General features: G+C 41.9%; 1 protein-coding gene across 1 annotated transcript; it reads right to left on the reverse strand.

Moving 5' to 3' along the window:
- Positions 1-9,239: 9,239 nt before the first annotated feature.
- Positions 9,240-58,496, reverse strand: PXYLP1 (2-phosphoxylose phosphatase 1). Its single transcript, XM_041414386.1, has 6 exons — positions 58,409-58,496; positions 43,626-43,757; positions 21,738-21,899; positions 20,729-20,855; positions 12,859-12,998; positions 9,240-11,554 (listed from the first exon to the last, which is right to left on the reverse strand). The coding sequence occupies exons 2-6, from the start codon at positions 43,702-43,704 to the stop codon at positions 10,623-10,625; spliced, it is 1,440 nt and encodes a 479-aa protein (XP_041270320.1). The 5' UTR covers positions 43,705-43,757; positions 58,409-58,496; the 3' UTR covers positions 9,240-10,622.
- Between the last annotated feature and the right edge of the window lie 13,593 nt (positions 58,497-72,089).

The raw sequence follows: 72,089 nt of genomic DNA on the forward strand, positions 1-72,089 counted from the left end.
TTATCCAGAGGAATCTTGAACAGACTTTGAAATATGCAACAAAGCACAGTATAAATTATATAAATTACATTATCATTTCCCTCTCAGATGAACTCTAGCACCTCTTTGACACTGAGCAGCATCACTGCACAGCAGGCTGCAGCTGGAAGCAGAGCAGATTTTATATAGAAACTGCAGGTGGAGTTCAGAGTCAATATAATTACAGAGTCTGGAATTTCATCAGAATCCTAAGGATGACATTCTTTAAGCTGCTTCTTGTAAAAGTCTGTAAAACTTAAATTATTAAAAAGGTTTTCCTCCAGCCATTCTTATTTTGGATTGACATTTATTCACTCGACTCTCAATTTCAGTGATCAGCAAAATCACAAAGGAATTGTGCTCTGGTAGAGCTTCCCAACAGGTATTGTGTGTTGGAATGAGATCAGGATGTTCAATGAGGGTGCAGGGGAGCCTTTCCAAAGTTTGGTTCACATCTGTGAAGGGGCCATGCTCATTACTAATAACACCCACCAGGGAGATGCCTGTATCATTTCTTAATGCAAATTGCATGCTAACATTTCTAGCAGATTCATCTGAAATTGCTTCTTCTCTTGACATTAAGAAAGCAGAGTGCCATGGCAAAAAAATAATTTGGAACTTACCTTCCTGCTCTCCTTACAGAAACATCTGTCTTCAGGCCAGCTCTGTGGGAGTATAAGCAGAACCTGGAAGTGGTGCTTAACCTGCACAACATTTACGGACAAGTGTCTCTTGATGGAAAACAACAAAGAAAAAAGTAGGCTCAGGATTTTAGAAGCCTGGTGTCTGTGCATTTTTATCTTACCTCTGATCAACTTCAGTGTCTTCAGAACAGTCTTTAACTTCCCCTAGAGAATCTCTCTCCTCTGCTGGTCATATATTTTCACAAAATCTGTGGAGCTTGGTGACTTCTACTTTCTTGACAAATGTTGTTGAAATCCACCCAGGTTCAAAATTTACCAAGGGGAGACCTCTCCCCAAACCAGTGCCAGGTGTGATTACAAAAACCCTTCTCCCTGTGTTGTGCTCCCACAAGACCAGATTCAGTTGAGTACCACATTAAAGAACCAAAGCTTTTGTGCTCTTTTCTCCCACACATCCAACAAAGCAGTGATTTACAGAGCTGGCCCACCAGGGTAACAGCAGATATTGGCATTCTGTCAGCCTGAGAAAACTCTTCAACAGAGAAAAGGTCTGCTGAGAGTGTTTGGAAAGGACACTTCACTCTCTCCCACTGGCAAAGTCATTTTCAGAAGGAGTCAACAACCAAAATCTTTGCTTATCTCTGTCCAGATGAACAATACAAATCCCAGAAGTTTTGATAGAAACTGGATTGATAAATGCTGTAACACACTTTAAATTTTAGATCAATATTTAACAGGATTGTAATCTCCTCTCACAGGAAAGTGTTCTCATTAAAAATACTCCATTCTATACAGGGAACCTTGCTGGAAAATCACATAAAAAATTTGAAAATTCACATTTAGGAGGGCCTGAGGAAAGAGAACAGTGCACACAGAGCAAAGTGTTCTATTCAATCCCAATTCTGACTTGACAGATTTGACATCTGAGTGTAAATAAGAAACAGTGAAAAAAGCTTTATGAGAAACCCCTATAAAATATTGTATTTATGTTCAGGAACACAAACAAATGCACATGAACTCATAGGCACCCTTTGGATTCTGGAAGAGCCAAACTTTGCAACAGGATTAAATAAGAAGTTAAAAATCATAAGTTTGTAAGATTTCTAAACAGAGTGGATCAGAGATGCAATAAGCCCTTCTCAATTCTGTGTCTGGAAAAGAACCCCCCCCACACATCTCAATATTTTGGAGTTGCCTGAGTGGTCACTGATTAAGAGAAAAATATATCAGCTTCTTTAGAGAGAAAATTGTAAGGGGAGGGAATGGGAACGAAGGAAGTAATGAAAGGTAACAGATTAAGATGATACAGATTTTTCCCTGAGGAGGTTCTTGGCAGGAAGCCAGTAATGAAATCTACATTTGCACACTGCAGTGGGAACTGAGAGAAGCCTCAGCCCTGCCAAACTATGTGGCTTCGTTTGGATGGAGGAAAACGCTTCAGATAGCTTGCTGTACATGGCAGGAAGACTTGGGAGAAATGCACAGCTTCCAAATACCCAAATTCATGAGCTGTTTGCCAGGAGGCTGCCACTATACATGCCAGAAGTAGTGGACATTGGGGAAGTATCCCCATACAACCAAAGAAAAATAAAGGATGAGAGAGACTTGGAAGTCACCTCTTCATCTCCTCATTACAAAACAAAATAAATGCTCAGGGAGGTGTTTATGTCTCCTGTTCCTAAAGACCCTGAAGGTCTGTGACTTCAAACCTCTCCCACAAGTTCATCCCACCATTCTGCCAGGCTTACCCCCACAATTTCTTTCTTAAATGCCCAACTTGAGTATTTTTAACTGTAATTACTTCTAGCCCTAACCACGAGGAAGAAGATAATCAAATCCTTTTTTTTTTCTTTCATAGTAACCATATTTGCATTTTGATTAAACCCTTTTCCCCTTCCTGATTTCTCTCTGGAGTCTCCCTCCAGGAGGTTCAACCATAGTTTTGAGCTTTCTCACTGTTCTGGATGTTCAAAGGAGGACATGGCACTTGAGGCAGGTCCTTCACCAGCTCTGAGGGAGAGGGAGGATTGGCTCCATGCATTCTCTGGCCACAACACTTCTTTAGTGCAGCATCCTTTCCTCCCTTGGATCTCCCTCCTGCAGCAGCAGCATCACTTGGCTCTGGTTCTCTCTCACACAACTCTCAGGAACACAGCCCCATCCAGGCTCTGAGAAAGACCCCCCTTCCTCCCTTGTCAATGTTGTTGCTAAATAGTTGTATTTTGTCTTAATTAGTACACCCTGCAGGGCACTTATTCTTTGAGTTATCCTGAGAGTTATTTCTAATAAATATAGGTGAAAGAAACCTTCAAAGGTTGCATCAGGTATTTCAATACCATTTCCTACTGGTGAAATAATATGTTTCAATGTGCTCAAGAGCTCCAAGAGGCCAAAGAATTGTGACTGCTTCTGTGATAAATTGAAAGCTTAAGAGAATGGGGATGAAACATGTTTCATACTCAATCCATATGCATTATTTAAAAGCACACAGGATTGAGAAAACATGACCTGAATTCTGTACCGATTAAGTGATGTCATTAAAAAAGAAATTAAAGCAAATACTGCATTTCCTATTCCATAGCAATAAGTAAATTGCTCATAGTGTGTTTAGAGTTAGAAGTGTGCACAATGAACCATTTACTAATCTATCATTTTTTCCATCCAAAATTAACCACACAGGATTACAGAACAGTCTGGGCTGAAGGATCATCAATTCAACTTCATATTCTCAGTGCCATATTCAGAAATATTCAAAGGGATTTCATAACAAATTTCAGTATTGAGCTTGCATGCAGACTGTTCCCTGCACCTGCTGTTACCAGTGGCTAATATGTGACATTCTGTAACTTTCTCATTTCGTTCACATACTTTTTAATATTTATGTTCTCTGATCAGACAGGTTCCAAGCCCAACATATAGCTACCAAAATATCTTCACAACAGCCAGAGGTGCATGAAATCTATTCCTTATTTAGAGGGAAATAAACATTTGTGCAATAAGTATGACTGTCAAATATGTCAGTGCTGATTTACTCCCTCTACAGATACATGAGAGCATAAATACTGGAAATTTAAAATTTAAAATCATTTGAAGCTGGGGTACACCATCAGCACAGGGCATGAACTCAACCTGCATCCAGAATTTCTGGATGAAGCAGAAGACTGCTTAGGGTGGCATTCCAGTTATTTGAAGGAAATACTTTCTGGGGATTTGCTGGAGGGAGAGGAGATCCTGTCTCCAGGGAAAGGCCTGGCTCGCACATTTCATCAGGCTGTGCCGCTGCTCAGAGCTGCTCACGCACAGACACACACAGGGCTGCGGGGAGAGGAGCGTGTGCCTCAGCCCCGCTCACACGGCCACACCCCACCCTTCCTCAGCTGCCACAACCTGCACACGAGCCACTTCGGAATGTGCCCTTTAGAGCCATTTCCATACCTCCAAATTAGCGCCCGGGTGACCGTACTTTTCCCGCTGGTCAGGTTTTTGGGAAGCCGTGCGGATCCCTGCGGCGCCGTCCGTCCCGGGCCCGCCTCCAGGAGACGCTCCCCAGGAGAGGCAGGGCGGGCCCGGGGTCTCTCAGGTGCAGCTTCACTCCGTCCTGATTTCACAGCACGGCTTTGGGTGCCGCATCGCAGCAGTCCGCACCCGAACCGAGCCGCAGGAGCGGGCAGGACATGGTCCCGGTCCCCTACTGCTCCCACCTCCGGCATCCCGGGGCTGCGCGGCTCACCGGGGCGTCCTCGGCATCCTCCTCCTCCTCAGCTCCGCGCGGCCCGGCCGGCGCCTGAGCCCCGTGTGCCCCTCACAGCCCCCCACAGCCCCCTCAGAGCCCCGTGTGCCCCTCACAGCCCCCCACAGCTCTGTGTGCCCCTCACAGCCCTGTGTCCCTCACAGCCCCGTGTGTCCCTCACAGCCCCGTGTGCCCCTCCCGGCCCTTCACAGCTCCCTCACAGCCCTGTGTGCCCCACAGCTCTGTGTGCCACACACAGCCCCCTCACAGCCCCGTGTGCCCCACAGCCCCGTGTGCCCCCCACAGCCCCCTTACAGCCCCGGGTATGAGAGAACCTTGCACGTGGAATTGCAGGATTGAGAATCTGGATCACTCTTAGAAAATTTGACTTTTTGCGTCTGATGAAGGAGCTGGAATACAGTAAAGGGATCTATTTCCCTGACAAAAAACGAGGTGTAACATTTGCATTGTCATCTGATGTTGAGAAAGTAACACTGCGACCCCTAATTAAAATTGAAACCATCAACGACAGCCAAGGTCAGCAAACCGCTATTAAAACCGCGTGTGCACCGAGTTAGGGGCAAGGCCACAGGCAGCGTTTTTCAGTGTTTGCTCCACAAACATCAGAGGATGGCAGCAGTGAAAAGGGCACCAGCTCCAGAACAGGAGCAAACCCGCGGGATCTAACCTACAGCAGGGAAGGAGCAGGGCTGGAGCCACAGGCGCAGCAGCACCCCGGGGCTCCAGCAGCTCCAGCCAAGGGCCCAAGGAGCACCCCAGGAGCTATCGAGGACACAGAAAGGCTGTTTTCGATTTGCAGGAAGTTTTCCTCCTGGCAAAGCAGGCAAAGTGAAGGTCTGCACCCCAGCGAAGTGCTTTACAAAAATTACGGATGGCAAGTCGTCAGTCCTTTGTGAAAAGGGCAGATTCAGCAGATTCAGTCACACCCAGTAGTTTCACAGGGACACACAGGTCCTGCTGTGACCATCACCTTCCATTCTCTGCCAATCAGAACAAGCACCGCCAGAAGCAGCCCAGATTCACAACAAGCTCTCACAGCTAATGAGCCCCTGTCTAGCTGTGCTTAAGCTGGCTGCCTCCTCCTTATAAACACCACTTCAGAGCAGCACAGCCTGCTTCCAGTCCCCTCTTAAAAGCAAAAGTATTTTTATCGCTTTTCAACAAGATGCAGTGCTCTTTCTTACCAAAACCCCAATTACCAGATCGCAGACTCAAATATTCAGGTATAACACTCCCTAAACCTATTTAACTCTGGGTTCACAGCTAAAGGGTTAGGAACACAACTGAGAGCACACTAATTGCTGACAAATGTCATCTTACACCAGTCCTATTACAAAGTCATGGACATAATTTAATCCCCCTTGGAAGAGGTTTAAGCAAAAAGACACCTCTCTGGTGCTTGAGATAGGACTCAAGCCATTATTGTTGTCCACTTGACAGCTAAAAATGACAGTAGCTATTAATCATCCTTCAAGATATGCCTGAGTTATGCATGTAGGAGCAAAGCGGAAAAGCACTGCAGCCTGTTACTTGTAAGTGTGTGGTTGTTGAAGTTTTGTTGTTTTGTTGTTTTTTTTTTTTTAAAGGCACTGAATTGGTCAAAAGACTGTTATATCTGGCATTGCTGAAGAAGAACATCCAGTATGCAATCAGTTCAGAAAGGAAAATTAAATTAGTACTTATAAGTGTTTGGTTGTTGAAGTTTTGTTGGTTTTTTTTTTTTTTTTTAAGGCACTGAATTGGTCAAAAGACTGTTATATCTGGCATTGCTGAAGAAGAACATCCAGTATGCAATCAGTTCAGAAAGGAAAATTAAATTAGCAACCAGTGGATCAATACTGATTCATCAGGAACCAGACTTAATTCCATCTCTGTTACTCGCCATTTTTGGGGGCAAACAGACTTTTAAAAAGATGAAACAGTATTACAATCATGTCTCTCATCACCTAAATCTGCAGAATCCCTTCTTAGGTCACTCTGCTTCTGATGACAAAATTGTTTGGGCCTATCCAGTACCTGCAGCTGTGCCTACACAGGTCCAAGCAGGAGTAAGATAGCACTCAGTGTGTCCAGTAGCTGGCCCTGGACCTTTTAACCTTCCAGTTACTTCAGCCACTGCTGCATACACCCCAGCACTCACACATGCACTCTGGACCTCGGGAGAAGCCGAGCAGGACTAAAAATCTACCAGCTTTCTCCACAATGAGAAGGTTTATTATCTAACATTATTCACTGGGTTTTTTCCGTGCACTCTGGTTAAGTAACAGGGGTTTTTTTTCACTTTCCTCCAAGAAATTCCTTTCAAACCTGTGGGGAGGGGCTGCCCAAATCTACCTTTCTTTAGAGGACACGTTCATTTTAGGACGTTTCCTCCTAATTTGTCTCAAACTGAGACAGACTGCCAAACAGATTATTTTTTTTACCCTGCCATAAAGACTCTTTAGAATGCAAACTGGACTACTTTACATTTCAAATGCTATCACTTTTCTTTCACCCTACAGTTTTCCTTTCAATAGAAGAAAAAATAATTATTATTTTGGTCAGGGGATCCTAAAGGAATAGCTTAAGTATAATTCTAAATCACTTTTGAAAATGGCTCTCCAGGACATTTGGAAACAACAAGTTTAATGGTATTTGATTTCAATTTGAAGGAAATTTATGAAGTTCAGACTCTGTTCCATCTCAACTGCTTGAATAAGGTCATAGTACTCACATGCAGCATAGCTACTTTCATGTGAAAAAGGGGGAAGGAACAAAACTGCAAGGCAAGCACAGACCAAACCAGAAAACTAACAGGAAAAAATAATACTCTGTTTTATGCTTCCATATAGAATAGGCTTTACTAATTTCAAAAATAACTCTGCTGAAAAGTGTAGGGCTGATTTTAGTACACAGGCTAGCAAAGCTGTAAATACCTGCAGAATACACCTGTGCTCAACAACATGAACAGCTCACTTCAAAATTACCATCACAGCTGTCGTTACTCCTTCTTCATCCCACAAGGGTTTGAGCATCTCACATAGACACCTATTCACTTAAACGCGGGTTTCTCGGACTGCAGGATGAATCCATCTACAGTTCACCTGGTTTTAACTCTTCTTCTCCAGAGCCTGTTTCCCGGCGCAATTCCCGCAATCCGAGCTGCAGCGCAGGGAGCCGCCACGCGAGGGCGCCGCAGCCCCGCCGCGCTCCCGCTCGCATCTCCCGGGGATCCTGCTCCCGCATCCCTGCGGCTCCGGGAACTCGCCTTCAGAGCCCTTCCCTCCCCTTTTCATCCACAGACAATATACGGCAGCTCAGGCCAAGCCATTTGGCACTCACAGTGTGCAAGGAGCGTCTGGAACTAAAGCTGTTACGGCTTCCTAGAAATGGAACAGAGGGGAGAGTGGGCGGGGAGAGACGGGACAGCAGCACTGCGCTGGAAAATGAGCTGGAGCGGGTGAGGAAGCACTGCACGGATTTCATTCACAGTACAAGTGCTCAACATGTTTAAACATCAGTTTCTGAATAGCGTGTTTAGCACACAACAAAACAGCCCACTCCTACATCGGTTTCAAGCCAAGAGCAAGATCTCAAGCAGCATTCCTTAAAGCAACAGCTTTTAGTCCTGCTCTACCGCTTGATCAAACTGTGCAACTGCTCAAGCCAGTGTTCCCCAGTTCGTACAGCTAATTCATCACTGCACCCCTAGAGAAAGGCTATTTTTCAATTCCAGAATCAATAAATTCCCACCAATTCCTCTTTTCATTTGTTACCTTAATCCAAACATGAATCCACTAGAAATTACAAATTGAATCATAAATTAGGCCAAACTTCAAAATGTCACAATTAATCGACTTCAGTAATGCAGTTTGCTTATCACTTTATGGCCACAGCCAGGTCCAAGGTTTGTGAGAGTGATCTCAGACCTGCAGCTCTTTCCTGTAACTCTTCTGGTAGCACTGGAGATGGATCAAGTCTTTCATTGCTGCAGATCCTCTGCATGTACGGCTTACAGGAGATTAATGTATCTTAATGAACCATGCATATGCAGAAGAATAATTAGCTCTCTTTAAAAAATTATTTTTACATTTAAGATTTGGTTCTGTCCACCCAGTGACCCTCAAACATACAGGTGAGCACATACTGACAACCTGAAGCTGCAACTGAAATTTAGTTTGATTTCCTTAAATTCCCCAATCCAGGTTTCTTGCCATTGCGCTGACCACAGTGGAGGCTTTTTTGGCTGAAACAGCTGTCAGTGCTCCTTTTCACACTAAGACAGGAGAGACTGAGCTGCTGGAGAGTCCCCAGTGACAGCCAAGGTGATCAAGAGCCTGGAGCACCTGACATGAGCTGGGTCTGCTTAACCCAGAGAAGGCTCGAGGAAATCTCATCAATACCTGAAGGGAACTACAAGAGGCATCTTCACAGTGTTTCCCAGTGACAGAAGAAGAGGCAGTGGGGGCACAGACACAGGAGGATCCACCTCAACATAAAGAAAAGTTATGGGGTCTCTGCCTTTGCTACTTATACTGGGAAAAGGTCCCCTTCATATAACTTCTAAAGTCAGCTCAACTTTCAGATTCTCTCTTCCTGTTTGCCCTCCAGCACACAAGAAGATCCAGTCTCTTAGACAGAAATGCTACCACTCCAATGTGGTAGAAAAGCCCCAAATATTCCATCAGGATTTCTAGTTCAGTGTTCATGAAATGTTTACTTGCTCCTGTCCAAACTGGGGCCCAGGACAGATTAAGTGCAGAAGTCAGAAATGCAGTTTAAAAATATCCACCTTGTTCCTGCAAACAGCTAAGGAAGTCACAACGAACATAAAAAAAAACCACAAAGAGACCCCAGAAATTTATTTAAAGAAACATGTTCAAATGCAGCATTGAAAACTGAGAGAGTAGAATGCCAAGAGTCAGAGAACTTATGCTGAGTTATGTTTTCTTTGACAAACTAGCACCATTGAATCACAACTCACAGACTAATTTATTTCTACAGGTTGCAAAATCTCAATCATTATAAAATTTCTAGGAATTCTATTAAAAATTGGTTCTCAGTTTACTACTCCTACAGAGATGAAAGCAGTCTGAAGTTTTCCTATCTACTCACTGTTCAAATTACCCATAAGAGACAGTTTATTCTTAAGCCTAAACATCCTGATCAAGGGAAAAAAATGTCTAAAAAGTGACCTCCACAAGTCTTTACAAACTAAACAAGTAAGAAAGATCTACTGTGTTATAAATATACACAGTACAATATGTACAAGTCTGGTCTTACAAAATAAGAGCCTCCTAGTCCATAAAAATACTAACTGAACTACAAAGTTTTCTCAGTATTTAGTCAAGCTGTCTCAAGCAGTCACCACTGCAAATTCCTAAAATACTGATTTGTACCATAGCACAACAGCTTGTACGTTCACAATGGGAAAAAGCCCAACATTCACCATAAAATTGATAAGCCTAATTTCCCACTCAGGTTTAGTGGTACTGTTAGTGTTTGCTAACTATTTTAACATCACAAGGCCTTCATATGTTTCTAGACTGTGTTTGAACTATTCAAAGTGCTGAAAGTGCGATCAGAGAGTAGAGTTTTGTATCCCTTTTCCAGTACCCCCTTCTCTGGCACCGGCAACAACAGCCAAGGGTTTCTAGGTCTGTGAGGTGCAGAAGGCACACGCTCATTTGTACATGCTCAGGGAAGTATTCACACACACACATGCACTTTGCTTTATGGACCTGCCCCATAACATTAGAAGGCTTCCTCTGAGTAAACAAATTCAAAAATTCCTTTAAAATGCCTTAATGCAGACACCTGGAATTCATAATGAGCCTGACATGAACTGCTTAAAATGACTGTGAGATGGTGTTATGAAAAAATAGAGTTTTGGCTTTAAACTTAGGCTATCCAAGTATTGCTCTGGAATAGAGAAACACAAAGTCTATGCTCTCTCACTCTTATCAAGCAAGGGCCAGGTTACATTCACCACATGGTTTATCACAACAGTTAACAGCATTTGTGAGCATTCACACACACATAACCCTTGGCATTTGTTCTACTGAAGGCCATCTGCAACCTGAATGAAAATAAAACTATCTGAAGAATGTTTCAAGCATTACCCTTCTGTAGTTACACATGAAAATATAAGGAATAAGAAAACTGAACTGTGCCTCTGCCAGAAACCAGATCACTGACATAAGTTAACACTGCCTCCTTTCCTCCCTTCTCTACAGTGCTCTCCTATGACATGCATCATAGTAGCTTGTACTGTTAAAAATTAAGAACATATCCCTCTTGACAAAGTTGACAAGTTTTTCTAGCGGGCACATTGGCTTGCTGGAACGTTTATAATGATCCTTGCAAAAGGAGGTCTGGAATGTGACATCAGCACCGTTGTACAGGATGCGGATAAAGTGTTCTTTGGGCCTCTTCCCATCCTGCCACAGCTCAAAAACTAATCTGGCAGCAAATCTGGGAAATCTGGCCTCTGTAATGCCCAAGGCACTAAGAACAGGTGACAAGGTGACATCATGTGCAGAGTAGAGGACAAACACTTCCTCCTTCTTGCCTTCTGCAATACGCTGCAGCCTATTGACAGTCTGGTTGAGGAGAGGATGAGTAGCCAACAGTGCATACAAGAAGTAAAGTTTCTTTTCCTGTCTTTCTCTCTCATCCTCCAACTGGTGTCTCTTGATTACTTTGAAGTGTTCCATACCAATGCAGCCAGCTTTGGTACACGGAAATGAGACATTATGACAGAAATAGCACAGGAGAGAATCTATCGGGTTAGAAGCTCTCAGCTGCCTGGTGGGAATGCCCACAATCTTTGCCATATCCACGTATATTTTCTCCAAATTGCTGTTTTTCACCCGTAAGCTGTACTGCCTGCGCTGCTCCTCCTCTAGGTAGTGGTTTCTCATGGGACAGTCACAGCTTCCTGAGCAGAAAATGGTGCTCCACTGGTGCCTCATGTTAATTTTCTTCCAGTCAAAATCTGGCAGAAAGGTGTAGAGCAGGGCCAGTGCGCTCTGCAGGGTTCGGCTCTTCCCCGTGGTCTCCAGGTAGAGCTGCTTGGCTGTCCAGTCACTAGGGAGCAGTTTGTGTTTGTTGATGTAAATTTCTCTGAGCAGTTGTCCATTTCGCAAGTGTTGTACAACCCCTGAATTTTGACACAAATTACAACACGTGATTAGAATCTGTGCAGTTATGCAAAAAAAAAAATTACAGCTAGTAGCCTTACTGATAAACTCACAAAACTGAACTTCACTTATGATGACTGTAAAGAAAACTGTCTGAAACACAAGAGACTTGCTATTCTTCAGTATCTCTCAGATTCTAGGAACTAGGGTGAAATACAGAAAAGAAGTTGGTTCCATAAAGTTTTTTATAACCTCGGTGGTTTAATATTAATTCTTTGGACTAAGACACAGACTGAATGGGTCTAACATGAATATAAAAGTGTTTTTGAATACTGCACCTCAGTCAGGTTTTCAGGCAGGCAGACAAGGCTGTGCCCCTGAAAATTTATGGCAGCCAATAAAACCACCAGCAGTCAGGACAGAAATATACAAAATGTAAATTAGTGTGTAAACTCACAAAACAATCATGAGGTGTAGCAATTGCATCCAACTTCCTTCTCCATCCTCCTTCAGGGAGCATTTAAATTGCTTGATAATTTATGCCAAAGTTCTGCCTTTATCTAGCTGAAGAGTGTATCCTTCTCATGTGCCAAAACCTCTACCCCAGAATCCACACCTCTTGCACAGCAGCAGAGCAATAGGCCTGAACCCTTTATGCACTAGAACACCTCTGTATACCTGCTGCAAGCCACAGGCGTCCCCAGATGCCAGCTCAGTGACACAATCCGTGCGTCTGTGCAATTGCAGTGGTGTCCTGCCTTGCTTTCTCCTGATACCACTTTGCAAGACTTGACAGCGGCCAAGGATTCCTTCCAAAGGGATCCCAGGACACACAAGGATTTGACAGGCACCAGATGTATAAAGCATTTCCATAGCACAAACACCTGGTTTGGCTGCTACATCAGCATCTCTCGTAGGGGACACAGGGTCCCTTTGAATCACAACCCTGTCAGTAACAGAGCACCAGATCTTCCTCAGGAGGGACTGAGCAGTGCTGTTTGTCACAAGGGTAACAGAGGAGCTCTGAGGTGTGAAACAACATGAAAGAAAAGTGCTCTGACTTGCTAAAACTAATTTAAAAGAGATGCCGTGATTGACCAGTGTGTAACAGGATTGTCAAGCTATAGGACAAAGCATGGTTTCTACAACTCTTGCCACTTGTACAGTTGAGTTACATATCCCAGCATAGCTTAGGATATGACCAACATGATAAGCTTCCATAAAAAAGCATTTATGTCAATATAAAGAGAAGCAGAGGATGCTTTCTTAAGCAGACTGTGTTTAACAGAGCAGAGGATGAGACAGAGCTGCTAAGGGAACTCACCTGTCTGTGTAAGCTCTCCCATTTCACACAGGGAATGACTGGGGAAGTGAGGCAGGCTGCTCAGAGAACCATCCATTTGGGCTGCAGACCCTTTGGACATATGCTTAATGAAGGCTTCAAGCTGAGGATGAGAAGGTTTCCTAGAGAGATAAAAAACCAAAATGTGAAAACTTCCACAAGCATATGGGAAAGCAGCTCGAGAGAGTCAAGTATTCCAAGTATGTCAGGCTCAGAAACTTCATGATGTGAAGTTATTTCCCACTGGGACAACATCTGCTCTTACTCAGGACTTTTGCAAGTAGGGAAAAGAAATCTAACTACTTACTGTCCACCAAAGAACTATAGGGAAACAGATGTCTTGTCACGTTAAAATTATGATACCTTTCACTGAGTATTTTAGAGCAATTTTTGGGGGTTGCTTTAAATTCAGTCACTAATACTGTTATGAATTAAAATGAAAAAGAAAATATAGTAAAAAATCCTTTACAAACCCTGCAAACTCTCTCATTCTGAAGTACCAATGCTCTTTAACAGCACAGCCAAAGCCAGTTACAACCTCAAGGGGTTCAAATACAGTACTTTAAGGAGATGACCTTGAAGGGATTCTCAAATATTGTAATGTGCAACGCTGACCGCAATCACAGCTTTTATTTCTACTTCCTTCAGCCTCAAATCAAATAGCACATGTAGTCTGTTATGTGGGACTGGAAAGCAGTACCCAGTGGCCTCATTAAAACTGGAATCATTGTTTGGGGTACTGCACTTTTATCCAGGCCAACACTCCTGGACACATACACAAGTAAGATACTCTGCCATGGAAGTAATAAATGCAGCTGGAAGAGACATTCACTAAAATATCCAAGTTAACTCACTGAAACAGAGTTCAAGTCAGTGAAAGAATGCTTAAATCTCCCACACTGCAATGAAAATTTCAAATACACCACAGATTCAGCTCGCTGTGGTATTGCTGCACAGAAAGCTACACAAAAAAATCCCAAAAAATCCCAAAAATTTAACCCGAAGGTAACCTGAACCTTTAAAAAATAAATCTGTGATCACATTCCTACAGCAGAAATGCATTACACAGATGGGGACTTCCCTGTTAAATATCAGCAGTTATCAAAGGTTACACAGTCACCTCTCTAATTTTGTGCAGAGCTACATCAGAAACTATTTGGCAACCCAACTCTGCTCCAGATGGCTCTTAATAGGATGTTCAGCTTGAATACAGTTATTTTCATGTTGCTTAAAAAATATATATATAAAAAAAATGTTGTCAGGGATCTCTTTCAGAACTCTGGGATTTGTGTTTACTGCTCATATTTACACTTGCTAGAAGGATAAACTATTTTTGATATAAAAATCTCAGATCTCAAAAAGAAACCTGACCTGCAAGACACACCAGAGGGAGCAGTAACACCACTAAAGCAGGAATGAGTCTGGAATAGAAGTTTGCTGGGACAAAGACATCCATGCTTACTTAGAAGAGCCAACTGAGAAACTCTCACACGACAGGACCTCTTGCAGAGCTCTGCTCACACCCTGCATATACAGGCTCATAAAAATCAATGTCTATCAACAGAAAGGTAATGCATTATCATTTTACAAAACTTTAATTTTCCAGTATTTAATTTCTTTTCAGGAAAAAAAAAAATCCTGGCAGGAAAATGTTACAATTATGCCACAAGTGCTGGTAAGAAAAAAATGCAAAATGAGACAAAAAAAAGCATAATGATATTAAAAATCAGACTATTTTTTTCATTTTATTTCAAATTAAAGGAAAACCAGCCAATTAATGTTATTCCAAATCCACAGATTCTTCTGTATATTGTAATCTTAACAGGGCAACTGAAGATTAGTATTTGCAAAGCAGAGAAAGGAACAAAGCCTGGTTTATGTTTCTCAAGCAGTGGAGCTTCCTGTGATACAATCATACATCAGAAGCTTACTCCAGCTCCAGATGAACATTTCCAACACAACATTTTGTACATTGCACTATTTTCACAGCCCAGCAGTGAAATCTAACAATGGAAGAATTAAGTTGAGAAAATGAAATTACACCCATTAGCAAATGGCTTTTTAAGCTTATTACAGAGGTAGCAGGCTGAACCAACTTTCTAAATTTTGAATTTTATCAAACTCTACACATGAATAAACTGACAATCAAAATTTTCCTTAAACTCTGTTCATTTAATTAATAAATTCTGCAAATACATGTGAAAGAAAACTAAAAGAACTGCTTTATCCATTCTGTTTCTTTTGCTGCTTTGCTTACAAAAGCCTGAAAGAATTCTAATGGAATCAAATCTGTGCTGATAAAACTGCTGGCAAACCTTGTGGGAAGAAAGAAAGGGAAGAAGAAAGAAAAGTATTTATCTGTACTTTGCAAAAGGATTTTTCTGAAAAAATGGCAGGCAAAATAAATTAACTTTCAAGATAAAATTAGAGAAGGGATGATAATTGATGATTTTATATTCCAGTGTATTAATACAATGTATTAGTAATATTAGACATGGAGATGCAAGTTACTTAACGTTGGATTACACTGGATTAAAAGTGAGCACAAGATAAGCCCATGCCTGGAGAAGTGCATTATGAAATATGACTGTTGGACATCTTCCTGAGCAGGAATTCAAAGCTTACTTCTTGTGAAACAGCTATCCCTGTACAAGTGGGCAAACAAACACCTATTTTTCTTAGTAGCAAGGCTTGCAGCAGCACTCAGGCTGCCAGCTGACAACGCATTCCCCCTCCCACCGCAAGACTTGGCTTTTATTTAGAATATGAATCCTCCTGTTGAATTGGCCAATTTACAGATGCTGCAGGAGATGGGGTATCCAGGCAACACGGCTGAGGCTGCTGGAGCAGGAAGCAAAGGAAATTGCTCACTTGTACCGTTGGAAAGACTGAATTCTCCTTAAAATTTTATTTCCATAAGAGTAATCAGAAAATAAAAATGAACTTAAGAGATATCCTTCTGTAATTTTCCTGGCCTTAAAATGGCAAGATACCACATTTGCAAAAGGTAGAAGTATAAAAAAATATGTCAAATTTTGTCAGAAAATGGAACAGCTTTTCATTTGAACCCACTAACAACAGCCACACTTTCCAATTTTAGATTTGGTTCCCTTATTTAAAATCTGTTAATTTGCCTTTTAATAATTGATTTTGTGTACAATAGAATAAATTTTATCTGTAACAAAACTGAGGATACTTCTTTTCCCTCAAATAATTAATTCAGCTGATCTTTTTGTTATTTACAACCTAAGCACTGGGATAATAGATCCCAGATTGAATACTCTGGTTTTCATGCACTAGCATTAAAATGATCCACCATTTAAATCCTTAATCAACACTTAAATAGCATATTTGCAAAGGTCTTAAAATGCTTTAATATCACCTTTTATTGCTATACTGTGACCAGTGTACATGGGAAGAAATATTGCACAACTATTTGAACTCTATTATGTATTTCTGCCCGGAACAGAGCAGGCATCCTTCAATAAAATTTCATTTTTCCTTGAGGAGTTAATACAAAAATGCATGGCAAAAGCTGAGAGGAGCAGGCCTCTCAAAAGGAGTTGCAGAGCCCTCAGTGAGTAAACATGACTCCAATAGGCTTCAGACACACAAACATGGACTTTTCTGTAAGCATACAAGATTCTGCCTGCAAACTGTCCCAAGAGCAAGTTCTTCTCCCTTTATCTAAAATACAAAAAATCATTTTAGAACTTCAAGCAAAAATAACATGTTTTCTGTGAAGTTCAAGTAGGCAAAAAAAGTGTGAGATCAAAGGACTATTACAGTGTGTGCTTTTTAGAAAACAAATGAACAGAAAAAGCCACTAAACCTGACAATAGATTGGTGTAGTCAACAGGAGAGATCCTGAGGCAGTAGTAGCACTGTTGGGGATTATTTATTCATAAAGATCTCACAGCTTGTGTATTTTTACAACAAACTCCTCAGTGCTCCCCGGGCAGGGGGAATGAGAGGATCTGTGAGGTCCCTTCCAGCCCAAACCATTCCATGGCTCTGTAATTCCACCTCCTCCACTGCTGTCTGACTCTTTCAAGTCAGCAGAGGCCTCAGGAGCCCTTTCTTCACCTGACCCTGGTCTGGATCCTACTCTGACCTCACTCCAAGTCAGATCCACACCCCCTTTAGCTCACAGTATGACACTTGTCTCATCTCCCACCTCCCAGCTCATTTTTGTGGCAGTTTCAAAACATGTGCATATTGAACCTACAATTTCAGTATTTGTTACTAAGCTTCTTATGATTACCATCAACACCTCTCAAAATGTCTTCAAGTATATGCTAATTAACCCAGCTTACTATCAAATAATAGCAATCTTCTAAAATCATTTTAGCATCTTCCAAAAAGCGTTTCTTCTCTCTCACATACAAACTCAGTGAAGAAACACTGCATATTTTTTACTTCTGACACTATAAATGTGAGCTACATAAGGAAAAAAATGTGTGGGATTAATTTCTTTTCCCCATAAGCAAATACTACAACGAACAGATTTTCATAACATCATTCAAGTAGTTTTCTTGAGGAAAAAAGTATGCATTATTTGGTTCCTTTTGGAAATTTGCATCCAGAACAATAAAAATTATAACAATAACATTAATTGAAGTTTTCAATGGAAGACATCTCCAGAGCGTTTAATCCATTTGCTTATATTCATTCCACACTTATATGTCACAATCCATAATTCACGAAAACCAAGCGTGACCTCAAGGCTATTTTGCATATCCATTAGAAGTCCACGGGCTGTGGCATTATCTGCTTAATTAATGAATTCCATCAGCTGAATGCCAAGTCAAATAAAGAGCAGCCTGCATATGAGCAGCTTGCTTATCTGATGTTTTAAGTCCAGAAAGCTTAAACAAGCCAGACTTTCCATCAGACATCTCAGCTCGACTGTACAGCAGCAAGAAACCCTCAGTTCAAAGGCAGTGATTACAGACCCTGTCACACTCCCCATATAAATACATTTACAATCAAGCTCCAAATTTACATCACAAAGGAATATAAGCCTGAGAGCCAAACACAGCAAATAACTTCCTGATGCTGAAGTAATGAATGTTCCACTCAAAACAATGGCTTAATTCTAGCTTTATTCACTAAGGCCAGCTTTAACACATCTGGACAGAATGGTGCAGAGCCAACTCCTTTAACCTTTCTGCTGCCCTAAATTAGGAGAGGAGATGCTCTTTTACATAAATTTTGTTCTTGAGGAGACAAGGTCTTTCAGTGGCTGTGAGTGGTAAGGGATGTGTCATTTACACAGTGATGCTCTAATGCTCACAAATCAGTGAGAGCCACGTGTGTTCCCCCTCTGGCCTCCCCAGAGCCTGGCTCTGCCCTCTCAACTGCTCCACTTGGTCATTCTGTGTCAAAGCCACACTGCTTCTTTGCCTTTTATGGATAGTTTTTCTGACTCCAGGGCCTTCATGTTGTATTCCTTGCCTGAAACTCAATTGCAAACAGCTATAAAAGCTTTTCTGACAAATACAAAACTGAGGTCTCATGTGGCACACTAATATTGAGAAACACAGCTACTCATCTAACACTGTCACTTGCTGTTAACATCTTTGCAATAAAGCTTTCTCACATACATTCTAACACGACAGATATTAAGAAAGATCAGAAGATCAGAGCCTTAGGAACTCCAACAGAAATCTGGATCATATTTCTCTACTTAGTATTTCATGCTGAAAATAATCTCACCCCTTACAGGCAGGTCATTAAAAATGTTATCATAGCTATTAGCAAACAATTAATTTTCCATCTTCTTAGAAAAATTAATTTTTTATTAAAACAACTCCCACTCTACTCTGTGGCAGTGATAACTGAAGTTTGGTCTCTTCTCTGCAGTTTCAGGAATGCACATCTCATTTCAGGAAGCTACTCAGTTTGCAGTGGGTACAGAGTGCTTCTGGGGTTAGGGACCTCTCAAGGAAATCCAGCTTGTCCTGAAAGATGTTGGACCAGGCCCCTGGATGACACCTCTTGACAAAACAGGCGTTTTGGTGGAAGCTGAAGTGTGAACACAGAAAAGGAGCAGCCAGTGTCTGCCCACTTGGGCTGCCAGTGCACACTGCTGGCTCGTGCCCAGTTCTTCATCCACCAGAACCCCCAAGTCCTCTGCAGGGTTATTCTCAGGGACTCCTCCCAGTCTGTACCCATGTCTGGGATTGCCCTGAGCCAGGTGAACCTCTTGAACTTCTTGACCCTCTTGAGTTTCTCATGGATCCACTTCTCAAGCTGGACACAAATTTCTTGTCACTGCAAATTTGCTGAGTATGCACTCAATTCCATTGTCCATGTCAGGAATGAAGGGATTGAAGAGCACTGGTCCCAGAGCCCTGAGGGACACCACTCACCACAGGTCTCCATGGACACAGAGCTACTGATCACCTCTGCATCCATCCAGCCAATTCCTCATCCACTAAGCAGTCCACCCTTCCAATTCACATCTCTCCAGCTGGAGTCCTGGCTGTGCTGCCCTGGATCGTCTCTTTGTCTTGCACTTGCCTAAAAATTCCTTCCATGAAGATTTGCTCCATGATCCTCCCAGGCACCAAGGTGATAAGTACTTTCAGTGTGGCATTAACAGCTCCAGCACAACAGAGTGAGTCAAGTAATGTTCTTGCTTTTCTGGTATGGAATTAAAGACAGAAGAAATTCCATGCCATTCTGAAAAAAGGTATTTATGGTCCATCTACACTGCTTTGGGTACCTACTGTGCCTCTTTTTCTGAGTAATGTATGCAGGAACACAACAGACAGCCCTCAGCCATTGAGATCTCCACACCTGACGCTGCTGAGGGGACAGCAGCATGAAGGGATAGAATTGCCCAGAAGTTTTGCTAACATATCTTGGTATTTTTCTTTTAAGTAGTCAGTAGGTTTACTGGTAAGTCCTCTGCTGAAAAATCATCATCATCATCATCCTACTTAGAAGTAATTACATGTAATCAAACAAGCCATGGCAAAGGTTGGGAAATTAAATCATCACTGGGCTTTTCTACTGCTGTACACTATAATTCATCTGCATCAGTGAGTAGAATTTAAACAAAAAAGGAAGGTTCTGCCACAAAGAGCAATTCAGATCATATCTGCAGCTCTAAGTGACTCAGGTGTGAAAACAGTTTTCAGCAACCTACAAAGACATGATCTTAGACAAAAGCACTATACCGAAACAAAGGAAAATGCTGTTTTAGTGGCAGTTAGATACAAATAACTAACCTGTGACAGATCTAAACAGAGAGAGGTAACTACAGGAAAGGGGTACTTGTCAAGTAGCAAACAGTAGCACTTTCTGTTAATTTGTATTTTAATAGTTAAATGTACAACTCCCATTTTTTCCTGAATTTTGACATAAATCATTGAGGGAAAATTCTGATAGCCTGTATTTCTGAAGAGCAGAAGTAGAAATAAATACAAATATGGATAAATAAATACAAATATATTATGGTAGTGCTGAACTGCCTGAGAGTTTTTTGTATTCAGATGAAGGGAAGTGTCAAGGGAAGAGATCATCTCAAATGATGCACTTACATTTTCAAAATGTAGAAACTTATCTAAAAGGAATGGCAACTTAAATATCCAACTAAATAGCTTTTGCTTTTTAAAGAAATAGAAAGAACTTACTCTGGTCTGTACTGGTAACATGCAATACCTTTTTTTTCAAAGAAAATACTGTGCACCACTGATCCAGGAGTTGTTTTTTTAAACCACGGCAATACACAATGGTCAGAAGTCACAAAGTACTTCAGACTGCACAAATTGTTTCCTGAAGAGGAAAAAATTATTCTCAAGCTAAAAAAGAGCTTAGTAAAGACAAACTTCAAGCATTTTACCTGCTGGGCACCAACATGCAGTCGATGTCAGGTCTCTTTGTCTTGGGAATGGCGTACAGAGGGTACCTATCGCCGTGTCGAATCAGCACTTGGACTGACACCAGCTTAAAATAATGAGGGGCATGACCTAAAGTGAAGAAAGGGAAAACAAGAAACAAAAAAATTATCTATATCCACTTTCTTTAATTAAAAAAAAATCAAAAAGTAGCTTTGATAGCTTTGGTATTGCAATGAAAGCAAACACCCCTTGGAAATTATAATTTACCAACCCAAGAAATATTTCACCTCAGATTGTAAGATGAGTTATACAAGCCTGAGTTTCTTAGCATATCTCCACAGTACATCTGAAGTCCATCAACCACACAAAACACTACTCAAGCACTGAACTCTGTAAACACAATAAGGTTATTCCACTTGCATAATGCCTCTCTTCAGGTCCCCATCATAATGATGGATTTTGCAGCATGTCTAATCTGGATCTTTCTGACATACTAGTTTGTGATTTATTTGATAACCATTAGTAGGAGGATATGCTAATGAAGGACTTCATTCAAACTTGCTGCAGCTGCTGTGGAGTAAAGAATGCAAATATGCCTTCTAGCTGACCATGTCTAATGGCTTGTAAGTCCAAAATTAATTACTTCTGCGGGGTTTTTCTTCCTGAATTCCAAGTCAACTGTTTGAAATGCAGCCGACGTGCAACAAGAATTACAATTCAAATATTAAATATCTATACCTCTCCCAACCTTTTCAGTTTTAGACCTATAGCTGACTATTGCCTGGACAGAACAATTTCCAAAAATGAAGGGAAGGGAAGGGAAGGGAAGGGAAGGGAAGGGAAGGGCAACAGCATGTTTTGAATGATTTAACATAATTCAGTGACTAGCTGGTATTTGCTCCACCTTCTCCAAGCAGCAGTGAACTGACAGTGCACTGACATTGTTCTCATTTCTAATACCAGCACAAAGAAAGCAGCAGCTAACCTGAGGTCTGCCCTCCCCCAGCTTACCTTCCATGCTGCGCTCAGCGATGCTGGGAATATTGCAGTACACGTGAGCCTCATAAACCGGGTCTATGGCAGGAGGCTCCGTCAGCAAATCAGGCATTATTCTCTTCCTGCTCTTAGGATTCAACCCATCCTCCCTGACAGGGTTCACTGGGATTAAATGCACTGAAAGATACAAAATATACACCATGCACCTTCAGGAGACTTTAGGGACATAGAGGGTTATGAATTTTTTATCATTATTTTTAAGTAATTATGCACAAAGACTATGGTTTCATGAAAGGATGTCTCTCAACATTATGCAACAACTTCACTGTGACTTTTTGTTCCTGATTTACATAGCCCAGAAGAGTTCTTTGGCTAAGTCAATGCCTGGCTAAAACATCAGGAACAGACCCAAATGTAGAACAACTCAGGGTTTTGCACTCTTCTTGAAGCTGCTTTTCCTATCAGCCTCTCAGCATGAATCACAGAAACAGTGCCACAATAGGTCTGGCTGTCCCTCATAATTTTAACTTAAAAACTGACATTGAAGGACATCAGCAGAAGACACAGCACAGTTATGATGAGGGTAGTACAAATCACTAGGAAAACAAAGTAGTCAAGATTGAAGGACTGGATTATTCATCATTTCCCTCACTAATCCCTGCTCTTACAATGCCACCTTGTCAACCTTAAACAGTCTGGCTTATCTAAAAACAAAACAAAAAAAAACCCACACAGACAAAAAAAAAAAAAACCACAGAAAATCTATTTATTTCTTTGAATGAAACTGAGACTATCCAAAAAATATGAAACACAAAGAAATGCAGTAAACACATACAGAGGAGAAACTAACAGAAATAGCACCACTAAGTCTTCTGACATGTAGATGAAAGTTGAAGCATATCTAAACGTAAAGGCCAGAGCTGTAATGACCCTGCCTTAATGAAATGCCACCTTGTCACCTTAAACAGTCTGGTTTATCTAAAAACAAAACAAAACAAAAAAAAAACCACACAGACAAAAAAAAAAAAAAAACCACAGAAAATCTATTTATTTCTTTGAATGAAACTGAGACTATCCAAAAAATATGAAACACAAAGAAATGCAGTAAACACATACAGAGGAGAAACTAACAGAAATAGCACCACTAAGTCTTCTGACATGTAGATGAAAGTTGAAGCATATCTAAACGTAAAGGCCAGAGTTGTAATGACCCTGCCTTAATGTGAGGGCATCAGCTAATTTATGAATCTTATCAGACTACACTTATAATAACAAATGCCTCTATTCTATTTTATGGAATTTTAATCAGAAGCTTTAGAGGTAAAAAAGAAGAGGAGAAGAGTTCATATTTAGTCACCCTTTAATAGCAAATGCCTGTATTCTATTCTATTTTCTGGAATTTTAATCAGAGGCTTTAGAGGTAAAAAAGAAGAGGAGAAGTGTTCATATTTTTAGACCCTTAGTCTTCTATCTTGAGAGGGAAAAAAAAAAATATGAGACAACAAATTTCAAAGCAAAACTTTACTAATTCTTTTGTATCAGTTCCTCAGTTCCATCTTGACTCCCAGTTCCAATTTCAGAGGTGAATTTGTTCCACAATAAATAGCTGTACAGACCAGGAAAACCAATGAAGACAGCAAACTAAAGCAAACACACACAGATTTTATGAACACATAGCCAGTAATAAACACAGGCTCTTCATTCTTACACTACAATACATTACACTTCAAATATTTTTATGTGGTTGCTCTTTGTCTGCCAAAACCAGAACCCAAGCATTTTCCACAGCCTTGCTAGTGCTGTTGACAAGGCCAATACCTGCCAAGTGCAAAGACTTTAAAGTTTTCATTAAGCTGTTTCAGATTTTGCTTTCAGCTGTGTTTGGTGAGAATATTAAACTATAATTTTGACTTTGGACACTTTAATTGTGGAGCTCAGCTGCCATTTCAGTCTTTATCTACCAGATCCGATTTTTAACTCCTTGCTTAGACTCACATGGTTGTGAGACACTGCAAACCCCTGCCTAAGACACTGGCAGTAACACAGAGCCTTGGCAATACCTACCAGAGGTTGGGAACTGGGTTTTGCAGCACATTTGTACTTGAGGTATAAATCTTAAACCCAAGAGTGTCGTACAACAGTGACTGGACTCTGCAAATAAACAGCACTACAGACAGCAGCTGTCCACAGCACAAATTGCAGGTATATTCTATTGGCCAAGGCTCCAAGTCAGAAAAGGTTACAGCAACAATTCCCAGCTTTCTGCAACAATTCTCTCTAGAGCAATCCACAAACAACACAGCTACTGCTCCCTAATGTCACAGACACAGAGCTGGCTGAAGCAGCTCAGGTCAGCTTAGACACAGGAGTGTTTCAGCAGACAAGGGGAAACCATACCCCAACAGCAAAAACTACAAGTTAACTCTGTCCCTAAATGGTTGGGAGATTTAAAAGCGGAATAAAGAGCCTAATTTTGTCATCTAAAGCAGTTTTAACCAAAAAAATCCTCAACAGATCCCATTTTTGTACTGAGACTATTAAGGGCAGAATCCAACAGATGCATACAGCAGCTTTTTAAAATCAAGTGCCAATGACTCCTGAGTCTGCAAATACTTTGTCTGCAGAAAGCAAGTCTCATTTCTAATCAAACCAGTTGAATAAATACCATAACACTGCCAGACAAATTTAAGAATTAGGAAAAGCACTGAATAGTACAGAGAAGCACCTACTGTCTAAAACATTAAAAATAAAACTGATTATGAATAATATTGAATACTAAGAATAACACTGAACACTAAGAATAAAATTGAATATTAAAAAGAACACCTGCAGGAATGCCAGAATACATGTTTGCAATTTAAAAAGCAACTGAAAGAACACTTTTAAAGTGTCTCTTTAGTCAGTACAGCAGCTATGGGTACGACTTGGGAATATTTCGTGGACTGGAAATGGACTCCAAGATTAGAAATATCAATAGTTCATGTCATAGCTGGTAAAACTCGTCCTTATTGTACAGTGAAGATGCTTGACTTATATTAAGGGAGAAGAAAAGACACATGATAAGCAGTATTTGCTTTTAACACACTGGTGTCCTTATTGTACAGTGAAGATGCTCGACTTCTTATATAAGGGAGAAGAAAAGACACATGATAAGCAGTATTTGCTTTTAACACACTGGAAATAACACATATTGGATGACTATAATGGCAATCAATCAAATTACCTACTCAAACACATGGGTTGATTTAATGTAGCTAAATGGAAAAAGGAATTACATGAACTGGGCACCAGTCTCTGCAGTCTCCTAAAAATCTCCACCAGGTGCATATACATGAAAATAACAAGTATTTCAGAGTTGGGGGAATGGGGATAGGAGGGATGAGGGGGACAACAGGGAAGAATGACAACACAGGACCAAGGAGAGATGAATCCCAGCTGGAGCTGCTTTCCCACAGCTCAGCACAGTCACCCTGAAGATCCCACCCAGCCACACTGGCGTGCCTCAGACCGTGGAGAAGCTCCTCAGAAGCTGGAACATTGCTGCAGTTTCAGACCTTTGGGATGAGGATCCCAAGTAACACATCCTCCCTTTGTATTTCTGGCTGTTGTAACAACAGAGGTATTTTCCATGCTCTTAGTTGCTTCTCAATTATTTCCTCATCTCCTACCATTCCCTGGACACTGTTAGTGCCTCGTGTATTTATGATGTTCTCTCCTTTCTCCCTCCCTTCTCATTTCAAGTACTTGGCCTTCATGCTCCCTTGCTGTGCTCATTTATCCCACTTGCCAGCTCTCCAGTCCTGCTTCACACTCTCATCCTCTCCAGCTCCCTTTGCACAGAAGGCTCCATTTGGTCCTTCATTTTTGTACTCCCTGTCCCACACAGAGCAATTCTCTAAAGCTCTTTGAAGAAGAGCTGACTGTCTCTCTGTATCCAAGTAGTTCCCTGCTGAAAGTCCTCCCCTGCAGTGTCAATGCCACCTCTGTCTCCCCCATGGGTTTTCTGGTTCATTTGTAAGGGACAAAACTACAAACAGTATTGAACCGATACAGCTCAGAGAGGAAAGGAAAAAAATAAATAAAAATAAATGTTTAAGAGCCCCTCACATGAAGCTGAAATTTATTCTTTTTTTCCATACTCAGTTCTGCTCTTCCAGCTGTAAATCATTACAAGGTCAGAACACTGCTAAACAGTTTTCACATTGTTTTTTACAGCTTAGCAGTATTTTATGTGAATTTCTCTATTCGTTCACAGTAACATGCACTTGCCCAAAACAGAAGTCTGCCAGTGTGCATTCATACTTAATTCTAAGTAAAGTAAATTCTAAGTAAAGATTCATACTTAAATCTAAGATTAAGATAGGTTTTGATCATGATTTTTCCACTGCTGTGCCTTTCAAAGCTCATGTTTCACTACAACAGGAATACAACAATGTAAACCAGAAATGCAACAGATGATTTTGATGTGCATTTAGCACAGCCAGAGCAGTTAATAAAATAGATCTGAAACATATTTCATCATCTAACTGGAACCTTTGCCAACACTGAAACTATAAAGAATATGGACATATTATTACAGAGGTAGCTTGACAACAGAAAGGGAAAGAGAACACATTTTATTTCCCAATATTCATTAACTTATTTTTGTAACTAAAGAAGCTACATAAAAACTACTTTGAAGCAATAATTTTGGAAAAGTTATAGTGAGGGGAAAAAAACAGTAAATTACAGAAACATAAAAGGAAAGAGCTCAATCCAACTCTTCCCAGGGTCCCACCAGGCTAAAATTGTTTGAAACACAAAGTAAAACTAAATACATGGGCTGGTATCAGGCAGAAGTAAGACCTGATGGAACAGTCAAACAGCAGCTACTGCCTTGTGAGACAGAGAGGCACTGGTCACACAGGATTACACCTAAATACTGCTGTAGAATCACTCCTTCAAGAATTCCTGCACCTCCAAACTCAGATTCTTTTTTTAAGTCAACACAATTCAAAAGAAATAAAATCCAAATTCTGATACTAAGTTTAATTAGAAAAAAAAAACTCCAGGAATCTTTATTTTAAATCACATCACAGAACCTGAATACCACATTCTAAAATGAACTCAACAGCTTGACTAAGAAATGTGTTTAAGAACAAACCCAGTGGCATCTCAAACACTGTGAGTATGGTTTTATTTCCAGTGTACATTAATTAAGACCTATTTAAAGAGCAAAAAGTTAATTGTATGACTTCCATACTCCCTCCCCCTCACCAAGCTCCTGAATGCCACCAAATCTATAAACCCCCAAATATCAGACAAGTAGTTTCCAAGTAAGAGAGACTCAGAAGTGCTTTTAGTGGATGATCATAACAATTCCTACACAGCAACTAATCGCCTCTGGAAAAATGTTAAGTTCACCAAATCAGGCACTCATCCTGCTCAGAAGCCCAAGCAGGGAGCCAGATCCACATTAGGGCTACAAAACTGACATGAATTTGACAGAATTCAGTACAGCAGAAAAGCAAACACACAAAGTGCAATTCATGTAGAAAGAACACAAAATTAAACACTATATCACTTCATTATCAATTTCTCTCCCTCATGCAGTCCTACTTTTAGCTTGAGATACAAAAGGTAGCAACACTGTTTATCAAGAAGAAACATCTATCCATGAAAAAGAATCAAGAATATTTACCTAAAATCAGAAAGACAGGCAATAAAACCAGTTTCCATTGCTGTTTTCCCTTGTAGCTCCAAACAGCCTGAGAAGCAGCAGCACAAGTAGCCATGTTAGTCTCAATTTTCTGACTTAACAGAGAGCTGAAGTTTTCATCATTTATACTACAGAAGGTTCTTTCAGCCCCATGCAAACATACTATTCAAAACAGTCAAACAGAAATGCAGCCACACAGCAGAAATGAAAAACAGCAAGCCCACTGTAAGTAACCTTATGCTGACAGGTAAAGAAAAGCAAATGCACACGTTAGAGAGCACAAAAAGTTATTTATCCACTTCCACCTTTCCCCCCACCCCCTCCTGCTCCTACCAGGGTAGTAACAAGGCTGCCGAGCACAGAGCAGAACACTCAGGCTTCTGAAAGTCTGGTGATGAACGTGGACTTCACAGATTCATAATCATTAAGGCTGGAAAAGGCTTCTGAGATCATTGAGTCCAATTGTTAACCCAGCATTGCTGTCTTCACCACTAAAACCTGGCCCCAAATGCCACATCCACACATTTTCCCTCATATCAGTCTACAGCTCTCCTGGCACAACTTCAGGCAATTTCCTCTTGTCCTCTTGCTTGATACCTGGGAGAAGAGACTGACTGGCACCTGGCTACAAGCTCCTTTCAGGAGGTGGTAGAGAGAGAGAAGGTCCCTCTGAGCCTGCTTTTGTTCAAGTTAAACACCTCAGCTCTCAGCTCTTCCTCTAGCTGCTCTCTCCCCGAAAAAAATGGAAGCTAGAATAGGTGTATGGTACAGAACAACCCAAAATAGGCAGGAACTCTTGGAAACAACTGAGGTGGGGGGGAAAAGATGAAGAAAGAATCTGGAAAAAGCAGCTAAGGCACATATACGATGAAGGGCACATCCTGCAAGGTACACTGCCAGTGGAGAAATGAAGCAACCTGAGCACAGATCTAAGGCACACATAGGATGAAGGGCACATCCTGCAACACTGAAGGTACACTGCCAGTGGAGAAATGAAGCAACCTGAGCACAGAGCTCTGAGATCCTGCGACCCTGGGTATGACCCTGCAAGTCCCAGGTCTGATCCCTGCAAACCCCCAGGTGTGGTCCCAGAAAACCCCACCCTAATCCCTGAGCAGCACCCCCCAGGATCAGTTTTAGAGCTCTGCCTTGCAAATGCACATTTGGGTATTAATGAAGTTCACGTGTGCCTGTGTGACACACAACCCACCTTTCTCATTTTCTGCTTTTGCATTGCTAAATAAAGGCTTTGACTGGCTCAAAGGTAAGATCTGTATTAACAGCAAAGGCCTTCATCCATAATGCATAAGGCCACAATCACTAATGTGCTGTATTTGAATGGTGAGCAATCACACAAACAACAAAAGGCTTATTAACCTCACACTGGTCAAACTATCAAGTATTATTCAAAAAAATAACCATAAAGGTCTTTTGAAAGCCTTTCTAAGCCTGTGAACACAAGTTTCTAACTTTAGATTACACAAGTTTCTAACTTTAGGTTTAGTATCTATATAAAGTATAAATGGAGCTACTAAACTTCTACAGTCTTAAATTTTCACTGGCTTTTAGTTTATTAGAATGTGTAGCTTAATTAACAAAAAAAAAAAAAAAACAGTAATTTTTATTTTAAAATAAATACAGAACCCCTACAGAAGCTGAAGAGGAATGTTTTTATGCAAAATATGCGCACACTGAACCTACAAAGAAGTGACAATCCTCAGTGTCTTTTCAGTCTCAATCCCTTAACAACTTTAATTCACCACAAGTCTGCTTCCCCAAACATTTTCCCTTCCATTTTCTCCACTCTTGCTGTGTCCTGCCTGCTGAGGAGCAGGGGGAAGAGGGTCCCTCAAGCACAGATGTGCTCATGGGCAGCCACAGCCCTCTCTGAACTACAGAACAGGCTCTGAGCTTGAAGGTTTTCTTCCCACAGTGCTGTTAAATTCCCTGAGCACAATTACAAAGGAGAAAAAAAAAAGAGTGAAGGGAGCTATGGAGGAGGTGGGTAATAGAGAAAAAAACAGTGGGGGATGGAGGAGGGCACACACTTAAATTTAACCTGGAATAGCAACAATGAAATGCTCTGCTTTAACAAACCCCTGAGAAGATAAAGAAGGCTCCTTGGAGTGCAATTTCCCCACAATATTTCAGTTGTGTGCATTCCAAGGTGACACAGCTGTGGCAGGACAGCAGAGGGGAGCCCTTCCCTCCTTACACACCTGAAATGTTACCTGCCCTAACTCTCAAAATGGGAACAGGGCAGGAACTCCCAAACTCATGGGATTGACTAAGCAGCCAAATGGGAGCAAGCAGGGACTACAGATCCCCTCTGAGTTTCCAGCAGTTTGCAAACACTCAGCACCAGTGGTGAGTTATGGGCTGACATGTGCCCAGACACATACACCTATTTAACCCACTCAACTTTGTGACTGCTGCTGCTGTTTTTCCCTCTGTAAAAGAAATCATAGTAATTTAGAAACTTTTCAAGCAGTCTTACAGCACAGTTCTATTGCCAGCAGCCTACATGTCACGTTCTAGGACAAACTTTAAAAAAATATTCACAAAGAGTATTCAGGTGTTTCAAGCAAGTAGCAGATATCATTGAATAAATATTCTTTTCATGGCAGTGTTTCTAATCAAAAGTGCTGAAAAATGCTGGCTACAGCAGCCTTGAACACCTGCACTCCAGACTGCAGAGCCACACTTCTGCCATGGCCTTCAACACAGCATATTTTGACACCAGAAATTAAAATCCACGAGAACAGTTCTATCGATCCTATCAAATAAACATGGACATCTCCCTTCCTACAGCAAAAAAACCAATTACTTTGGAAGACCATGAGGAATGCTGCAGCAGACTTGTGAAACATCGTATTTCAAATTCTTACAGAGAAATTTTAACCTGTCATGAGAAATTGATTAAATTCGCATAGTTGGGTGGATGTGTGTCCATTTCAGTGCACTCATCTTTGTTGGGTAAATTTCTGCATTACTTAGGTCAATATCAGAAAAAATACTGCTTTTAAAATTCTGTTAAGTGCTATGTTTATATTTCCTCATGTAGTTCCTCAAACTACATCTTCAGTTTCACAGTGACAATACAGAAGTAACAGTCCCATTTCCTCTCCCAATTACTTCTTGTGATTTAATCAAGAAAAGAGGTGAATTTCCCTTTTCCTTTAGCCTTGCAGCCTCAGTCACCACAGAGCCTGAAGCATCAGGTTCCTTCCTGCCCTTCTCCACCTGCAGAATTCAGCTACAGCCACTCTCCATCCGAAACACGCTGGAGATGGAGCAGGGCAGCCAACACAAGGAACCGCTCTCCTCCAACTGCAAAAATACCCAGGGGAAATTTCAAATAAAAATGCTGCTTCTCTGTTTAAAGTGCAGGAAATGTAAGTTTTCTGAAGCATCCTGTATATCATAGGTTCACTGACAGAAAATGGGAACTCAGGGAATCTAGGAGGCTGCAGATGGAGCTCAGCTAACCCAGTGGAAGTCAGATCTGATGAAGGGGGAACCCGTGTGAGTTACTTTAAATACTTTAGAGTATTTAGATTTTTAATGTGCATGTTTTGAAGAAAATCACAGACATTAGAAAGAAAAAAAAAACTTGACAAGTGTGACCTTTAGAGTATTTAGATTTTTAATATGCATGTTTTGAAGAAAATCACAGACATTAGAAAGAAAAAAAAAACTTGACAAGACTTAACACTGCTCTCCTGCCACACACAAACAAAATTGAAGCCTACACACACACCCCAGCATGAGTTCTCACCACAGCCCCTGCTTTCTCCCCAAAACAATAATACAATTGCAGCTACAACTTTTAAGTGCACCTTAGTTTTTCTAATCAATCCTGATATAATTTTCTCACATGAAATGCAACCAAAAGCTTCTTCTTCAGCCTAATGCCACCTGAGTTTTCAGCCTTCTTAGTTTTCAGATCCCTAAAGTTTTCCACTGGAGATGCAAGTGTTCCTATGGACAACTGAGGGCTACTATAAATAGGCTGCTCTGCTCAGCTGCTTTTCACAGAGTTGGACAGAAATAGCCAACCCTCCTACCCCTTCCCAGGAGTGGGGCAAAGCCTACTTCTCTGCCTATTTTCTGGCTCACAAGCTGCGAACCATCTTTAAAGGTTTTCCTCATTTTGGGGCAATTGCCCAAAACAGCCTTGCCCACGGAGCCAGAGCTCACAGGTACTGACCCAGGGCCTTCCTCCATATCAGAGTCAGGGCAAAAAACCAAATTTCAGTACTTGTGTGTCCATGTTCAAAGGTAAAATAGAACAACTACACACAACCCCCATGCCTGGTAGCTTACCAGCTCTAAACACCAGTACTGCAGAGAACAGGTTTCTTATTTCCAGCTGCATGGCTAGCAGATTTTTTTACAAGGTCACAATTTGACTTACATGAGGAAAATAAATATGTTAAGAAAATCCTTTTTGCACCAAACACAACATGGCAGGCCTTGTACTCTTGCGTTTGAGACCTAATTTAAACAGATACATTAAATTATACAATGTGTGCTTGCATTTATTAAGTCCAGATGTGGCTCTGAAAAGAGCTTTATCGTTTCAGGGGTTTCCCCCTGCCCCCCATTGTTTTTCACTGGACAATTCAGAAGGGCATATGGCACTGCTTAAACAGCTTCCAGGATTTTCAGCCTGACAGCAACAACACAGCAATGCTGACTGCAAATCTGAGCCTTTTCAAGCTCTGGAGATGACAATCATTTTCCACTTCTCCTCCCAAACTGAAAAATTACTTGCTGTATTTTATTATATTTTCCTACTACACTGAAACTCTACATGTAATGTTCACCACCAAATAAATTTATATTTTCATCCATTTAATATACTGCTTTCTTTAAAATAAACGCACACACGCTAAAGCCTCTCTTTCCCAGCATGTCACTAATTACCCCATTGCTTGGCTCTGCACTGGGTCTGGGGGAAGTGGGGGAGGCTCCTACGAGACACCCAGACAAGCAGATGGATTTGCTGCTCTAGAAACACAGTGCTCAAGTCACATCTTGCTCCTTCTCCAGGCTGTTCAGTGACAAGATGCAAAAGGAGCCCAGCAGTGCTTGCAGTGACAGAGTTATGCTGCTCCTGGCCCACCACAGCCTCGCTGGGACTCCCAAATGAGAAGGACAATAAACCACCAGGCCCTGGTGAAGTCCCTCCTATTGCTGAGAGCTGCCATGTCTCATCATGCTGTGAGAAGACTTCAACTGTACCAAATCAGTGTCCTGAGAGTCACCAAACAAGGCTTAAACACACAAAGACTAAGCAGGGGGGAATTATGGCCTGGGCACGATTTTTATAAATACAGTAGATCCAGCCACTGCTGCTTATCCAACAGGATTCATGAGCACTCCAGTAAGATTTTAAAGCACTGCCCTGCTTCTGTCTACAGAACTCAGCACCAGCTAAAATAACTAATCCAACTGAATTGTCCTAGAACAGATTTTCAAAACAGCTTTTATCAGCTGTGTTCAGAAACAGTTGGCAACTCTTCCCATTTCCATAGTATTGTCCCAAAACAAGATCAACTGCTCTACACTGATACACACTGCTCTGAGTGCCTCTGCCATACTCTTCCGGGGGGTGGAGACCTTTGCTTTTAGTTTGGGGTTTGTTTGGTTTTGGTTTTTTCTTTCCTTTTGTCCTGTATGATTCCCACAAATACTGGAATGGGAAGCTGTGCAGCAGTGATTGCGACACGACTGAAAAAAAGATGCTTGGCAGATTTCACACATGAACTGAACACCAACACAGCAGCCAAGAAGATTCAGCACAGCAGAAGAACACACAGCAAAAAGTATTTTCTCAGGAACATGGGCTACAAATCCTCAGGTTTCAGTGATCCTTTCATCTACAGCAGCTGGGCATGACACAAAAATACACCCCATAAAGCAGAGCTCAAGATAGTTCAAGAGTTGCTCCTGTCCTGTTAGCCAGCAATCTGCTGCTGACATGTGCTCTCCACAGCTGAAGCCCTGGGAGTGCTCCCTGCACACAGGGGAAGCAGGCACTCCTCTTTTCTATTATCCTGGATGCCTCTTTTCCTCAGGGCTCTCCCCAGACTCAGAATGGGGAGACTCAGTCTCCTCAGACTCATCCCAAAATATTCACAATGTCTTTTGGCATTCAAGTCAACTGTCATTAGGACGTGTACTGGAACATCCAAAATCCCAAAATACACAGGGAAAACAACGAAATAAAGAGACTTAAAACCACACCTTAGCTCTGCCCACCACATCTTCACAAGTATTGCTCCCCTGGTGTCAAAACACCAAGGCAGCAGCTTTTGGGCTGCAACAAACTACATCAGCTCACTGATAAAGGCATCTTCTGATCCCCTATCCTGACCTGCTCCCTGCAGCATCCCTGCCTCACTCCTGGCTGGAGGCAGAGATCAAAGCTCTGCCAGCCCAAGGCTCAGGGCACCAACTGCCTCATATGTCAATGGCATCAGTCAGACACAACCCACAGACATCTGGCACTTCTCTACAGCACTGTCCTTCCAAGATAAAAAGCCTTACAAATTCAAATCAATATTTTCACTACTGCATTAAATTAGCACTTTTCTGTTTCACATCTAATCCCAACTGCTTTCTGCCCACAAAGTGACCTGCTCAGGGAAGTGATCTCAACACCATATGCCACTGCTTACCCAAGCCAAGCCAGCTCACTTGTTTGTCCTTGTCAACACCAGGCCAAGGCACAGAAAGCTGCCATGGATTTGCCAGCAGCAAACCTCAAAACATATTTAATACAGTAGAACCTGACAGTTTTTTGTGCTGGGGAAGCCTTCCTTGACAGTCATTAATCTCAGGAATTCAGAACAGTGCTCTCTGGATCAGAGAATTATTGGTATCTTTGGGATTCTTGCCATAAAACAGCTTAGGGAAAGACAGTGAATCTTATTTCCTGTCTTCAGTCAGCATTAATGTGCACAGTTGGTAAACCCAAAATTACACCACATATGTTTCCAGCTCTTTTAATCCAACCATCTCACAAAAGTAATGAAGAGAGATCACTTCCATTTTACAAGACTTCATATTTCACTGCAGCAAGTCCACAAAAGCCCCAGTCTTTTAAATACAAACTACTTAGACCCTGCCTCATTTAAAATAAACCACAATGCCATTTGGTATATAAGCATTGCTTTTCTCTCAGAGAGTGAGCTTTGAAAAGCCAGAAGGGAACTAACTTTGGGAACAGAGATTACTCTTATTAGAAAAAACAAAAGGCAATAAAAACTGCCTCTAGGCATTAAAATCTTCAAAATCAGCACAGTTTGAGACACTTTATTAATCACAGAAACTCCACATGCCCAAGAACACACAATAAATTATTTAAAAATCTTTACAGTCAAGTGACAAGACATTTTGGATTAAGTCAGTCACTGTATCATTTCAGCAATGAAATCCCTGCAAAAGCACAGATAAAAGAACAAAACTGCCTGAAAGACAATTCACAAGAGAAAAATTAAAAGGACTTAGGAGAAACATGAACAACTGTATGAAGCATATTAAGCATCCTTCTTTCAGATACACACAGTGGAACCAGCACATCCATAAACCCCAATGGTTTTCAACTCAATTTGCAGCAGCACGTGGGGATTAAGGCAAGAACAATGGACAGCTCAGAGAAACAAACCTATTATCAAACATGAAGTTGAAGTAGCCCTCCACACTTTTCAGGCTAGAAATAGGGAAAGCACAACTGCATTATACCCAGTGACATTAAGGTAGTTTTCCTGGTACTGTCCTGCTGAAACTCTGCTCACTGAACAAGGAGAGAAGGGAAATTTGGGTCAGAACATTCTCGGATGAAGATGAAAAATGCAGATCTCAAACAAAGGACAGCAAATTATTAAAGTATGATTAACTCATTTGCAATTAATAGATAACATTGTCCTAAAAGGCCTGGTAAAAGTAAAATAAGAGAGATAAAGCTAATAAAGTGTGAATGATTGCAAATTCTCAGAAAACTGTTCAAAAATTAGAGTGGTCAGCAAAAGATTAACAAAAGGCTCCTCCTAAAACAAAGCAGAGTGACAAGGCTGTGTTTGCTTTCTCAGCTTAAGACATCCAGGTTTTGTTTTGATGCAATCATCTCTGTAACCTGAGAAAAACAGAAGTACAAGGGAAGGCAGCCCTGTAGCAAGGGATGAGCAGCTGAGAAATTGCTTATGAAGAGCAAACCATCAGGGATTAGAATCACTGCCCAGTGCCCAGCCAGCCCCAACAGGACACCCAGCAGAGAGGGCAGAACCAGACACAGATGAGCTCTGCCTTGGCTGCCTCACCCACAGGTGAGCAAAGCCCAGAGCTCATCACCCAGAGAGCCCTGGCAGCCCGGGCTGGGGACTGGGCCCCACACTGCCACCAGCTATCCTGAGCCCCAAACACGAGCCAGAATGCAAACCCCACACTGCCACCAGCTATCCCGAGCCCCAAACACGAGCCAGAATGCAAACCCCACACTGCCACCAGCTATCCTGAGCCCCAAACACGAGCCAGAATGCAAACCCCACACTGCCACCAGCTATCCTGAGCGCCCCAAACACGAGCCAGAATGCAAACCCCACACTGCCACCAGCTATCCTGAGCCCCAAACACGAGCCAGAATGCAAACCCCACACTGCCACCAGCTATCCCGAGCCCCAAACACGAGCCAGAATGCAAACCCCACACTGCCACCAGCTATCCTGAGCCCCCAAACACGAGCCAGAATGCAAACCCCACACTGCCACCAGCTATCCTGAGAGCCCTAAACACGAGCCAGAATGCAAACCCCACACAGAGGGGCCATGCCCCTGTGAGAACTGAAGCTTTACACTGTGCAGATTTCACCTGTGTGAGCTAACCCTGACTCACTATTTATACAGAATGTAACAGCTGCACATTAGAAACAATATTCTCTTTTTGTTATTTCTACAAACAAAATAAGGCGAATGTCCAAATTTAAAAACAATGTTTCAGTTGTTAAAAGCCAGTTTAGCCCAGCATACAAGTAACGTATGGAAAAATCCCAGGAATAATTTTATTTGATTTAAAAGACAGACATGCCATTATAAAACATGCCTGCAATGACCTGTAAGGCAGCCAGACTCGGCTTTCAAGAGCTGCAAAAAAGGAATTGCAGAGAACTGGTCTAATGACAAAACAGAATTTGCTAATATATAAATAAATAAATCACCTGACCTACCACTACAGAAACAACTGTACAGTGGCCTTCAAACATATGCCTTAACACTTCATATTAATTCTGCTAAAATATAGTCCAACTAACCACCATGAATGAAGTCAGAATATACAGTTAAATAAAAATTATGAAGTTCTGTAGCCTGACAAGTAACTTCTGTTGGTCAAGTCCTGCCTCAAGTGATTTAAACTGACCTATATTTAAAGCAACTACGTTGAAATGATTGCTCTATTTTTGTAGGAGAAAGTAAGATTGTCCCATACTATCATTCTCAAGCATTCATCATGTCTCCTTTCCCTTTAGGGGTTCATTTTGTGGACCGATGCATTATAGCACCACTTCTGAAAAATCACAAAACAGTTATTTAAAATGCCAGTTAAATACAAAAAGGACCTTTAACAAAAATGTCTGTATTTACAGTCAGTTCTCTTCATTCGCTGCTAAAATATACAGAGCCTTGGATTTATTATTTGTGGGTCGTTTTTCCCTTTAATCTTAAATTCAGATTAAATTAGCACTTCTAAAAAACAAAACCCAGAGAGACTTCTCATGAGTGGAAAATTTGCCATGCTTATGAGCTCGAAGGCAAAATTCATGAAGGGAGTTATCTGTTCTCCTTTTAATTTCATATGCTGGTAACACATGACAAAAACAAGTTCTCTACATCAAGAATTCTAAAGCTGTGGCTTTTCAAATATAGTTACTTGTACACAGCAGCAAAATGCAATACCCACCCGAGCAGCCACTGCCCCAGGGCTGTGGCTCCCAGCAGGGGCTGCAGGAAGCCTTGGTGAGGATCTCAGGCTGGACCCCAACCACCTCAGTGCTGCATGTGATGTCCACACTGTCCTCATCAAGTGAGAGCTGCTAGCAAGGCTCAAGCCAGTGAAATAAAACTCTTCTGCTTTTCTGTGTGGAAAATCCCAATTTCTGTTTCCTGTGACTCATCTTTAAAACCAAAACCTCCAGTGCGAAATCAAACAACAGAAAGTAGAGGGAAATTATTACTGGAACAGCAAAATGTCACTTCCAGACATGCTGATACACCAACACCCAAGCATGACCCATCGAGGCTGAGAAAGTATTTTTTAAAAAGCCCAAAAATCCCATAAAAGAGCTCTCCACACTTTACATGGGAACCAGCACCCTGCTGGGGCAGTGGCCAACATCCTAAAAAGAAGTGGCAGTTACCAAAATATTTTTTTTTTATCAAAAGGCAAGCCTATGCCACTGATCAAAGTATCCAAGTATGTAGGAAAACAAACTCTAAACCAGAAGAGAAGCTCCATGGGCAGGAGATGCCCGAGACCCAGAGCCCTCAGAAGGACAGTCTGGAATGGATGTCAGCCACAGGGTTATAAAAAGCATCCCTGTAAAAAAGGATGTTTTCCCACTATCATTTTAGTCCTCTTCCCTTGACTGATACTTTTTTCCTTGGGCTTTCAGTAAATAGAAAAAAACCCTAAAAAACAAAGTAAAGCAAAAGTATTTACTTCTTGGAAAAAATTGATTTACATGCCTTTGATTACAGCGAAAAAAAATCATTGTCAAGCAAATTTTAGAGTGTACACATGGCATCCTAACAGATAGCTTTTAAATTGCCTTTCCATTTGGTTTAGCCAAGGTTTATTCAAGGAGACCCACCTTGAGCTGTCTGCTGCCAGTCACAGATGTTTCTAATGTAATGTAATGAAAGGCCTGTGTTTGCCCATAATTGGGTTCTCAGGTACCAATCTCTGGAGGAAAAAGAAAGCTGCTCTTCAGACCTACCTGTAAACTCCTGTTCCTGAGCTGACCTAAGGGCTAACCAATGCAATTAACATTGACAGGGTCCTAAATTCTGTCTTATCTCCTTAGTCTGAGGCTGTAGGAGCACAGCAGGATTCTGACACATCCTTTGGATGCACGTGCACTGCCATCCTCTGTCCCTGAACTGCAACAATTGCCACCAGGCACTGCACTGACCTTCCCTTTGCACTGCTCCAGGCAGTCACACAGCACAGAGCAGGAAGAAAGACCTCAGCCACTGCAACCTCTTCCTCTGGCCAAAAAAGAATGAAGTATCCCTACATATATTCTCTGTGTTTGTACTGAAGGAAACTGCCCGGTTTTAGTCAACAGCATTATAGATAATATTTACAGAGACAAAAATACACAGTCTAGCACAGGTCATCTTTCCATTCTGCAAATTGAAACACTGAAAACTCTAGATAAAAACAATATAATTACATTTTAGAACATCCTTAACTGACAAGTCTATCAAAACCAGCTCTCCTTTTGTCTCTAATGATGAAGTTTTAAACTGTTTTACAACCATGACCATTTACATAAACAAAGAGGAGAAAAATAAAAACATATGTGGACTAATAAACACTATAAGAAAAATAGTTCTCCACTCTTTTCTGTAGATCTGGCCCCAAACATAAAACAAGAGGGAAACAATGACAATTCCTAATAAAACTTTAATCTGCCAGTCATATTTGGTTTGGAAGTCAACCAGTTTCCCAATCCAATGGGCTTCCCAAACAAAAATGTTCCATTGATATAATTATCCATTAGAGACATCAGAGTATTCTTCTAGCCAGCAGTGGAACATTTTTTTCACGTTAAACTTTTAACACTTTCAATTTCCTACACTATTGAAAAAATCAAACACAAAAATCCAGTGGCATTTGCCATTCAAGAGAGGTTCCCTCTATTGCTGATTGCTCCAGGTTTAACTCTGTACAATGCATTAACAGTTAAACTGAACTTGAGGGCACACCTGCCCCCAGCCTTTTGTTTTGAAGTCCAGGCCACACAATTATATTAAAGATGCCTAGAACAGTTAAGGCTTGTATATCTTCAGCAAGTATAAACTCCTTGTTAAAAGTCTTCTATGGGCCTACTAGAAATGGTAACCAAACCTGACAAAACTATGAACAGGTATTAAAATATCCTAGTAATTTTTCAAATGTGTCTCAAATGCATTTCACCTACCATCCACCAGGAATGTTCAGGGAAAAAAATGTGGCATTATTTATCACAATAGATACACAGAATTTTAAAACAGTAGGACTTCCTGAAACCAGTTCCCCTACCCTACTGCTCCTTGTGAAATTGCCAGGGAAGCAACGAGCCCCTTGGGCAGACAGAGCTCAACACACACCCTGGGCCTTTTGCTGCTGTTCAAGGACATGAAGAGCAGAACCAGCCAAGTGCCCCATTGCCCAAAACGTACAGGACAGAGGACCCTGGCAGGAAGGAGTGTGTCTCACAGGACACACAGCATCACATCACCTTGAAGAGGACTGTTAGAGTTCAAAAAGAGTCTCCAGCTGTGCAGCAATCTGCCTACATGTCTCCTTCTAGCCAGGATAAGGAGATGAAGAAGATGCAGCTGGCATTCGATGCAGCCAGCCAAGCCAGCACACACATGTGACAAACATAAAGCAACTGCTCCAAGAGCTGCCTGCCCTACCCCTGGGACAGAGCTGAGGGCAGAGCTGACCTGGACCCTGGCCAGCTGCTCCATGTCCAGCCACTGAAACTGCTGGTGGGAGAGAACACTTCCAGCTCTCAGAGCTGTTCAGAAAGACTTTGGGGGAAGTTTTCTCCATCATCTACCCTGTGAGGTGAGCTGTTAGTATCCACAGAAAGCACCAGCCTTGTGGTGAAAACAGCACAGGAAAGCAGACTACAGAACTCAGAAACTACAAGAGAAGAGAAAGGGAGCAAGAACAACCAAACATCACAACAGGGGACAGAGTTTTCTATCAATCCTGGGTTCATCCCCAGCTACCAGCACTGAAGATTCTGAGATCCTACCCTGGTTGTTTTCCCCAACATGTTTCTCCTTGTGCCTGAACTCGAGATGTGACAACTGTGAGCTCTGAAACAACTGCCTCAGGAGTTAGTCTTACAACTGAGAACAGACTCACTAGGACTGCTCACACGACCACCCACCACCTCCACTTCATTGTGGCTGCAGAAATCACTGCTCATAAAGCAGTTCCAGGTCCTTCCCAGCACAGCACATTAAAGTCAACCAGTATCCTTTTCTGTTTGACTGGGTGGCAAACTGCTGCAAGCAATTCCTGAACCCTCACAGCTGAAGCAGGAGCCAGACTGTGACCTTGTCAGCCATCCCAGTGTGGGCTGTTTGTAATATGGAGTCAGAACCTACAGAAAAACAGCTGAGCTTGCCCTTTACTACTCCCTTTGCTTCAGTCAGCTACAGTTCACAAGTCTGGCTTCAAATGCCACAGTTCCACATGTGGATAAGAGGGATAAAATATCAAGCATTTAAATGAGTTATGCTCTGCTCTAAAGCAGAAGTTTGAAAATAGAAAATATGTATCACTTGTATAAGTATACATTTAGTGTTACTGTTTTGCTTCTATAAACAAATTTATTACAGAAAGGAACAGACATTTTCAACATTTCATGCTTAGAAAAGCAGTAGCATATTTTAAAATTACCAGCCCTCCTCCACAAAGCTGTGCACTGCTTGCTAACAGAGATTCACGATCTCACAACAGCATAAAACATTCATTTCCACTCCAAATGCTTCAGGAGGTACCTCCCTTCTAACAAAACAAAATAAATCAGTGGCTTGGGCATTTTCCTGAGTCTAAATGTATAAACACTCATTTTCATTCCATGAACATAAACCATATTATCAATCATTTAGGCTGGACAAGACCTCTAAGATCAACACCAACCATTAACCCAACACCACTGCATTCACCACCAAATCACAACCCCAAGTGCCACATCTAAATGTCTTTGAAATCCCTCCAGGGATGGTGGCTCCAACAGTGCCCTGAGCAGGCTGCTCAATGCCAAACTACCCTTCTGGTGGAGAGATTTTTCCTAATACTCCATATAAACCTCCCCTGGCACAACGTGAGACTATTTTATCTTTTCCTATCACTTGTTACCTGGGAGAAGTGACTGATCCCCACCTTGTACAACCTCCTTTTGGGTAGCTGTAGGGAGTGATAAAACCCTCCTGAGCCCCCTTTTCTCCAGGCTAAACACTCCCAGCTCCCCCAGCCACCCCTCACCAGACTTGTGCTCCAGTCCCTGCACCAGCTCTGCTGGTGAATTGCTCCAGACACCAGAGCCTGTCTTGTCACGAGGGGCTTGTAGCAGGATGCTCTGCCTGAGCTGTAAAGCAGCTCAAATTTTACTCTATTTGCAAAGAAGTTTTAAGTGCTGGATGGAGAAGGAGGGGTTCATGCTAATTTTGGTGTTGAAGAATGCTGAGACCAGCCAGACTCACCAATCCCAAAGTCCAACATTCTGAGGATGTGAAAAAAACAGTGTTTCCTGACAGAAACAGGCACTGATGAGGCTGTGACAAAGCTCCTGATAAAGCAACAAGTGATAGCACTGGTAACTCACCTGAAGCTGCTGAGCTGCAGGCTGCCCAGCTGGCACAGCTCACCTAGAAGCACAAGGTGATCCAAGAGACTTTTGGTTTTGCTGTTGAGATGGACTTTGCTCCAAGTTTGGACTAATTGCTCTACATCCTGAAGCTGGCAGAAGTTAAAGTATGAGGCTACCTGAATGTCTTGGCTCCCAGCGGACTGTACTGCAGTTCTCATGGTGTAAAGGTCTCTGTATCACTGTTGGTATTGGCACTGAGCTCCACCTTGGCTGCCTGCTGCAGCTTACGTGCTTTTTTAAGCACTTCTCAAACATCCTTATCTCTAGCAGAAATGTTATGTTCTAATTAAGCAAAAAATTATTTTATCTTTAGATGAAATGTGATTCACTCTCCTAAATGCCTACCTCCTCATCTCTAAATAAAACTCATTTAGTTAACAATTCAGTTTCATGTTTCAGCTGCAGCTCCTCCAGGACCTTTACCCTATGCACAATTCAAAACCAACCCTACAGCATCAAGGACAGAGCTGTAACGAGCCTAAAGGGCAAAACAAGCTGCAGTCAGACCCCTGGCTGGTGCCCAGAGGAGGCTGAAGAAGCAATTCAGAGCCACAGGTCCCTTTATGACATGCAAAGGAGTTTAAGCACAACAAAATAACAGTAGAAAACCACAAAGTTTCTTTCATCTTCTCTCCCTCCCTTTTTTCAAGTTCTCTGTCATGGGCAAAAGACACATTATAATGTAATCTTTTGGGTTTGGGGGTTTTTACACTGTGCACAAAAAAGCACAGCCCAGAAGGACTGTGCTCAGTAAAACACAATGAAAGGTGACAACAACAACAAAGAATGTTATCCTGTCCTATGGACCGTATTTTTACTTGCCTTTTAACAGCAACTCACTACATTGCTGTGCATTAATTAGTACAAACCACATTACCACAAAACATGGCTTGACCTATAAGTGTTCCTCTGCTGCAGCAGGTGATGATCAGGCACAGGGCACAGTGCCCATCTGCCTTCAGCACCACCTCCTGCCCAGCCACCAGGGCCCTCTGCACTGACCCACCTGAAGCACAACACTGACAATTTTAACATTGTTTTACAGCAATTTATCTGCTCTTGAACAAACTGACCACTTCTGATGAACCAGTCCAAATGCCTGAAGTTCCCTGATGGGAGGGTACAAATCAGGAGAAGTTCCAGCACTCAAACCTCTCACAGCACTTTCCTAAATCCCATCTGGTCTGATGCAATGTGAAATAGGAATTGCAGCAGTTTTCACTCCAATGTTGTTTACCTACTTTCATGGAAGGATTCAATCACACTCAATTACTTAACTGCACTACAAAATGCAATTTTTTTTTTTAATACAGTAGCCTGACTTGAACTCCCTAGATCATACAGATTCCTACACAGCACACAAAACTGCTTCTTACTTTTTTTTGAAAACAAGCAAACAAAATTCCTTACAAACAAACAAAAAAAACCCAAAATAAACCCCAAGTATTTCAATAAGGAAAGAATGCTTAAACATCATGTAATCATGACAATTTTAAACACACTCACAGACCACCATATGTGGAAAACAAAGCATGAGGACACTTACAGAATTGCAGACTGAGGCTCAAAAAGGCTAACAAGGCTGCCAAGGCCAGCAAGAACAGAAAACGGTTTCGGAAAAGCATTATTATTCACTCTGCTTGCTCTTCATGGTTTCATCTTCAGATATCTGTGGTTCCTGCAAACAACAAAATAGTGGCAAATATATATTTCAGATGTGGAAGCATCAGTTATTCTATAAAGGTAAGAACACAAGGCAATTCAAATTGGGAACAACAAAATGGAGAAGTTGCCTTCACCCTAACAACAGGGTAATACAGGCAACTGTATTTCCACAACAAAACTTTTAGGTAAATAAAAAAAATTTCTATTTTCCATAAAATTAAGCTTGCTCCTGATAACACAGAGTTAATACTCGCATTCGCAATTCTTAAGATAATAAAGAGTAGAGAAAAGCTGTCAGTCCCACTACACAGTAAGCAAAAAAGTAATTAAGCCTCAGCAGTTGTTAGTTATTGCAAAAATAAAAATACAAAAAAAACCCCCAAGCCCTCTCCTGAAAACATCCAAGCACACTTTTCCTTGCAAAATGACATTCTGAAGAGTACAGAATCTGCTCAAGTGGCCTGTTTTCACAGATGTACGCTCTCCTGTGGAAAACTGCTCTATATAAGGGATGGGAGGGGGTTGCTCTCCCCCCTTACATGCCTTTTTTCTTTTTTAAACAACCAGCTGCTCTTATGTGCAAGAGATGCCTCCTCCTAGCACCAACAGTGTGCTGCAGGAAATTGGTTTGTCTTGAAAGAAATCTTCTGAGATTCCCAGATCCTTTGAACTGAGTTCTGTTCATGACAGAACATTCAAACCTGTTGACAGAAAGTAAGTTTTTTTCCCCTCCACCGTTTCTTTTTGCCCAAGAACTTATTTCCTCACAGAAAGAGACCTCTCTTTATTTTTCCTGCTTTTGAAAATGACAAGTCTTACATACACATGTAATTAACACATATTTGCTTACCAAAACTCTTCTGGACTCCAAAAACTAACCATCTTAGCAAGATTTTCATCTCTGAGTGCTGATAAAACCACAACATCAAAATTCTGATATTTTCTACACCACTCCCTTCCCCCCCCCCCCCCCCCCCCCCCCCCGTTAATTTTCTTACTGGTATTTGAAAAGGTCTCAGGAATCACTGAACTTATTTTATCCACTGGGGTTTGGTCTTGAAAACAGTTGTGTGATTGCACTAAGTGAAATCCATTACACACATATATTTTGCAAGACTGAGGTCTTTCCATCTCATTTTACTTGGACAACTACCTTTAGAGCTTTTGGAAACTGTGGAAAAATGGAAAGATCTGGAGATTCTGAGAAGCAAGAAACCAGAGTCATTACAGTATTTTTCCCAAAGGCTAACAGCACCATAAACGGCATGTGCAAGCAGTAATAAAAATAAAGTAAAAAGAGAGGGAGGGGGAAAGTTGGAAGGAACAATTTTTAACAGTTCTCAATTTCAAAAAATCATAGCTCATCCTTGAACATCCTAGTGAAGGGCAGGCAGAAGCAAAACTGAACTACACACTGCAATTCAACAAAGCTGTGAAGGATAGAAGGTAAAAGGATTAGTGTATGTCAAACACCAGGAGAGAATAAAGCAGTTCAACCAAACAGATGGGACAACAGAAGGAACCACAGGAAAAAGCAAAAAATAGACTTAGTAGGAAGGAGAAGGTAAACCTTTTCAAAAGCTCTCAGGAACAAGAGGTCTTGTGCAGTCTACATAGATTAATACTGTTGTTGCACAAAATAAAGCTGCCACAAAAAAGAAGAAAATTAAAGACTGAAAAATAGGAGATCTTACACACTTCATATTAGCAAAATGTTTTCCTGAGTAAGCTTAATGAGCTTCAAGCCTTAATTGCAAGATCAGAAGCTTTAAAACACTGAGTGTGAAAGGCATCATTCAAGAAATTACCAAGTGGAAAGATTTTTCTTTTGAATACACTTTGGCTTGCCAACAAATTAAAAGTTGCTCTGTTGTGACTTACGAGGCATAGGAACAGCTCCTGCTGAGAAGCTGTTAATTAAAAGCCTGTCAACACAATTTGCCATCAGCTCCTCCTCGGCAAGAGGCTGCAGGGAAGCAGGTGAAGGGATGTGAGACTGAGTCCTGCAGCCTCTGCTCCTCCAGGCTGGCACACGAGGAGCTCCCAGGGCAGAGCTCACTGGGCAGCACAATAACCATTGTGGGCACTCACTGAAGGGAGCATTGGCAAGCTAAAAAAAAGATAAAACAATGCATGGAGGGGGGAGAAATAAAAGCAAACCAACCTTATCTTCCCACTAAACTATTTTTACATGCAGATGAAACAAAACAACAAACCACCCAGCAGTACACATCTGGGGTGTCCAGGACAGACTATCAGAGAGCAGGAGCACTGCAGAGCATCCCCTGCTAACCTGACATTCAGGCACTGCTGATCTTCACCTGTTTGCCCAGAGTGCAGGTCCTGCCCAGCTTCAACATCTCCACACCACGAAGGGATGATTGCATCAACAGCAAAGGCAATCCCACCAGCAGCTGACAGCAGCACCTCGCTGGCTGCAGGAACGTGGTTCAGAGCCAAGGAAGTGCTCACTGCTTTTGCAGGGCACTGAGCACCACAGCGAGGTGAATTCGGTGCCAGGAGCAGCAGCTTCTGCCCAAAACGCAGTGATTGATGCTCATCTCTGAGACAGGGACGTTTAGATTGGATATTAGTAAAAATTTCCTCACAGGCTGCCCAGGGCAGTGGTGGAGGCACCATCCCTGGAGGGATTTAACAGACCTGTGGATGAGGTGCTCAGGGACAGGGTTTGCTGGTGGGTTTGGCAGTGCTGGGGGAACAGTTGGACTTGACCTTTTCCAACCTAAACAATTCCACAATTCTGTTTCTATAAATACAGTAATTGATAAAGATGACCTTTACAACTCCAAACATTTCAGTCACACTAATTTGAGATGTGACACACTTAAACAGTTTAGAAAATCATAAGGATTGTCATTTAAAAAGCATCCTGCACTGAAATGCAGGTAAGTAAAAGGTACTTCTCAGCCACTTTTTGCAGCATACCTACCTAATACCCATCCACAGAATGGAACTTTTCCTTTTAAACACAATCCAAAATCTCAAGTCATCAAAACATGCCAGAATTACTCACAGCACTTAGAGCACCCTCGGTATTTACCTAATCTCACACGAGTGCTGGTGTAAGGTGTTACTGCATGCTCACACAAAGGTAAAAACAGCCTTATGGTTGAAGACCAGGCCAGGGAGTCAGGAAAAATTAGTAACTACCCAGAAATGCTGGGAGAGAGGCCGGCAGCCTGGAGCCCAGGCGAGGCAGAGCAGCTGGCAGCACTAACCTCCCTTCTGCTCAGCACTGGAGGGGCACTGCCAGCCAGGGCATCACACAGAACCTCCCCCTGGCAGCACCAGCAACTCAGCAAACCACAGTCAAGGCATTTCTCGACTGGCTACACTTCTTTATAAGTCAGGCCCTGAAAATAACTTTACATCAATGCTTTTAAAGCACTTGTGAGATTATATGAGACACTAAACCAGCACTGCCAAACTCCTGTGCCAAGTCACTGATGCTGTTACATCCTCTAAATCACCAGCATCATCTATAATACAAACCTACTCTCCAGCATGAAGCATAAGCACAGAGTTATACTGACTCACCATGACAGCTTAAATGAATTTACTTGATTAAAACAGCATGTCTCCATAAATAATCAATAGTACTCCTCAAAGTCTGCCTCAATAAAATTACTGTATTTATCTGATGTGCTACATCAAAATGGCATTGTCTACTGAAACATTAGAGAGCAAAAGTGGTCACAACGAAAAAAACAGCAAAGACAAATGGAGACTTTGCCCCAAAACGAAGGCAGTGCTCAGTCTGTATATAATTATGTGCCAAAGACAGAGAAAAGTGTATTTTGGAGCGAGCTTATAGCGTGTAGAAGGAAGAACAAAAATCCCACAGACAATATAAGGTTATTGCGAGTAAAATTCATAGATAGTTTTAGAAAAGGTCACAGAATAACAGAGGGACCCACCCATTACTCTGATATCTCTACACTGCATAAGAGATTTTAACTATCATTCCTTTTTTATATATCTTTTGCTTTTCATCTGTATCTGTAGGCTTCTTTTTTGACAAAGCCTGTTTTGAAGACATCTGGATTGAAGGTGACAGCTCCTGATACAGTTATAATGAAAAGTTCTGCCTTGACTTTAACTTGTGGTGCTCCACCAATCACTCCCCAGCCACTGGGCAGCAGCCTACCAGGCACATTTTTCATCTACTCACAAGTCCAGCCCCCAGACAACTTCAGACAGTGAGCTCATACTCTTGAATTAGCAACTACAGAAAACAGTTGTGTCAGCAAATGGCACAAGTCAACCCTCTTCTTTGGCACTTCAAGTGATTTGCATTTTTTTCCTGCAGGAATGCAAAGCAGTGGCTGGGATTTTCTGGTCATGACCAAATGGACCAGAGCTATAAAGACCCATGGCAAGAACCAGAGCAGAGTGGAAATGGGAGCATGCAGCAGAACCAATTCCCTGGTCAGCATGACCTGCTTAGTTACTGATGCTTGTAATTGTCACGGTGAGGAAACCCTCACAAAACCCCTGCAGTCACTGTAGCAGCAGCAATTTCAATTGAACATATGATCCCTGCAACACCGAGGGTGCATTTTGCACAGCATCACAAAGTAACACAGCATCTGTGATACTGTTCAGCACAACTCTCCATTTCCCCATTGGAAAAAACCATGAAACATACGCTTTTTTTTTTTTTAATAGCATTTAAGAAAAATATGTCATAACACTTGGTGCAAATAAATGCATTTCTAAAAAGAGTAAAACTGGCTCATCATTGAAAATATTACATAAAACCTGCTCAGTAGTGTTATTCATGTTAGCCCCCTCACCCCATGAGTGAAACTGGAAGTCAGTAACCACAGGACACACAAAACTCAATGGAAAGTACAAACATGTTAGCAGACTCATGAAACAAAACAAACAAACAAACAAACAAAAAAAACACACCTAAGTAAAGATAAAACCCTGATAAAAAAGGCAATTTGTACCACTCCACAAGTAAAGCATGGAAACAGCAAGAAGCAGTGCCTGTCCAGTAGGACATGGCTACATGTTAACATGTAAAAACTAACAGTTACTTATAAAATAGTTTTATTTTTTGATTACTTAACATTTTACCAACAAGTATCAGATTTTAAGAGAAAAACAGTAAAGATGTTGAAGTTTAATATATATTTTAGCACATTAAAATATCCTCATCCAAATTTTTCTTGTCTTCTGTTGGCAAGTTTCCTCCTTACCTAGGCAGTTCTAAAATCCCCATACTGTCACAGCTGGTCCTGCAAAGTACTGCCCAGTCTTTCAAGTGAGCAGCATGAGCTCCCACTTCACACAAGCCAAGGGATCAAACAGATCTTACTTGAACAATTCTGCCCCTCAGTACAGCACTGACCTTCCCTGTGCAGCAGATTTACCCCTGAATTTAGTAAGCCTGATGAGTGCTGAGCACATAGAAGTGATGAAGGGACCAGCAGCCAGGCTGAACATTGGCACACCTCAAAGATAATCCACTGCTCTCAAAATCAAGGTTCTCTTGACTCCAAAATCTGAGCTTTTAGACCTCAAGGTGCACAAGCAGACGAACTGGTGAACATTTTAAACACTCCTTCTCCTAAGCAGCTTTCAAGTTTGAGCAGGACTCTTGTAAAGTTTTACACTGGAAATGCTGGAAAAGCCACCTTCAGCTTGCATCCTTCAGAGGGCTGTTTCCTTCTTTCCAGTTCTGTCCTACTCAGTCACCATTAGGAGCCGCCTTCTCTCAGATACCAGATGCTAAGGGATGTGAGCAGAACCAGTGTTTGCATAGTTTGGGTTTGGATTTGATTCTGCCAGCCTAAGTCCTTTAGAATGTACTCGTTTTACTGAACTTAGAACCCACCAGTGTATGAATCTCCTGAAACTGGTCAAGAAACACAGTCTCACAGAGACACCTATGTTCAAGTTTTCTGCATTAATGTTATAGTTAATGCAGTGTAACATTAGAACACTGCAACTATTCTTTATGAGTTTCACAGCATTGGAAGTTGATTTATTCTGCAGCCAGCAATCTCTCAGTTTCTGGAATTTTCTTACATCAGTTTTCTGATGAAATGATGCCCATGTTATCTTGAACGAACATAATTGAGTTAAAAAAATTATTATGGGAGCTGTTAATAAAGCATGCAAAGATCATTAAGCATTGGAATTTTAATTGGTTTTTTCACCCTTGCACAGCAAACCATTTACGTGTGTCATCTTACCTCCCAGTCCTCTGACCACTGACTGTCTTGCAAAGAAACATTTCTAAAACCAAATGCTTCTGACAACTCAACTACTTTTGGAAGAAATACCATAATTGGGAGTTGTGAATACCCTTATAAACACTTGAATACCAAGATAGGGACTTTTTTTAGACCAAGCACAATAATTTTTAACACAAAGTCACTAAACAAGATCAGTACTGCAGTTTCTACATAATCAGTGGTTCCTAGAACTATTAATAAGAAAAATATAGGTAAATACATTAATTAATTCAGAGATTAAGAATACCATCATTTCAAAATAAAAGGTACTATAAAGAAAAGGTACTGCATCTGATTCTTTGGGGATGAAATCATTGCCCCAGAACACCCTTTTCATTCTCCATCCTCTCTGCTATTCCTAGAATTATCAGTATATGTGAGAAAAGTTCTCAACAGCTGCAATTCAGATACTATTTCCACATCCTTTCATTAAAAATAAATAAATAAAACCACTATAAATCCAGTCTCTTCTTCTCCAGAACACTTTCCCTTTAGAGACTCAGCCTGGAGGCAGCTTTTTGCCTTCATGCCCAGGCTCTGGCAGCACCCTGACAGCAAAGGCATTTTTGCTCCTACCAGCCCCACTGGCCTATTTACACAGAATATCCAGTGTTCCCATCAGCCAGGACACAGGGATCACATGCCCCTGCCTGGAGGAACCTAACAAAAGTCTAAATTAGTTCAGACAGTAAACAAAGAGAAAAAAGCAGGGCTGCACATAGAAACAATTATGGAATGTTTATTCCAAGCTGTCTGCAGACCCCTTTATGTTCTGCTTTCTCACAGATTTGGACATCTGTTTAGAGCAGAGGACAAAACAGTGGTCAGCAGCAAAATTCACACTTGCCAGCTCACACATCCTCTCCCTTTTAGTCACTGATGCTATGCATCACTTCTCTCTGGGGGCTCAGAACCCAGGCAGGAACCTCCATGCCTGAGCTGTGCTCCACAGCATGGAAAACACACAGGAAAGCTCCACAGAGCACCCACAGGAACCTCTGAACTCCTTCAGCACAGATGTCTGCTTGGCACAGCCAGCGCTGCTCTAAGGGCTCCGAGCTCAGCACAATCCCTGAAGATGGATGGATGTGGGCTGGAATCTGAAGCTGCATTTTGGACAGAACAAGATACAGCATGGACTGCTTCCCTTAGACCACAGAGAAGCTTCTCTGCTGTGTTACAGTCTACCAATAAAATCCCATCTACAATAAAATCTGTCAAATGACAAAGCTTTCAACAGATTTCAAGTAACAATGGATCACAAGCCATTCCCCTGTTCAAAAAGTCAGACTTCATGGCATACCCTAATCTTAAGTATTAAAGAGACCACTGCAGTTCCTTTGCTAGCTTAAAACCTCTTCTCTTCATATTCCTTTTATGAATTGTTGAAAGTCCCAATGCTTTGGCCTTTGGTTTTCCAGCTATGACTTTATAGGTCTCACATGGTTTACTCATTTGAACAGCAAATGCGTGAGATCATGAAATATTTCCAGGAGTAGGTGTCCTTAACTTTGGATTCTTTTGGTCCACGTAAATCCTTAGTTCAAGAGATTCTTCAGTTCACACGAACTTTTCAGTAAGTGTTTTGATCTGGCCTTGATTACCTCTTTTTGGCTGGAAATAGGATCAAGTTCTACACTACTGTGTGGAAGTCTTAAAAAAACTTGAAGTCAATACCAACCCATCAGTCCAGCACATCACTTTGGAGGCTCTGCTTGAACCAAATTTTAATACCCAGGAAAATCTGTCACAAGCCCAACTCTCTGTTATGCACTTCAGGAACGTCCCCATATTCCTACTCCTTCTCCTACGCAATAATAGGCCATACAAGCCTCTGAACTGCAGAGAAAGTAAAAACAAAACCAAAGGAAGTTCTTTTACTTCCTTAAAGGAAACTGAGCAACTCTATTTTAACAGTATTATGAAACTTGAAGGAAACCTTATGATTTTGATGGCTCCAGGCCAGAACTGAATATTAACTGGCAGCAAAACCATTCTAGAACATAGAGATAATTAAATAATTCTTTAAAAACAGCACTAGAATGTAATTATTTAAAACTTACCATTTTAAAACCATATACCATCATAACTATAAGCGTAGATCCTAATCACCCCCAGATCACAGCCAGTGGCTGATCAGATAACATCACAGCTCCAAAAAGCACACAAAGGCAAAGGAGTTAAAATGCTTAAATCATTAAATGATTTTTGGGGGTTGTTTTTAAGTTAAGGTTTTACTTTCTTACAGTTTTAATTGTTTGAACAACTCCATCTCCTGCTATAACACTCCCCTGTGCCTGTTTCCTCTGAGCAGGAATCTGCCTCCCTCTGCCCCAGTGTCAGGGGCTGTGTCCTGAGGCAAATACCTTCTTCTGGCACTGACTTTGAAAATAAACATTGCAGGGATGCACTCAAAGCTAGCTGTGATCAACCAGGAAAGACAAGTCGAATAAACAGATCAGTGAAGAAAGTTCATAAACACAAAAATGCTTATTTTCCCACACTGAGTCAAATTTATCCCATGTAATGTTCAAGATGATGTTAGTATTAAGGACAGTATTTTTCACTGCTTGTCAGCTCTTCCACTCAGTTTAGATTTGGATTTCAGAATGTGATCCGAGTTCCCAAATCTGTAGTTCTTTTAATTCCAAATGACCTTATACTGGGTCAGTTTATACCGAACCTCACACACTCATACTCTGCAGGTGGAGGTTACACCCACGCTGTCCTCAGGGGCCCACACAGGTTGATTTGCTCGCAGTATCCAAACTGAATTGATTTGGGGACACTTTATCTCTTCAGCCCTCTCTCCATCCTGTCTTGTGCCCCATCTTCACGTGGTCCTTCACACTCACCCTCTGGAGAACTGCCAGAATTTGAACCCAGTGCCCCAGCCATTGCCCCACAGCTGTCAGGGGGAAATGCACCACTCACCACTCTCACCCTAAAATGCAACATTTACATCTGCTGATTTCCAGAGCTTTTCAGGCAGTAAAATACAATTTTACTAAATTAGCTTAATTATAGATGTGAAAAATGACAGTGCAACAACCTGTTAAATGTTGCAAGAGGGACAAAAGGAATGACATTGATTTTTACCCATCACATTTCTACTCTTATCCTATCCTTGTGGTCAAGCTATATTTTGACCCTCATCCCAAAAGATTTTTCTTCTGCCTATAGCCCTGCATGAGATCTGTTCCATCCTGGTTTTATATGTCAGGCCACCCAAAACTTCTACATTCAACCACTTCCATAAAATCTCAAGGATTCAAAATTACAGGGCAGATATACATTTCTGTTCCAAATGGAAAACTTGTGCTTCTCCACACATTCTACTCTTACCCACTGCAACTCATACTGGAGAGGAAAAAAAAAAAGATTAAACATACTTTATTCAGCAGTTTTGTCATCTTCCTGCAATCTAACCCCAGAATGGTGATTACACAGATGTATTAGCACACAGTCAGCATTTTCTGCTGCCCTTTCCTCCCCACAGCACTCTGCACAGCTGCCAACTCGCCTGGCTGCTTGAGAGCTGAATGGGGAATAACACAGGCACCACACCGGGAAAACTGCCATGCTGCTGGCAAAAGGGCATGCCTGCCTCTTCCCTGCATCCTCATGGCAGCAGCACAAGCTCACCACTAGGAACACATCATCTTCCAGAGAGAGACAGCTGAACACACAGGTGCAGACAGGAGAGTTATTGCTTCAAAAGGAAAAATAAAACAGGTTTAGGTAAACAGCGCTGGCATTCAATATCATGTCCCAGCATTTCCTTGGAAAGGCCCTTTGCCTACAGTTCTGTTGCTTTATTTGCTTAGCTGGTTTTACATTTTATCAGCCCACAGAAGCTCCCCATGAAGGTACCCAAAGGTCTTCAGAGAACCACACGGTTGCGTTCTGACTCAGGAGCAATCAACAAACCAACATCACAACCACAGACACAGGGAGTGAGAATAAAGCATGAGAAATACAGGGCGAAGTGCAAGAACCAGTGCCATCACTCCGTCCTTTTAACAGCGATTAACCACTGAGGGTGCCAGCTGTCTGTGTGCAGGGTCCCCATCAGCCACTGCCAGCATCAGCCAGGCACAGCATCTTCCACGACACAGGTAACTGGGACATTCATTATTGCACACCCTGACACACAGCTGGGGTGTCTGTGGTTTTATTTTCACAAGGGAAACCGTGAATGCGACAGTTTGGGGGGGAAACTGACTTCATTCTTGGTTCATGATAAAGTTTTGGGTGGCTGTAGAAACTATGAATGGATCAGCTGAAAAACAACCCCTGACGAGTATTTCCAGACAGCCATTCTGAAAGTGTTCACCATGTGGCACAAACAAATAAGCCTAATTATTTCAGCTTCCAAAAATCAGTTACTTTTTAGAAATATGCCAGCTGTCTAGCTTTTCAAAACCCAGTTTACTTCTCTAATCAATATGAAATAGCCTGTCAATCTTGCTCTGAATCCTCTGCCTGTCATCAGAACCACTTAGAGCCTAATCACACACTTACCATCCACCTTTGTAGACCTCCTAGCAAATGTTTCTATTATCAGCTTGCACAATGAAAAAAGAAAAAAAAAAAAAAGCTCTTTCTTGCTGCTCAGGATGAACCATTACATTGATGATTCAGGCATTATCTGTTTTTTCAAAAAGAATTGTAAATGCCATTTGTCACAGTACACCTTCCCACTCTTCTATTTCTTCACTGAACAAGAAAATGCCTCACCCAGCTGTAATCAGAGAACATCTAATATTTTCAAGACAAACAAGAACATGAATTTTGAATTCTAAACCAAATGGAACAAAACAAGCCATGTGCCCCTACACAGACTTAAGTCAAGACTCATGTATCCTCCCCTACAAATTTTGGACAATAAAATTTCCCAAATTCTTCTGCCCTAAATAGCATGCAAAGCTAAATGCTTGCTTCAGGGGACTCACTTTGGGATTCACCAAAGTGCAGCCTGATTTTAACAGAATATAAAGCATGTCACAGCCTGTACAGCATTCCTAGTATCCTCCTGGAAAACTGCTACAGAAACCTCCTGTCATTATCTTCATTTACAGAGCTTTATGACCAACTGTTTCCAATTCTCTTTCTGTGTAATTTATGCCATACACTGGCCTGCATTTCCATTCCCTATTAAGGAAAGCATTTTCAAAAGCATGTAAAAGAAAATAAGAAAATACCCATTTTGAAGCACCATATTTTATCAGTACTGCAATATTTTAATACAAGTTCATTAAAATTACCATGACACTCAAACCCATGCAAGTAAAAATCTTGCTTGAAATCTACATTTAAGTCTCCTCCCAAGCATTTGACATTTCTTCCCTTTTTGCTCCAAAATTTTCTTTTGTATATCATTTTGTATATAAACTTTTCTTTTGTATATAATTTACCACCCAAGCCAGAGTTTTTTAAATACACCCTTCTGAATGTGAATCAGTGCTCACTTACTGCCTCCCTCTCCCAGGGAATCAACATTAAAGGCTATGTCCAAACACTTCCCGAATGTGATGCACTGCTGGGACAGTTCCGACCCAAACTCCACTCTCTGTCCAACATTTGGACCACTGAGGTTCTTTTTAAGCAGCTCTTTTCCCACCCCTGAGACTGCTGTCTGGCATCACTTGTGTGTGTGCTGCTCTAGTGTCTGTCTGGCTGCCACGATATCTTTCCCTGCACATTATTGGCAACTATCTAGCAGTAACTCCCAAAACTTTCCTGCATTCCTTATAACAAACTCCATCTTTTTTAGTCTGCTTACACCTCCTTCATCAAACGATTCTCTAAACAGCCAAAGCAATAGCTGTGTATTTTGTGCACACTCCCAAGCTCCTTGAGAGAGCACCTTCATCCCTTTGGAGAGGCAGGCTTGAAGACTCCACCCTCCTGAACAATTAAAGTATCACCACCTCCTCTGTAGCATCCATCATAAACCAAAAATCTAAATCATAAAGCATATGTTAGTAGGTGGATTAACATTTAATTCCTATGCTCATGTGAGGTATGCTTGTGAGCAACACATATCTCACAGTGGTTTTCCACTTAATTAATTACCAACATGCTATTGTTGGCCAAAAGATAAAATTGTGGGGAGATGACAAGAATATGCAACGAGAACTGACCATAAATCCAGGTAAAAGCCACACTTAGAACCACATGAATCCACCATTCATTTTTTTGGGCAATAACATGCAGACACAAAGCCTTTATATGTAAAATATTATTTTTTTCTTTTCAGTATTTGCAACTTCACCAGAAAAAGCATCCAAAAGTCTAGTTTCAAAGGTCTCCTATGAGATTGTGAAAATAAAAAAAGACATACATAAGAAACCTCACAGGACACTTTAGGTTTTGTTTGTCTAAGGAGGTTATGGTAAGTGTAAAAATACACATCTCCTTGTAAAACCACTGGAGGAAGCACACTTCATGGGGGACAGTGATTTTGCATACCATACAAAAAGCTTTGCTTTTTGTGTTTCTTCACTCCAAGATGCCCACCTCTAAAACTAGACCCAAAAAAAAATAAGCTCAGAAGACAAAAGAAAGCTGTTAGAGAAAATGAAGTTCCCAATCATGAAAATTAAACTAATTAAACAAGTTAAGGTTTTTTACAAGTTAAACAAGTTTTTAACAAGTTAAAGCCTGCAGCCTAACCCAAGGCACACCTCTGCACAGGTACAGACACAGCCTCAGTTACACCAAAGCCATTTTACAGCTCTGCTGTTGTCAGACCTTCCTATGACACCTCTGTCCCTCAATGCTGCCTTTGCCCCAGAACAGGGAGCTTGCTCAATGTGGACTGAATCTTATAAAAAGTAGCATTTCAGCACTACTGAGTTTACACAACATAATCAAGACACTACAATTAAAAGCCATTAAAAAGAAGCATATGTGTTTAAACCACGTTCACTACTTGTAGTTACCTTTTTGAGAAGATTAAAATTAAGCAGCTTTTGCTTTTCATCTCACTCACACCCTCCCACTACAAATTCTGTCTGAGCTAATCCTCCTTCTAGAGACGTCAAAACAGGGCATAAGTATTACAGCTACTTACTGCCAAAATGTGGTGGTTTAATATCCCATTACTATTGTAATACTGGCACAATAACTTATTATATGTGACAGCTTTTGCAGTTAGTCAAAGATAGAGCCACTTATTCAGTACTAGTTTTTTCATCACATAAAAATATCTTTGTAAAATTCATAGAAAAGAAAATGTAAGATCTGTACTCAGATGCCCATCTGAGACTATAGTGCTAGACTAAATAAAAGGCATATAAAGTCATTACACATGCTTTTCCTGCCCTGTAATTTCAAAGGCTTTATGTAAAGTGATCAGTCCAGAAGTTCAGGTTACAGTGTTTACAAATGCATTGTTTACTCCTTACTTCCTGGCATTTTATAACACACTTTCACAGAGTTTTGTTCTCTTTTTTTAAGAGCCACCCGCTGCACGAAGGCCAAGACAATGTCCACCTCAGAACACACCTCCAATAAGAAGCCCACGCTTGTCAAAACACACAGGGTTATTATTCGGGAACCTGCAGCCCAGAAACACAATAAGAAGTGGGTTCAAGGCCCTAGAAATATCTAGGTTAAGTACGTGCGATGAAAAGGATGCTGCGGGACACGCTAAAGTCTAGAGGCATCAGGAAACAGGTGGATCCACGAAGTTATTCCACTGCGGCCACAGTGTATCCGCCAACAATGGATGGCAAGTGCCGGTACCCGCGGCAGTCCCGGTACCCGGAGCAGTCCGGAGCAGCGCCGGTACCCGGAGCAGTCCCGGTACCCGGAGCAGCCCCGGAGCAGTGCCGGTACTCGGAGCAGCGCCGGTACCCGGAGCAGCCCCGGAGAAGTGCCGGTACCCGGTGCAGCCCCGGAGCAGTGCCGGTACCCGGAGCAGCCCCGGTCCAGCCCCGCTGCCGCTCGCTGCCAGCCGAGGCGGGCACACGCAGGGACTCGCAGGGGGACGAGCCCAGCCAGCCCCTGCCCTGCAGCGATGGCACACACCGGCACCGGCTCACGCACACCGGCCCCGGCCCGCGCTCCCGTCCGGCGGCAGGGCTGCAGGGCTGACCCGCCCCGAGGCCCCGCTGAGGGGCCGCCGGCCGAGCCCCCGCCCGCCAGGCCGGGCCGGCAGCACTCCCGCCACCCCTCTCGGAGCCGGGCGCGGGCCGCACCCCCGCTGTCCCCGGGCGTCGGCAGCGACCGCCCGCCTGCTCCGCCGAGCTCCTACCGGGGCAGCGGAGCACCGCGGACGCGACAGCGGCGTACCGGGGCACCAGGCACAGCGCTCCCCGGCGGCGCGCCCCAGGCGGTGTCCCACCTGCCCGGCGGGGGCCCAGCCCCGCCCGCAGCCGCCCCTTACCTGCCTCGCCGCGCTCGGCACCTCCTCCCGGGCCCGGAGCTGGAGCCGCCGGAGCCGCCACGCCACGGCCGCGGCTCGGCCGCCGCCGCCCCGCCACCGCCCGGGCAGCTCCGCACGGCACGGCCGGCACGGGACGGTCCCACAGCCGACGTGGGACATACGCGGCCTGCCCGCCAAGGAGCCGGGAAGTGTCAGCCCTCTGAAGCCTCCTTTCACAGCCACAGCGGCGGAGAGCAGCGAGAGGCTCCGGGACCAACAGCGGGCACCCAGCGCGAGTTCCCCACGCCCCAGCCCTGGTTTTCAACTTCCCGCTGCTTTTAGCTCGCAGCGTTGGAGAGGATGGCTGTCAGTTCCCCGGAGATGCAGCTGGGCGAGATGGGTACAGCTGACTCCGCTGGCACGTTCTTCTGATATCTGACTCACCGGGAGTACGGCTGGAAGCTGTCACGGCCCTTTGGAAAAATGCCGCAAATTTCAGTACAAAGATATAACAAACGGTTCTCCTGTGCAGCTGATAAAAGTGAATTCATTCCATAACTTGCGCAGTAGTCACCAGGATTGGCTCCAAACAAAGCAGTTCCCAGCTAACCAGCCTGTCCCCTCACAGGAGCCAACTCTGCTCCACTAGCAGGAGAGCTTGTTCAATCCTGCAAGCTGATCACTTTTCAAATACACCAATTTTTCATGTATCCCTAAACCAGACTCTAAAATCAATTCTGCAGATTTGAGGAATGTCCTAATTTCTTTTACATACCCTACTCTGGCATGTGGGTGCAGAGCCTATGTGAATGCTAGATGATCAAAAGTGATAGGAAAGATGTGTGATAATGTCTTTACAAACAATTCGGTGGGTGAAGGTATGGGTGTTAACGTCTTTGAAATGGGTCTTAATGTCTCTGCCAACTTCAAAAAACAGGTTCCTTTCCGGGCTCAGACAGTCTGGGCTCCTGGAACGGACAAGGGTCTGCACAAGGCTGAACTTTGGGGTAAAATGCCAGGCTCAAGGGGGGAATATGAGGTAATTGGTTTGGGAAGGCTGTGCCTTCCTAGCAGCTCAGCCGATGGGGAAAGGAAGAGGGACACATGGACGAGAGTTCAGGATAAAAGGGAGGCTGCGCCCTCTGAAACCTCGAGAGAGAAACTGCACAGAGGTGTGCCCCAGTGGACTCTCTCCCTTTATTCGAATAAAGACGTCTCTGTATGAAGAGGACACTGCCTTTTCATAGAGTGATTTTCTGTACAAAAGCTATGCACTGTCACTAAAAATGTGACACCAGCGTCTTTAGTTGCAGTAAGGAGGCACCACGAAGAATGTCTGTGGTTCTCATACTCCCATGGTTCACTTGCAGCCCAGGATTCTCCTGCCAGCTTCCAACTGTGCTGTCACACTGCTCTGCCAGATCAGCAGAAACACTTATCTCTGTGGCCTCCACTCTTGGGTCACAGTGACTGGTGATCACAGCCCTGCCAACAGCAGCATGGAGCCAAGTTTTCTTTCTTTGATGTTGCACATCCACAGAGCCAACATATCCAGGAAAAAGACTGGGCATGGTTTCCTGGCTAAACTTGTACTTTTGCATGACTGGTATGATTTCACCTGGAAATGTGCTGAGGTTCTCCAACTTTCTCTTGGATGACAAGTAGGAATTAATCTAGTTTTAACCAACAGACTGCAGAGCAGTGTGGGAAGGGGTTGTTCAGCTGCAGGTCAGAATGGAGCCTTTACCCACTGCTGCTCTCCAAAAGCCATCCCCAGGGCTGCTCAGCAGCCTGCACATCAAATGCAGGCACAGCTGTTCTTCCCTGCCACCAGCATCACATCAGATTAGAGCTAATTGATGACCATAATTTTCTTATTTTGTATAAAACCAGTGTCAACCATCTAAAAAAGAATGGCTGGTAGAGGAGTGGAAGACAAACTACAGGCCCCCAGCTGTGGCCAGTGAGTTCTGACTGCAGTTCACCAGATCACTTGAGGGCATGTAAGGTAGCAAAATGCCCAACCACAGCACAAAGAAATCCGACCTTCCCCTACCCAGAAAGCAGAAGACATACCTTACAGAACAATTATCTCTGTATGGAAACTGTGATTTGCCATGATGGCAAGTGTTTGCCAGGGCAGTCGCATTTCCACGTCCCTCCAGAAAAAAGTGCAGTTCAAAAAGGATTTAGGATTCAGAAACTGTCAATTGGAGATCCTTGGGAGAAGGATTAGTTAGGGATTAGTTCATAACTGTCCTGCAGACAAATTCTAACACACATAGTACACAACCAATTCGATTTCACAGCATAAAATAATTCATTTCTCTATTTAATCCAAGGGCTAATCTAATACTTTTGCAAGAAAGGAGAATCAGGGAGTAAGCTCAAAGGCTTTACCCAAAATACCAGCTAGATCCCATCTGCTGCTTGATAGATAGGTTTACAGCCAGTTTTGTGCATAAAGAAAGGTTTGGGGCACTTCTAAGCTATTGTACCCTTGAATTGTCTGAGAGTATTTTATATGAAGTAATATTTGCATGCACTTGTTTCACTTCTAGGTTTATTTCTTCACTAACAGTTTCAGACCCTCTAAGTCTGTGGGTGGGGTTTTTTCTTCTTTTAGGAACAGAGGAGTTTCAGTGATCTGAAGCATTCTTTCAGTTCCATTGTTTGACTTGGGCTGGATTTCTCAGCTACACGCCTGGATGCTTCAGAGAGTCCTCACTCTCCTTCTAGTAAAAGGGGACATTCTTAGCAAGCACTATTTTCATTTTGCTAATTACTGGCTGAGATGCTGTGTGTTTCAGTCCTACTGCTTTTAAGTATATTACAGAAACTGCAAGGTGTGGAAGGAAACCCCTTTGAAAACAGTTATTTATGCCTCTTTTTTCGCCACCACATATCTGAAGTCTGATGTCACCTCTTTCAGCTGCTTTGTGCATGTTCCTGTGTCATTCCAGGTGTCATGTGGTGTCTCTCCAATGCCTGACAAAGTTACCCCAGATTTTATAGCTTTGAGTGCCTTGGTGACTCATGTATATTTCAGAACTATATTCCTGTAACTTACTAGGATGAAAACATCATTACCCATTAAATTACCAGACTCTAAGTCTCACTGGATCTTTTGGAATCTTTTAATAATGTTGTAACTGTTGATTTGGATATGGTGCCACAGCCACTCACAGAGATTTCTGTAACCCTTCTGTTGCATTAAAGGAGCTTCTGTTTTCCTTAGCTCCTGTTATCTTATTCATCAGCATTTCTACATATATGGCTTTACAGTATTTAAATTATCTCTGCAGGGAGTCACTCAATCCAACCCTCAAAGATGCCATTTTGCAGAATATCATGATCATGTTAAACGTTATGTTTTCATCTCTTGCTTTCAGGATTTAGTTCCTGATAATATCATCACACTCAGCCTCATCAGTTTCAGAAGTAATCAAGCAATCAGTAATTAAAGCACATACTAGGAATATTACCACATATCTCATTATTTTCCTCTACTCTTTCATGGGTTGATTAAATCCCAAATAATAATTACAAATTCTACATTGTTTCTAGGTGAAGAAAGACACAGAAAGAAGAATGTGCCTTATCTGGCTGTACATGCCAATATTGCCCTTTCTTTTGGATAGCATTATAAAAAACTCCATTTATTTTTCCAGAGTGAACAGAAGAATTCTGTTTGCTCATGACTCTATGTCCTGGAGGATATAATACCCCTTCATTTGGAAAACTACTGATTTATTTGCAGGACTTAAAAAATAAATTAGGACCTCTGAGCAGATGTAACTTGGTTAGTCTGGCTTATTACTTCCTCCTCTTTTTTTTTTCCACATGCCACTGCCATGAAGCTGGATGCAGATCAACTACTGGATTAAAAGACAGGCCTCTGCTCCCAGCAAGTCCATGCTTTATCCCAGCAGGAGCCACAAGAGTATTGCCAGTGCATGGCAGAATGGCAAAGACCAGTGAAGCCACCCAACCACAGTGCAGTCAGCTACCTACAAAGTTAGTTTAGCACTCATGGGACAGAATCACCACATGGCAATGTTGCCCATCACATTCCAGCTGTACTTTTTCTAAGTGTTCAGAGCGATGTATTTTGAAGAAAAGAGTTTGTTGTCACTTCTTTATGGAGAAATTGCTGCAAGCAGCAGTAACCACAAATTTAATATGAAGCTAACCACAAATTTAAGTCGAAGCTTTTGAAAGAGGAAGTATGTGGGACCACACTTGGGGAGGAATGTATGCAGTAGAAATAAGCTTATAAGTACACTAATAAAACACTTACATTGTGCATTTCTTATTTCTCCCCAGCAGAAAACCAAATGCCATTTCCCACTTTGCAGACATTCAGCATTAATCTTCATAGCCCAGTTTGTCCAGCATGGACTTGGTAGCATAAGACACAGTAGGGGAACCATAGCACTCCTTTTGCTCAGTGCCTCTGGAGGAAAAGCTTAAGTGGCTTCTTTATTTTGGCATAATGCCTTATGACACATCATACTTCAGTTCTGATCAAAGGGCTCCTGTTCATAACCCACACTTCAAAGCAGTTTTAAATGAGATCCGACACTCATTTAAGAGCATAAACAAGTGACTCAAACTCTAGTTTTTGCTGCTATCTAAGATCTCTTTTAATGAATATCTCTTGCATTGATAATCAGTAATTGTATTCATAGACTTTTATCCAGGTTTATCCAGGTGAATGCCTATCCAGGTTTGAACAGCACATATAATGAGGTGTGACAGACAGCTTTTGGGACAGCCTTAGGCCAAAATTAAATGTTAAGGAGCTTTCCTTTTAGAAACCCTGCCTTGTCTCTCCAAATAGTAGAGCTATGGGATGGAAACCAGCTTGGAGACAGCACCCTCCTTTGCCTCTCTGATGGGTGCACTATTTGGCCAGCTTACTATTTCACCTATTTAAAGCTCCATTTAGTAATTTTACACTAGAATTAGCTTCTGAAAAGAAACTCCACAAAGGGTTCAGCACAGTCCTCTGAAACACAGGTCTCAGATTGTCTGAATATACATCATTGCTTTTATTTGCATTTCAAACAATGCAGATGAAAGTACAAATGCCCAAAAAGGCGGCAGGTGCATGGAAAAAGCCTCAAAAACAACACTTAAAATAACTGCATGCGTACACAGCTACTCTCCCGTGTCATTTATGATCCCAAACAGCTCCTTCTATCTCCCTGGAATAAGGCAAGCCATTCTTCCAGCAATTAATTGGTTCTAGGGGTAACCAAGTCCAGCTGCTCTGTATTGCAAAGCAGCACAGCTGCCTTCTCTCAGTCCAGAGGAGCCGAGGAGAGGGGAAAAAGGGAAAGTACCCACCACATCAAGAGCTCCATTCCCAGGGTCTCACATACCTGACTAGAATCCAGATCAGAATTTTAAACAGATCCTTTAGGAGCAGCAATCAGCTTCCTAGGCAACCAGAGTGGCCACATTGCTGGCTGCTAACACGAAGATAGGAGGAAGGGGAGGGCGTGTGAAGATACATATATATATATATATATATATATACACACATACAGACATATATATATATACATATATATATATATAAAAGATTGCCCTTATATGCTTACAGGAGGGTTTCCTAGTTCATAAATATTCTTGTTGCAGGCTGTGATTTTAGTTAAATTCAGACTCAACTTGCCAAAGATGTAGGCAGTAAAGTTATTCAGAGTGACAGCTCTTAGCCCTTCTGTTGCTGGGTGAGTTAGGATCAGATGGTGAGATGCCAGCAAAACTGGTTTTAGTGTCTGAATGCTTCCTGGCTTCTGAGGAATACCCAGGTATCTTGCTGGGGAAGAATTCTGACCCTTCTGGCAGTACAAAACCAGAGTTGTCCATAAAGTTAGGAAAATTTTAAGCACATGATATTATTCCCCTGCTGTATTTAGTTATCAAGGAAACTGCTAACTTAAAAAGTAAAACTGGGGAAATCTACCTGGAAAAATAGTCTTCAGCAAAGACAACTTCACTTCCAGCTTCCTTATGACCCAATTCTCTGACACACATCAAACCAGCTCATGAGGGACCACAGCAAGACATGAAAAGTGGTGGCTGTTTCCTCCTGAGTCATTCCTGATGGAGCATCAGGTCTGGATGCCAAATGAAGCTGTACCTGCTGGCTTTGATGCAAAGTTCTTCCATTAAAATCAACATCGAGGGCACTTGTATGTCCCACACTGCTGTCCAAAATGAACTTGGGAAAAGCCTTGGGATACTTTATGGACACACACACAGAGGTTGGTGTTGATGTACAGATATTTTTCATACTGTATTCTTTGTCACCAGAGAGGCAAAGAAGTCATATGGAATAGGCTGTAGGCACTAACAGTGCTTTGCATCAAAGCCAGCAGGTACAGCTTCATTTGGCATCCAGACCTGATGCTCCATCAGGAAACAATGTGTACATCAACACAGATAACATGAGTGGATGTAGAGGAAAACACCTTCAAAGAAGAATACTAAGTTATTGCCACCTGAAATATGAATAACACTGAATAATTTAGGTATCTGAGTATCTTAGCATCCTATTTCTGTGCACAAATCCATTGGCTGAGAATGCAAGACACATATAGTCTGGAGCCATGTCCTAGTTTAAGCAGAGATAAATAGCACTGCAAGATCCACCCTCCCAAAATTTGAATTCTTCCTGCTTATAATTAACACTGACTAACATATTGTGAATCAGCAGAAGACTTAAACACACGTACATGCACATCCTGCTGCATCAGATGAACTTCCAGTACCAACACATGTAATTGCTCCAAGGCAAGAATAGCAACATACTAAGCAGTTATAAAGCCAGACACTCTGATATAATTTATTTCTAGCTGCATTTGAATACACCTCACTTTTAGGGTTCAGTTCTTCTGCATTAACATACAGAAGGCACTACCCCAGTGTGTAGGAACAAATTAGGAAGTGTGTAGAATGTAGACATGAATGAGTTGTGGAGTATTTTCTCAGTGTGTCAGAGGAAAAACAGTCAGTCTGGCTAAGCCAGGTTTCTCTGTTTTGTACCCACATATGGTGAGGATTTCAAGAATTAGTTCCCTCCTCATTACTTTAAGGTCTGTCAAAGGAACAAATCCAGTAACCTTAAGAGTAGCCCCAGTCTTAGGAGAACTTGCTTTCAGACAAGTGAAAAAGCTGTATTTTAATACTTGATTCAGCCTGGAGGAACTTGCTGTGAACAGAAGTTACAAGCAGGCAACAGACAGTATCCCCAGAATATCTAAAAAACTGTAATTGTAGCACTGTCTGATTCCTTTTGGCTTCTCCTGTTCTTAGGGATCTTTGCCGAGTACATTCTGTGAAGAATAGAAAGTCCCCCATTCTACTCCATCCCCTTAGGCAGTTAGTTCCTAAATCTTCTGGTGCCTTTGGGTAAGGGCAACCAGTGAGGCTGGGCAGCATTGCTCGGGCTCGTTAGCATCCTTAGGGCCACTTATTTCTTCTCCATATGAGTAACATTTCTTGTTTACAGCCGTTCAGAGGCACCTTCCTCAGTGAATTGTGTGGTGTATTCATCAGCTCTTTTAATATTCTACAAAAAGCATCCCTGGCTCTCCACAATCAGCTCTTACAAGATTTCCACTATCAGTGCAGATACATGTGAAGCATGGCAAACACAAACAAGAGAGGCAAGGGCCAGGCTGCTGAGCTGGGATGTGATGCTGGCTCAGGAGAATGACACTTTCCCACAGCCTAAGGTCCAGCATGTGCAATGTGTTGGCAGCAAAGGTTACTCCAGGGGGTCTGATGATGGCTGGGAAAAAAAAAATGTAACTTTTAGAGTGCTCTGCAAAATTATAGATGCTAAAAAGGCTACTTGGAGATTGCCCTTTATTGCATATATCGTGAAGGGAAATGTAATTTTTCTATTTTTAATATATTATAGACAGGGTCATTTTTTTAGGTTAAATGAGCAAATATCAGGCCAAATTATGGTCCTAGAGGTCACCTCTATCTTGCTGAATGCAGACTATCAGCATTCAGTGTTAATGAAGACTGCCTGCCAGTGTGAATCATTTGTCATTGTCACTCTGAGGATTCAGAGTGAGGATGACAATTGTCACTTGTGTTTTCCCTTTTCAGAAAAACTGATGTTTTCGTCTTGTTAGTTTTTGCATACAGCTAACTAGTGTGTTTCAAGGGCAGGACAAGATCAAGCAAAGATGGGAGGGTATTGAGTCAGGAATGTGAGAGAGACAAATAATGTGCAGTGTGTGGTGATAAAAAGAGACCATTTGATCACAGCCACTGCAGAGCAGCTAAATAGCACAAGTCCTGTGGATGGGCATCAGATTGCCCATAATGAAAAGAATTAGCAAAGCAACGGCCCAAACACTCATTAGCTCAAGTACATGTCTGAAAACAAACATATCCATATGCATGGAGATGTCAGGAAGGATTAATCCCACATCTCAAGTGGAGAGTGACCCAGCTGCAGCAGATTGAAGAGCTTCATTTTCAGCTATTGGACATACAGGGAGAATTTTACTACTACTGCTACTCACAAAAAGCTGCAGGTCCCCTCAAAAATGAATTAGGGAACCCACCTGAGGGATCACAGCTCCTATTTAAGGATCAAGACCTGAGGGATCCTCCAAAATACTTCCTTACACATAGCATGGTAAGGAATACATGCCAGGGCCTTACCAAGCAGACAGGCAGGGCATGAATACCCTCAGTCTGACACTTACACAAAGGTCTACAGACAGCTCCCAGTGTGGAACCTCCTGTCCATGTCTGTGCTGTGGGAGAACTGGGGGTTGGATGTGTATCCCAACACCAAACAGCTGCATACATTGTAAGCTGCAGCCCAATGTGGAGAAAATAGAGCAACGTGCCTCTCTCTCACTGACTGTCATTAAAGTGAGCTCTGGCTGCTTTTGCAGCTGCAGGAAACCAGGGGCTTGTTTTCCTGACAGCCTTCAAGTGAAGAGAGTTTTCTATTTTGAGAATTTCATTACCCTTCCCCACTCCTAGTAGTTTGATATTTCTTTTCAGAAGCTTGAAAGTAGCAATAACTGCTGAAATTTCTCTATTTTCCCCCCATCAAAAACGGAAGTTCTAAAATTGAATTTGAACTTGAAACATTTAAGTGATTTTTTTTTCCCCATGCAATGGCAGACTTAACAGATTCTGAGAGTTTTTAAAGTAGTCTATATTGGTTGTACTTATTTTGCAGGCTGATTTCAGACACACAAAAAGAGCTCTGTCATTCTCCAGTGACCTCATTGGGGTTTTTTCAGGTTTACATCAGCATGAATAAGAGGAGGAGAATTAGCTCTTTTAAAAAGCAAGATAGCAATGCAAGCCTCTTGCCCAGAGTCAAGTGCAAGTTCTGAATGAAGAAAGCATTCTTACATTTAATACATATTTGAGTTCTACTGAATTCTGCTAATATTAGGTACATGTTTAAAGACTTTTTTTAAAAAAATTTCTTTAAATGAGCTCAGATTTAAAGCAAGCTGTCTCTCATATTCTGCTCTCAGTTACACTGGTGTCAGATTTACTCCACCTCCAATCAACACTTGACACACCAGCTATGCCAGGTAACTCCAGAACATGCTTTTAAAACTTTATGGCCCTTTAGAGTGACTGTACAGTTGGGGAAAAGAACAACTAAAACCTGCACAGGATGTGCTATGAAACTTTAGTATCTCTTTTTCTGGCTGCTTGTATTTATAGAAGTAAAACCACTGTATAAGTTTTGGGTTTATGTGTTAAACCTTCTCTGAGTAAAATGAGATTGCACTGTTTGTATGTGGGGTTTTTATTTGCTAACTTGCACACCAGGAGCAAATGCTTGTTTCTTAGCAGACTATAAAACAATCTGTGTTTATCTAAGGGTACTGTCTAATGTTTAGAGGCCTCTATTTACAGTGCATTGTAAATATGTTTGGATTTTTCTACTCTGACAGATTAGAAACCCCCTGCAGCAGTGAAACTTTTCATAAACTTTCTGATGTGGTTTAACCTATCCCAGCTGAAACCAGGGCACCTTCAAACTTTTACTGAATAAACTGATAGTTAACTGTAGCACTCTTCAGTATATTAACAGCTTCCTCACTGAAATTGCAAAATAAGCAGTAGAATTGGTAAAATACATCTTTTCACAAAAGTCTAGCACTAACAGTCTTGGGTGTATTGTTTTCGCTCTCAAATGTACATAATTACTCACCCTTAGGACAAACGTGCAGTTCATAGTCCAGTCAGTATAGGGATCATTACACTTTAGGCCCTTGTGATACCGAATCTCATAATTCAGGTCTTTAAGATCTAATTCATCCCAGCACTTGTCACAGCAGGCAAAACTGAGTTATGGCCTGTTTTGTCCTCAGCCAATAGATGGGTGGGGTATTAAACCACATGGAGAAGAGAAAGCCAATTTACCACCCTGCATGCTTAAACAAATAAGCTGATTAAAAGAGACAGTGATTTTGTGTGACTAAATTTAAAAAATGACAGTTTTCCTCTCTGGTTCTAAAGTGAAATATTTCAGTTGTGAACAAAGGAGGTGGGTAAACAAGTGGCTTTGAGGACAGGAGGAAAGCATTGCTATTCTTTGCAAAGAATGCCCTAAAGCATGAAAGCAGAGCACGCTCATTGTATCCATGATACTGCTGTCTCCCTAAGGCACAAAGGGATGGCAAACGGGCTCACACAGCTTTGACTCCAGCCAAGCAGCAGGGATCCCAGTGGAGTTCCCATGGAGCTTTCATCAGAAATGGAGCTTCACAGTGTGTTTAATCTCATCCCCTAAAGACCTTGCTCTGTGTCAGACAGCAGCGGTGCATAAAGACTGTAGTCTGGCAAACTGGGTCTAAAGTTGCAGTTTAGTGAAAGTCAGCACAAATACACACACACACATCCTACACCCCCCGCCCCTAAAAAACAAACAACAAGAAAAAAAACAACCCAAACTCAGGGGAAATTGAAGAAAGATCACACTTTAACCTACCAAGTACAGAGTCTGAATTACAATGCCTCTGCCTTTGCTCATCAAACATTGTTATTACAGGACAAACTCCTGTTGGAGTTGCAGCCTGTTTGTCACATGTGATTATGTCCAGTTCTTGCCCTCAATGTCAACAGAACATAGGCACAAAGGCATTCATTAGTGAACTCCCTGGTAAAACACAGATGAAACTTTGCACAGGAGTGGTATACTGAAGAATTTCTTGCCTGGAGAGAAAGAGACATTAATCGTCTGACTGTTCTAAAAATCTGAACATGATCAGGTCAGACAGATCTGCCCACAAGGTTACTGTTTTATCTTATAAGATCCCAGGTAGTACCTCTGAAACAGCTGTTCTACAAATTTCCTCTTTAAAAGAGCAATATAAAAAAATACTTCCCTTACTATCTCAGCCTTGCCTCTAATTATTTCATTTTTTTCTCTGTATTTTTTGCTCTTCTGATACAGGTTACAGCTGAGACATTGTTATGTTAACCCAGAATTTCACAGGATCACCAAACTCCTCCTGTCTTTGTCATCTTGCAGAATTTTACCTTCAGGTAATTTGTGAATGGATGCAGAACAGAAACATTACTTAACATCAAGAATGGATTTGTTTGACTGCTTCCTGAAGTTGAAGAGCGTTGTAAGAAAAGAGCTTAATTCAGTCTTTATTCCTGTACATTTTAAGCATCTTTTAACACATTACCAATCTGGTGTCATACACACTTTTAGCTTGAAGGTTTTTGAAGTACAAGTGATGGCAAACATGTTTCAGCTCTATAATTGCTTTCTCTTCTTTGTCAAAACTAGTGACAGAACACAAGTCCCAGAGCCGATAATATTGATATTAAAATGTGCTGTAAAAAAATCTTTTTAGGCTAGTGATTCTTGTTACTCTGGCAAGGGATTATTTCAGCATCAACCAGTTATTCCTACTGTGAGAATAAATCTCAAAAGTTACCTAAGTGTCCACAGGGGACACAACATGCTCTGCTTTCAGTTTTGCCTCTTACATTTTATCCTTTAATTTTTCTTCACAAGACAGTGGTAAAGAGGATAATTTAGTACTGCCAATTACAAAAATATTTTGTTTTCAGTCTACTTCTGTATTTTATTTCAATGGCCTTTTCAATTATTTTCAGCTGAATTGTATGGAAATATTTTTAATTTTACATATTTTGCTTGAAAAACCTCATATTAATGCACAGAATATGAGAAATCATTATTGGAAAGGCTTCTTCAGCCTAAAGACTTCAGTTTTAGACAATGCTTTCTATTCACAACACAAATTGCATGACCTGAATGGAGTTCCCAGAGCTTTGTACTCAAACTAAGCTCCACTGGAAAACTGCTAGTACTTTTTGTGGACTGTGTCTGTCTTTCCACTGGTGCTCTCACTACAAACGTAAGACACAAATCTCCCCCAGATCTGCTGGTTTCTGGCATGTCAAGAGAGAAATCATCAATAATAACTATCGATGCAAAGCCTACCCGGCAGTCAGGCACTCCTGGTGTCCCTCAGGGATCAGGGCTGGGATCAGCACTAATGTCTTCATTAACGATTTGGATGATGGCACAGAGTGTGCTCTTGCCAGGTTTGCAAATAACACAGCTTGGGGATGGCAGGGCAGCCCATCAGAGGGACCTGAACAGCCTGGGGAAATGGGCTGACAGGAACCTGGGGAGTTAAACAACAAAAGCAAATACAGATTCCTGCATCTGGGACTGAACGACCCCTCACAACCCAGACAGGCTGGAGCCAAATCTCTGTGAAGCAGCTCTGCAGAAAAAAAACCCTGAAGGTCCTGGTGGAGAAGTTCACATCAATCAGCAGCATCTCCTTTGGATCACAGGAGCCTAGGAGGTTTTAGCCTGGGCTGCATTCTTGTGATCACTCCCTCTGTTTGGCACTTGTGAGACCTCTCTGGGATGTAACATCCATGACTGGTGTCTCCAGTACAGGACAGACAGTCACATTCTGGAGCGAGCTGGGTGAGGGGCCGCCAAGATGGTTTAGGGGGATGATGGAAGAGGGGAAGCAGAGATGGGCCTGTTAATGCTGGAAAACACTCAGAGGATGTCCTTGTCTGTGCTTCCCTGAGAAGGGGATGCAGGGAAGACAGAGTCAGGTTCTTCTTAAAGTGCACAGCAGCAGGATAAAGGCAACAGGCACAAGGAAGAACATAGGAAAGCAATTAGACAGAAAGAAAATTTTCTTAACATGAAAGTACTCAAATGCCCAGTCAGCTGTGGAATGTTCCTTCCTCTTTGTAGGTGTTTAAGACTCACCTGGACAGATGCCACCACAATCTGATCTCATTAGTTTTGCTGTTAGCAGGGAGTTGGCCTAGGTGACCTCTGGAGGTCACAATGAAACCCAGATTATTCTAAGACACTATGATTTCTAGATACAGGAAGAAGAGCTACAGGGAGCTGTTGAAAGTTAACCTGCAAGCTGGAAAACAACAACAAGATATACAATCTAATCAACAATGAGCCTGTTGTCCTATCTTTAAGAGGTTTTAAGATTTTAGGATACATTTTAAAGGTAAGAAATACTGAAGATGAAGTGATGAATAGACAATGAGATAATATCCTGTATCAGACTACCAGTAGCATACTCTTAAGATCATTCTAGTATTTCTTTTGATAAGAAATTCCAGGTAGTTTAGTCCTGCTGTGATTAAATAGCACTTT

This window comes from Onychostruthus taczanowskii, unplaced genomic scaffold, assembly GCF_017590055.1.
Source record: "Onychostruthus taczanowskii isolate IOZ18803 unplaced genomic scaffold, ASM1759005v1 scaffold45, whole genome shotgun sequence".
Classification (NCBI taxonomy): domain Eukaryota; kingdom Metazoa; phylum Chordata; class Aves; order Passeriformes; family Passeridae; genus Onychostruthus; species Onychostruthus taczanowskii.

Bases quoted from the DNA above. Each gene is read 5' to 3' on its own strand.
- PXYLP1 (XM_041414386.1), bottom strand. From the start codon at position 43,704: ATGCTTTTCCGAAACCGTTTTCTGTTCTTGCTGGCCTTGGCAGCCTTG. The intron at 12,999-20,728 runs GTAAAATGCTTG...TTATCTCTCTAG, and splicing joins TGCATGTTGGTGCCCAGCAG to GAAACCTTCTCATCCTCAGC. The intron at 11,555-12,858 runs GTGAGTTCCCTT...GTCAAAATTCAG, and splicing joins GGGAGAGCTTACACAGACAG to GGGTTGTACAACACTTGCGA.